Consider the following 72,089-nt stretch of genomic DNA (forward strand, 5'->3'; position numbering starts at 1 on the left):
CATCACATTCATCAAGTTGAAGAACAAGTGATATCTTGGATAAAGAACAAGCGGAATTGAATAGAAGAACAATAGTAATTGCATTAATACTCGAGGTACAGCAGAGCTCCACACCTTAATCTATGGTGTGTAGAAACTCCACCGTTGAGAATACATAAGAACAAAAGTGATCATTGGTTTTGGCCCCAGAGAGGGAACCAGAAGAACTAAGATGAAAATACAATAGTAAAAGGTCCTACTTATAGGGAACTAGTAGCTTAAGGTGTACAAAGATGAGTAAATGACATAAAAATCCACTTCCGGGCCCACTTGGTGTGTGCTTGGGCTGAGCAATGAAGCATTTTCGTGCAGAGACTCTTCTTGGAGTTAAACGCCAGCTTTTATGCCAGTTTGGGCGTTTAACTCCCATTTTGGTGCCAGTTCCGGCGTTTAACGCTGGGAATTCTGAGGGTGACTTTGAACGCCGGTTTGGGCCATCAAATCTTGGGCAAAGTATGGACTATCATATATTGCTGGAATGCCCAGGATGTCTACTTTCCAACGCCGTTGAGAGCGCGCCAATTGGGGTTCTGTAGCTCCAGAAAATCCACTTCGAGTGCAGGGAGGTCAGAATCCAACAGCATCTGCAGTCCTTTTCAGTCTCTGAATCAGATTTTTGCTCAGATCCCTCAATTTCAGCCAAAAAATACCTGAAATCACAGAAAAACACACAAACTCATAGTAAAGTCCAGAAAAGTGAATTTTAACTAAAAACTAATAAAAATATACTAAGAACTCAACTAAAACTACTAAAAACATACTAAAAATAATGCCAAAAAGCGTATAAATTATCCGCTCATCAGATCACGACTTTATTATTTTCTTTTTTTCTTTTCTTTTTTTTTCATTTTTTTCTTTTTCTTTTTCCTTCCCCTTTTTTTCTCGTTTTTTTTTGTATTCACTGCTTTTTCTTGCTTCAAGAATCATTTTTATGATTTTTCAGATCCTCAGTAACATGTCTCCTTTTTTTCATCATTCTTTCAAGAGCCAACATTCATGAACAACAAATTCAAAAGACATATGCACTGTTCAAGCATACATTTAGAAATCAAAGGCATTGCCACCACATCAAAATAATTAATCTGTTATAAAATTCAAAATTCATGCAATTCTTTTCTTTTTCAATTAAGAACATTTTTCATTTAAGAAAGGTGATGGATTCATAGGACATTCATAACTTTAAGGCATAGACACTATGACACTAATGATCATAGGACACAAACATAGATAAACATATGCATGATTTTTCGAAAAAAAACATAAAAATAAAGAACAAGGAAATTAAAGAACGGGTCCACCTTAGTGATGGCGGCTTGTTCTTCCTCTTGAAGATCTTATGGAGTGCTTGAGCTCCTCAATGTCTCTTCCTTGCCTTTGTTGCTCCTCTCTCATGATTCTTTGATCTTCTCTAATTTCATGGAGGAGGATGGAATGTTCTTGGTGCTCCACCCTTAATTGTCCCATGTTGGAACTCAATTCTCCTAGGGAGGTGTTGATTTGATCCTAGTAGTTTTGTGGAGGAAAGTGCATCCCTTGAGGCATCTCAGGGATTTCATGATGAGTGGGATCTCTTGTTTGCTCCATCCTTTTCTTAGTGATGGGCTTGTCCTCATTAATGAGGGTGTATCCCTCTATGTCAATTCCAACTGAATAACAGAGGTGACAAATGAGATGAGGCAAGGCTAACCTTGCCAAGGTAGAGGACTTGTCCGCCACCTTATAAAGTTCTTGGGATATAACCTCATGAACTTCTACTTCTTCACCAACCATGATGCTATGAATCATGATAGCCCGGTCTATAGTAACATCGGACCAGTTGCTAGTGGGAATAATTGAGCGTTGGATAAACTCCAACCATCCCCTAGCCACGGGCTTGAGGTCATGCCTTCTCAGTTGAACCCGCTTCCCTCTTGAATCTCTCTTCCATTGAGCGCCCTCTTCACAAATGTCTATGAGGACTTAGTCCAACCTTTGATCAAAGTTGACCCTTCTAGTGTAAGGGTGTTCATCTCCTTGCATCATGGGCAAGTTGAATGCCAACCTTACATTTTCCGGACTAAAATCTAAGCATTTCCCCCGAACCATTGTAAGCCAATTCTTTGGGTTCGGGTTTACGCTTTGATCATGGTTCTTGGTGATCCATGCATTGACATAGAACTCTTGAACCATTAAGATTCTGACTTGTTGAATGGGGTTGGTAAGAACTTCCCAACCTCTTCTTCGGATCTCATGTCGGATCTCCGGATATTCACTCTTTTTGAGTTTGAAAGGGACCTCGGGGATCACCTTCTTCATGGCACTACAAGAAAAATACCCATTCAGCCATACTTTTTTTAAGTTACATTTGAAAAGCGTAGCCTATTCTATGAATAGGCTACGCTTTTCTCTGTGTTGCCTTTTTATAAGAGAAAAGGATACACAATTGCAGCTTCATTTAAAAAGTGTAGCCTTAGGTATTATAGAAATCATTTATAAAGCGTAGCCGTAGGTTAATATCTATAGGTTCACTTTTCATATCAAAGAGGACGCTTTTAAAGGGTAGCCTATTTGTTAAATTTTGGGTGCATTTTAAAAGCGATGCCTAATGTATCTAGAGTAAAAAATTTGACTCTTAGTGAAATTTTTTCCTCTCTTTCCTGAAAGCAAACTCATCACACTTAGTAAATTTTGTGTGATTCAATTCCCTCCAAATGTCACTCAATCACCTTCGTCACCTTTCGTAAACCCTCAGTCTCACTTTTTCCTGAAAGCTCACTCATCACCTTCATCACCTTCATCGCGAAGTAGAAGCCCTCGCCATCGTTGCCCTACTCACCATCGTTGCCCTGCTCACCATCAGTCTCACTTTTTCCTGAAAGCTCTGCTCACCATCGTTGCCCCCCACTCACTCTCTTCGCTCGCCATTGACCCTCTCACTCTCGCTCTCGCCACTGACCCTCTCACTCTCGCCATTGACCGTCGTCGCCCCCCACGCACCACTCACCACTCTCCACATTGCTGCACTACTGACCGTCGCTGCGCCGCCCTCACCATCGTCGCTGCGCCACCTCACTACCGTCATCACCCCCAAATCAGAGAAAAGCATTTGCCATCACAACTCACCACTCACGGCGTCACCACTCACCACTCCAGGAAGACTCTGCGCTCACTCATCTTCCCCACTCATCTTCATCGTCGCTTCTCTTCGCTGGACTCTGTGCTCAACTGAAAGCTTTCTTCATTCGCGAGGTTAGGGTTCTGATTTTAGGTTTCAATTTGGGGGTTTTGGTACAATAATCTGTGACATCGTGAATTGATGAACATGCATGCTATTGTTGCAGCGCAGGAGAACTCGTGAATTTAGGGGTTTTATTCCATTAACACAGGTGAGTTTGGCCATGATTAGTTGCTTATTATGTTTGTTGCTTATTATTAGTTTTCTTTTTCTTTCAATTGTACTAATTAATAGTTTCAAGTACTGTGTAGTTTCAATTCTTATTATTAGGTCTCAAGCTAAATTTGTTGGATTCTTGATGAACTCAAAATAAAATAAAATATGACTGTGAAAGTCTGATCCCTTAAATAATGTGTGAATCACCTGGAAAATGTTCTGCTTCAACTGATGGATGGCTTCATCGTTCTCTCTTTAGAAAATGTATAGGTAATAATTGAAATTGAAGAGTTCATAACAAATCTGTACTATTCTTTTGTTGTTGCTTTCTGATGAGCGGATAATTTGTATGCTTTTTGGCATTGTTTTTAGTATGTTTTTGGTATCTTTTAGTTAGTTTTTAGTATATTTTTATTAGTTTTTAATTAAAATTCACTTTTCTGGACTTTACTATGAGTTTGTGTGTTTTTCTGTGATTTCAGGTATTTTCTGACTGAAATTGAGGGTCCTGAGCAAAAATCTGATCCAGAGACTGAAAAGGACTGCAGATGCTGTTGGATTCTGACCTCCCTGCACTCGAAGTGGATTTTCTGGAGCTACAGAAGCCTAATTGGCGCGCTCTCAACGGCATTGGAAATTAGATATCCTGGGCTTTTCAGCAATATATAATAGTCTATACTTTGCCCAAGATTTGATGGCCCAAACCGGCGCTCAAAGTCACCTACAGAAATTCCAGCGTTAAACGCCGGAACTGGCATAAAATTTGGAGTTAAACGCCCAAACTGGCATGAAAGCTGGCGTTTAACTCCAGAAAAGGTCTCTACACGAAATTCCTTCATTGCTCAGCCCAAGCACACACCAAGTGGGCCCGGAAGTGGATTTTTCTGTCATTTACTCATTTCTGTAGACCTTAGGACACTAGTTTACTACTTATAGGATCTTTTGACATTGTATCCGTACCTGATGACCCCATAACATTTTGTACACGTTTCTTTCCACAGTATGAGCCTCTAAACCCCATGGTTGGGGGTGAGGAGCTCTGCTGTGTCTTGATGGATTAATGCAATTACTACTGTTTCTTATTCAATCATGCTTGTTTCGATTCTAAGATAACACTTGTTCTTAATCCGGATGAATGTGATGATCCGTGACAATCATCATCATTCTCAACTATGAACACGTGCCTGACAACCACCTCTGTTCTATCTTAGATTGAGTAGTTATCTCTTGGGTTCTTTAATCGGAATCTTCGTGGTATAGGCAGGACCTGATGGCAGCATTCAAGAGAATCCGGAAGGTCTAAACCTTGTCTGTGGTATTCTGAGTAGGATTCAATGATTGAATGACTGTGACGTGCTTCAAACCTGTAACCTACTGGGCGTTAGTGACAGACGCAAAAGAGGGATTCTATTCCGGTAGGGGAGGGAACCAAACCGGTGATTGGCAGTACTGTGACAGAGTGCGTGCATTAGCTTTCACTGCGAGGATGGGAGGTAGCCATTGACAACGGTGAAACCCTACATGAGCTTGCCATGGAAGGAGACTTGCGTGTTTGATGAAGAAGACAGTAGCAAAGCAGAGATTCAGAAGATGGAGCATCTCCAAAACCCCAACCTATTCTCCACTACTGCAAAATAAGTAACCATTTCATGTTCTTTTGCTTTTCACAATCAATCCTGATAATTTCTGATCTCCTGACTAAGATTTACAAGATAACCATAGCTTGCTTCAAGCCGACAATCTCCGTGGGATCGACCCTTGCTCACGCAAGGTATTACTTGGACGACCCAGTGCACTTGCTGGTTAGTTGTGCGGAGTTGCAAAAGTGTTATTGCAATTTCGTGCACCAAGTTTTTGGCGCCGTTGCCGGGGATTGTTCGAGTTTGGACAACTGACGGCTTATCTTGTTGCTTAGATTAGGACTGTTTTTGTTTTTGTTGGTCTAGAGTCTTTTAGTTGAGTCTAGTTTCATATTCTAAGTTTGGTGTCAATTGCATGCTTTTTGTTTTTCTTCTTTTAACTTTCGAATTTTTCTTGTTCCTAGTCCCGTTTTGATTCATAAAAGTTCTAAGTTTGGTGTCCTCTTTGTGTTTTTCCTTTAAAATTTTCGAAAAAATTAGTGTTTGATTTTCTAAAATTTTAAGTTTGGTGTCTTTTTGTGTTTTTCTCTTTCCTCTTTTTAAGAATCAAATCTTTTTCATAAAAATTTTTCAATCATATCTTTTTAATTGCTGTTTTCAAAATCTTTTTTTTACTAATTGATTCAGTTCTCAATTTGCTTTGATCTTATTTTATTTTTTTTTTATTTTCGAATTTTATTTTATTTTCCTTTTGTTTTATTTTATTTTATTTTACTTTTTTTTTCGGTTATTTCAAAAAAAAAAAAAAACTTAAAAATAAACAAAATTTATCTCTTTGCAATTATTCTCATTTCCCTTTTGTCCATTATGGACTTAAGTGGAATTAATCAGTCCAAGAGGACTCTGGGGTCATATGCTAACCCCATTACAGCTGCATATGGGAGTAGCATCTGTATACCTCCCATCAAAGCAAGCAGCTTTGAGCTAAATCCTCAACTCATTATCATAGTGCAGCAAAATTGCCAGTATTCCGGTCTTCCACAGGAAGAACCTACTGAGTTTCTGGCACAGTTCTTACAAATTGCTGACACAGTACATGATAAAGAGGTAGATCAGGATGTCTACAGACTATTACTGTTTCCATTTGCTGTAAAAGATCAAGCTAAAAGGTGGTTAAATAACCAACCTACAGCAAGCATAAAGACATGGAAACAGTTATCAGACAAATTCCTGAATCATTTTTACCCTCCAAAAAGGATGACACAGCTAAGGCTGGACATCCAAGGCTTTAAACAAGAGGATAATGAATCCCTTTATAATGCCTGGGAGAGGTATAGAGGTATGCTAAGAAAATGTCCCTCTGAAATGTTTTCAGAGTGGGTACAGTTAGACATTTTCTACTATGGGCTTACAGAAAAAGCTCAGATGTCTTTAGACCACTCAGCTGGTGGATCTATACACATGAGGAAGACAATTGAAGAAGCTCAAGAGCTTATAGACACTGTTGCTAGAAACCAATATCTGTACTCTAGCAATGAGTTCTCTCTAGAAGAGGAAGTCATGACAGCAGTCACTGACTCTAATCCTCAAGAACAGATAATGGAGCTTAATCAACAACTACTCCTGATGACAGAACAGTTAGCAGAATTTAAAGAGATGCTCCATGAAACTAAAGTTGCTAATAAAAGCATAGAACTACAGTTGAATCAAGCAAAACAGCAAATATCTAAACAGATAACAGAGGAGTGTCAAGCAGTTCAATTGAGGAGTGGGAAGACCTTGAATAACACTGCTCAAAAGAGCAAAAAGCCAAACAAGGAACAATTGACAGAGGACAACCAACCCACTGTTCAAAATCCCTCTGAGGACAGTAAGAGCCCAGAGAGGAATATTGGCGTTCAAACGCCAGAAAGGGAAGGAAAGCTGGCGTTAAACGCCCATTCCTTGCCCAGTTCTGGCGTTCAAACGCCAGAAAAGGGGGAAAAGTTGGCGTTAAACGCCCATTTTCCACCCATTCCTGGCGTCCAAACGCCAAGGGAAAATCAGACACCTGAGAGTGCTGACAGTAATCCCTCTAACAAGGCTTCTTCAACCACTTCTGTAAGGAATAAACCTGCAGCATCTAAGGTTGAAGAATATCAAGCCAAGATGCCTTATCCTCAGAAACTCCGCAAGGCGGAACAGGATAAGCAATTTGCCCGCTTTGCAGACTATTTAAGGACTCTTGAAATAAAGATTCCGTTTGCAGAGGCACTTGAGCAAATACATTCTTATGCTAAGTTCATGAAGGAAATCTTAAGTCATAAGAAGGATTGGAGAGAAACTGAAAAAGTGTTTCTCACTGAAGAATGCAGTGCAGTCATTCTAAAAAGCTTACCAGAAAAGCTTCAAGATCCTGGAAGCTTTCTGATACTATGCACATTAGAAGGCACTTGCACCAAGACAGCTTTATGTGATCTTGGAGCAAGCATCAATCTAATACCTGCATCCACTATCAGAAAGCTTGGGTTGATTGGAGAAGTCAAACCAACCAGGATATGCCTCCAACTTGCTGATGGCTCCATTAAACACCCATCAGGCATAATAGAGGACATGATTGTCAAGGTTGGGCCATTTGCCTTTCCAACTGACTTTGTGGTACTGGAAATGGAGGAGCACAAGAGTGCAACCCTCATTCTAGGAAGACCATTCCTAGCAACTGGACGAACTCTCATTGATGTACAAAAAGGGGAAGTAACCTTGAGAGTCAATGAGGATGAGTTCAAGCTGAATGCTGTAAAAGCAATGCAGCATCCAGACACACCAGAGGACTGTATGGACGCTGACATTATTGACTCTCTGGTAGAAGAGATCAATATGGCTGAAAGCCTAGAATCAGAGCTTGAGGACATCTTCAAAGATGCTCAAACTGATCAGGAAGAGCCAGAGGAGGCAAAGGAATTTTCGAAAATTCCTCAGGAGGAAGATAAGCCTCCTAAGCCTGAACTCAAACCACTACCATCATCCCTGAAATATGCATTTCTGGGAGAGGGTGACACTTTTCCAGTGATTATAAGCTCAGCTTTAAATCCACAGGAAGAGGAAGCACTGATTAAAGTGCTAAGGACACACAAGACAGCTCTTGGGTGGTCCATCAGTGATCTCAAGGGCATTAGCCCAGCTAGATGCATGCACAAGATCCTATTGGAGGATAATGCCAAACCAGTGGTTCAACCACAGAGGAGGCTAAATCCTGCCATGAAGGAGGTGGTGCAGAAAGAGGTCACTAAATTACTAGAGGCTGGGATTATTTATCCTATTTCTGATAGCCCCTGGGTGAGCCCTGTCCAAGTTGTTCCCAAAAAGGGAGGCATGACAGTGGTTCATAATGAAAAAAATGAACTGGTTCCTACAAGAACAGTCACAGGGTGGCGCATGTGTATTGACTACAGAAGACTCAATACAGCCACCAGAAAGGATCATTTTCCTTTACCATTCATAGACCAAATGCTAGAAAGACTAGCTGGTCATGACTACTACTGCTTTTTGGATGGCTATTCAGGCTACAACCAAATTGCAGTAGATCCTCAGGACCAAGAGAAAACAGCATTTACTTGCCCTTCTGGCGTGTTTGCCTACAGAAGGATGCCTTTTGGTCTGTGCAATGCACCTGCAACCTTTCAAAGGTGCATGCTCTCTATCTTCTCAGATATGGTAGAGAAATTTCTGGAAGTCTTCATGGATGAATTTTCAGTATATGGAGACTCATTTAGCTCCTGTCTTAACCACCTATCACTTGTCCTGAAAAGATGCCAAGAGACTAACCTAGTTTTAAACTGGGAGAAATGTCACTTTATGGTGACTGAAGGAATTGTCCTTGGGCACAAAATTTCAAGCAGGGGAATAGAGGTGGATAAGGCAAAGGTAGAGGTAATTGAAAAATTACCACCACCTGCCAATGTTAAGGCAATCAGAAGCTTTCTGGGGCATGCAGGATTCTATAGAAGGTTTATCAAGGATTTTTCGAAAATTGCAAAACCTTTAAGTAACCTGCTAGCTGCTGACACGCCATTTGTGTTTGACACACAGTGTTTGCAGGCATTTGAGACCCTGAAAGCTAAGCTGGTCACAGCACCAGTTATCTCTGCACCAGATTGGGCATTACCATTTGAATTAATGTGTGATGCCAGTGATCATGCCATTGGTGCAGTGTTGGGACAGAGGCATAACAAACTTCTGCATGTCATTTATTATGCTAGCCGTGTTCTAAATGATGCACAGAAGAATTACACAACCACAGAAAAAGAGTTGCTTGCAGTGGTCTATGCCATTGACAAGTTTAGATCCTACTTAGTGGGATCAAAGGTGATTGTGTACACTGACCATGCTGCTCTTAAATACTTACTCACAAAGCAGGATTCAAAACCCAGGCTTATAAGATGGGTGTTGCTTCTGCAAGAGTTTGATATAGAAATAAGAGACAGAAAAGGGACAGAGAACCAAGTGGCTGATCATCTGTCCAGAATAGAACCAGTAGCTGGGGCGTCCCTCCCTTCTACTGAGATCTCTGAGACTTTCCCAGATGAGCAACTCTTTGCCATTCAGGAAGCTCCATGGTTTGCAGATATTGCAAACTATAAAGCTGTGAGGTTCATACCCAAAGAGTACAGTTATGTGCAGAGAAAGAAACTAATTTCAGATGCCAAGTACTACCTTTGGGATGAACCATATCTCTTTAAGAGATGTGCTGACGGAGTGATCCGCAGGTGTGTACCCAGAGAGGAAGCACGAAGGATCCTATGGCACTGCCATGGATCACAGTATGGAGGGCATTTTGGAAGTGAGCGAACAGCCACTAAAGTTCTCCAGTGCGGCTTCTACTGGCCTACTCTCTATAAAGATTCCCGAGAGTTTGTGCGTAACTGTGACAGTTGCCAAAGAGCTGGTAACCTGCCTCACGGATATGCCATGCCTCAACAAGGAATATTAGAGATAGAATTGTTTGATGTATGGGGAATTGATTTCATGGGACCATTCCCACCATCATACTCAAACACTTACATTCTGGTGGCAGTAGACTATGTATCTAAGTGGGTAGAAGCAATTGCTACACCCACTAATGATACCAAGACTGTACTGAAATTCCTCCAGAAGAACATTTTCAGCAGATTTGGTGTTCCCAGAGTACTAATCAGTGATGGGGGCACTCATTTCTGCAATAAACAGCTATACTCTGCTATGGTTAGATATGGAATCAGCCATAAAGTGGCAACTCTGTATCATCCACAGACAAATGGGCAAGCTGAAGTCTCTAACAGAGAGCTAAAAAGAATCCTAGAACGGACTGTGATGGCCCGAAGAAAGGATTGGGCAAAGAGCTTGGATGATGCTCTGTGGGCATACAGAACAGCATTCAAGACTCCTATAGGCACTTCTCCATACCAACTGGTGTATGGGAAGGCCTGTCATTTGCCTGTGGAACTGGAACATAAAGCCTACTGGGCAACCAAATTCCTAAACATGGATGCACAGTTAGCTGGTGAGAAAAGACTGCTCCAGCTAAATGAGCTAGAGGAGTTCAGACTCAATGCCTTTGAAAATGCAAAAATTTATAAGGAAAAGGCAAAGAAGTGGCATGACAAGAGATTGTCAACCAGAGTCTTTGAGCCAGGACAAAAAGTTCTGCTCTTCAACTCCAGGCTCAAATTATTTCCAGGAAAACTCAAATCCCGGTGGAGGGGCCCGTATGTGATTACAGGAGTCTCACCATATGGATATGTTGAGCTTCAGGATACTGATTCTGACAGAAAGTTCATTGTAAATGGACAGAGAATCAAGCACTATCTTGAAGGAAATTTTGAGCAGGAATGCTCAAAACTGAGGCTTGAGTGATTCCTAGCAGAAGTCCAGCTAAAGACAGTAAAGAAGCGCTTGCTGGGAGGCAACCCAGTCATTAGAAAGTTGTATGAATAGTTCTTACAAAGGCAAGTATCAAAAATGAAGGAATTCACAGAGTTACAGAAGGATTCAGCTCAAAAAGCAGAGAAAATGAGCTTACTGGCAAAAAAAACGCCAGTAAGGGGCATTTGGGCGTTAAACGCCAGAATGGGCACCATTCTGGGCGTTTAACGCCAGTAATGGTACCATTTTGGGCGTTAAACGCCAGAATGGGCACCATTCTGGGCGTTTAACGCCAGGTGTGCAGCATCCTGGGCGTTTTGTAAAAACGCCCAGTGACAAAGGATTTCTGGCGTTTAACGCCAGCCAGGGCACCTGGCTGGGCGTTAAACGCCCAAAAGGGGTAGCAAATGGGCGTTAAACGCCAAAATGAGTGCCATTCTGGGCGTTTAACGCCAGAAAGGTGGGGGGACCACATTTTTGTTTTCAACTCAATTTTTTTCAAACTTTCCTCTTTTTAACCATACTCTTCTACATAAATGCACTTCAACCTTTCATCATTCACTTTCAAATCTTCACAAATCAAAACCATTCTTCAAATCTATTTCAAATTAATCCCAAATCTTCTTCAAAAACTCACCCTTTTCTCAATTTCTTTTTCATATCTTCTCAAATCTCCTTTCAAATTTTTATTTTTTTTTTGAAATCTCTTCTCCCCTCCCTTATAAATTCACGTTTGGAACCCCCTTTGCCCACACCATTCGAATTTTCTCTTCCTCCCCCTCTCTTCTCTCTTTCCTTTTGCTTGAGGACAAGCAAACCTCTAAGTTTGGTGTGCTTTTCCGTGATCACTAAGCCAAGATTCATCAATATCATGGCTCCTAAGGGAAAACAAACCAATTTAAGAGGCAAGAAAGAGAATAATCCAAAGAATCTTTGGAATGAAGAGAAGTTCTTAACCAAAGAACATGAAGACCATTATCATAAAATAATGGGTCTGAGGTCAGTGATCCCGGAAGTTAAATTTGATCTGAAAGAAGATGAATATCCGGGGATCCAAGAGCAAATTCGAAACAGAGGATGGGAAGTTCTAACCAATCCTGAGACAAAGGTTGGAAGGAACATGGTTCAGGAATTCTACTCAAATCTGTGGCTAACAGATAAGCAGAGAATGACTGGAACCGCTTACCATACCTACAGAACCATGGTCAGAGGGAAAGTTATATACTTTCATCTGGACAAAATAAGAGAAATCTTCAAGTTGCCTCAACTGCAAGATGATCCTGATTCCTTTAATAGGAGGATGGTGAGAGTAGATAAGGGGTTGGATCAAGTTCTAGAGGACATATGCCTCCCTGGAACTAAGTGGATAACCAATTCTAAGGGTGTTCCAAACCAACTCAAGAGGGGAGACCTCAAGCCAATTGCAAGAGGTTGGCTAGACTTTATTGGGCGTTCCATATTGCCCACTAGCAACCGTTCTGAGGTCACCATCAAGAGAGCAGTGATGATTCATTGCATTATGCTTGGAAAAGAAGTGGAGGTTCATCATATGATTGCCTGTGAAATCTACACAATTGCAAATAGGAATTCCACTGTAACGAAATTGGCTTACCCAAGCTTGATCTCCTTGCTCTGTAAAGAGGCTGGGGTGAAGATAGAAGAAGATGAATTCATACCCATCGAACATCCAATCACCAAGAAGACAATGGAAGGAACAAGAGAAGCAGGGGCGTGAACTCCAAGAGTTGAAACGCCAAAAGCTCTCCTCTCAAGCTGAGGGAGCATCCACTTCTCAAAATCAAGGTTGTTGAGTCCTAACTCTGTGAAAACCTCTATCATTAGGAGCCTATTTTTGATTCGTTTTTCTTGTCTTATTTTCTATTTTTATTTTTAGTCTCATCTTATATCTATATTTAAGTCATGTTCTTAGTTCATAATTAATAAAATTTAAGTTTATGCCTTAAAGCTATGAGTGTCCTATGAATCCATCACCTCTCTTAAAAGAAAAATGCTTTAATCACAAAAGAACAAGAAGTACAGGATTTCGAAATTTATCTCTGAAACTAGTTGAATTAGTTTGATGTGGTGACAATACTTTTTGTTTTCTGAATGAATGCTTGAACAGTGCATATGTCTCTTGAATTTGTTGTTTTAAGAATGTTAAATTTGTTGGCTCTTGAAAGAATGAGGAGAAAGAGAACTGCTATTGAGGATCTGAAAAATCATCAAATTGATTCTTGAAGCAAGAAAAAGCAGTGAATACAAAAAAAAAAAAGAAAAAAAAAATTTCGAAAAAAAAAAGAGAAGAAAAGAAAAAGAAAGAAATAAAGTGGTGATCCAAAGCAAAAAGAGTGTGCTTAAGAGCCCTGGACACCTCTAATTGGGGACTTTAGCAAAGCTGAGTCACAATCTAAAAAGGTTCACCCAATTATGTGTCTGTGGCATGTATGTATCCGGTGGTAATACTGGAAGACAGAGTGCTTTGGGCCACAGCCAAGACTCATACACAGGCTATGTTCAAGAATCAATATACTTAACTAGGAGAATCAATAACACTATCTGAGTTCTGAGTTCTTATAGATGCTAATCATTCTGAACTTCAAAGGATAGAGTGAGATGCCAAAACTGTTCGGAGGCAAAAAGCTACTAGTCCCGCTCATCTAATTGGAGCTATGTTTCTTTGATATTTTGGAGTCTATAGTATATTCTCTTCTTTTTATCCTATTTTGATTTTCAGTTGCTTGGGGACAAGCAACAATTTAAGTTTGGTGTTGTGATGAGCGGATAATTTGTATGCTTTTTGGCATTGTTTTTAGTATGTTTTTGGTATCTTTTAGTTAGTTTTTAGTATATTTTTATTAGTTTTTAATTAAAATTCACTTTTCTGGACTTTACTATGAGTTTGTGTGTTTTTCTGTGATTTTAGGTATTTTCTGACTGAAATTGAGGGTCCTGAGCAAAAATCTGATCCAGAGACTGAAAAGGACTGCAGATGCTGTTGGATTCTGACCTCCCTGCACTCAAAGTGGATTTTCTGGAGCTACAGAAGCCCAATTGGCGCGCTCTCAACGGCATTGGAAAGTAGACATCCTGAGCTTTCCAGCAATATATAATAGTCCATACTTTGCCCAAGATTTGATGGCCCAAACCGGCGCTCAAAGTCACCTACAGAAATTCCAGCGTTAAACGCCGGAACTGGCATAAAATTTGGAGTTAAACGCCCAAACTGGCATGAAAGCTGGCGTTTAACTCCAGAAAAGGTCTCTACACGAAATTCCTTCATTGCTCAGCCCAAGCACACACCAAGTGGGCCCGGAAGTGGATTTTTCTGTCATTTACTCATTTCTGTAGACCTTAGGACACTAGTTTACTACTTATAGGATCTTTTGACATTGTATCCGTACCTGATGACCCCATAACATTTTGTACACGTTTCTTTCCACAGTATGAGCCTCTAAACCCCATGGTTGGGGGTGAGGAGCTCTGCTGTGTCTTGATGGATTAATGCAATTACTACTGTTTCTTATTCAATCATGCTTGTTTCGATTCTAAGATAACACTTGTTCTTAATCCGGATGAATGTGATGATCCGTGACAATCATCATCATTCTCAACTATGAACACGTGCCTGACAACCACCTCTATTCTATCTTAGATTGAGTAGTTATCTCTTGGGTTCTTTAATCGGAATCTTCGTGGTATAGGCAGGACCTGATGGCAGCATTCAAGAGAATCCGGAAGGTCTAAACCTTGTCTGTGGTATTCTGAGTAGGATTCAATGATTGAATGACTGTGACGTGCTTCAAACTTGTAACCTACTGGGCGTTAGTGACAGACGCAAAAGAGGGATTCTATTCCGGTAGGGGAGGGAACCAAACCGGTGATTGGCAGTACTGTGACAGAGTGCGTGCATTAGCTTTCACTGCGAGGATGGGAGGTAGCCATTGACAACGGTGAAACCCTACATGAGCTTGCCATGGAAGGAGACTTGCGTGTTTGATGAAGAAGACAGTAGCAAAGCAGAGATTCAGAAGATGGAGCATCTCCAAAACCCCAACCTATTCTCCACTACTGCAAAATAAGTAACCATTTCATGTTCTTTTGCTTTTCACAATCAATCCTGATAATTTCTGATCTCCTGACTAAGATTTACAAGATAACCATAGCTTGCTTCAAGCCGACAATCTCCGTGGGATCGACCCTTGCTCACGCAAGGTATTACTTGGACGACCCAGTGCACTTGCTGGTTAGTTGTGCGGAGTTGCAAAAGTGTTATTGCAATTTCGTGCACCACTTTCTAAGTGTTTGTGAAATTGTTTGTGTGTGTGTGTGTGAGTGAGTGAAATAAGGACTTGTTCTGAGTAGTTTTCTTTTAGGAAGTGTTTGGATAACAATGGTTCGAATTTGTTGAATTGTTTGTATGTAGGGATGAGCAAGGAATCTGAGGCATGCTGGTGTGCTTTTTGATTCTTTGGCTAGGAGGAGGGATATTCATGGGGATTCAATTAACAAGGCTCAATTGAAGGACTTTTGGGACCAAATTTCTGACCAGAGTTTTGATTCCAGGCTCAGAACCGTCTTTGACATGTAACTAATTCATTACCTCTTTACTTAATTTTAGAACTAGGAAAAGAAATTGGTTGGTATTTTCTTTAATTCCCACCATTAAGTATGTTAACCTTCATTTGGAATAATGCAGGGTTGATAAAGATGCAGATGGAAGAATCACCGAGGAAGAAATTAAAGAGGTTTATATGAATTTTCTTTTTAAATTCATCAACAGAAAAATTAGAATGAAGATAATGAAGTAGTTTTTATTGGCAACCTTTTTTCCTTTCCTAGCTTTGCATTTTGTTCCCATGAGAATAGGAGTTTTCTTGATCATCACAAATGATCAATTCTGTTTTCAGAGCATCTGCCTTAGTGCCACAACAAACAAACTCTCAAACATACAGCAGCAGGCTGAAGAATATGCAGCTTTGATCATGGAAGAACTAGACCCTGAAGAGACGGGATTTATCATGGTATTTACATCATCCTATTTCAGATCGTTTTGGTATAAAACTTATTAAAATTAAGTAAAATTAGTCATTATTATAGTTTTACATACAGATAAGTACTTATATTTCAAATCATAACTCATAAGTATGAAGTTGATTTATATTTAAGATGATGAGAGGGACTGATTTCACTTGTATTTAGGAAATTAGATCAAATCCATAAGAAAAATTTGACATAAACCAACATCATAAATAGCTAACTCTAGAAGTGACTAGAAATTTATTTGAAAAGAAATTTAATTTGGGGGTTTTAGGGTTATAGGTTCTTTTTTGGGTTCTGATTCGCCAAAAATAGATTAAGCCAGGGGATTCATGTTTGGTCCATCAATTGCATTGGTGATATTGGTGCAAAATTGATATATCTGTCTCAATTCATTTTTAATTTACAATTTAGGTTGATAATTCTCATTTTACTATTTGAAGCAATGCCGTTTTCCCCTTTTGCACTTGAAATTAAGCTGATTGGCATGCTTTTGTGAATTTTGCATTCAGCTTTAATGAGAATAATAAAACACCAACAAGTTGAGAAGAGAAAAAGTAAGTGATCAATCAAATAGATACTGTGGTATTGTATCTTATTTATTTAATTTAATGAGCAGGCTTATTATCTTATGAATCTACTCTGAACATTTTTATTTTACTGTATGAATAGTACATGATAGGAGTTAAAGTTAATTTTTTGCATTTATGTTGCTTGCTTCGTTTGAATTTGCTTTTTGATTTTGCATCTTGCTTCTTTTGCCCGAGTATTCTGCTTCAGCTCCCATTTTGGAGGTAGCTTTGTATGTGTGTGTGTGTGTGTCTGTATTCATTGGGTGTGCAGGTATCTAGATGTATTACTACTGATTTGTTAAATATATCAGATTAGTTTACATTTATAATTGTTTCAGGTTTTCTGTGTCCTACTACTTCAGAATGCTTGGCCGAAATCTAAGGATGTCTCTACATGTTCCTCTTTTGTAAAAGGGAGAGATTAAGCATCAAATTCTAAACAGTATTATCAAGGATTCGGTAAGATTAATAGAGATCAAAAGCAACTAACTTATCCTGTGACCTACAGGTCATGGTAGCAGCCTCATTCATTGGGGCACTAGTATATGCAATAGCTGCTGTTTTTGTAGTATGTCAGTTCAAAACTAACTAGTATTTTGCTACTAAGTAAAGGGAATATTTGCACTGACAGAGACACAATACACAATACACAATGCACATATATATCCAAATCAGTTAGATATATCTATGTTTATGAGTTACAAAATATAAATCTGATTAACTTGTTTCTAAATTCTTGTTAACAAGTATAGACTTTTTTGACCTGTCCTTCTCTTGTGGTTTTTCTGCTGATATATAATTCAGATTCAGCTTTTATCTCAGTTAAAGTAAGTAATCAAACAAGTTCTCCTGGTTCTGTGCACATTGATAATTTGGATAAGGTGAGGTTTTTATAGCCCTTTTATTCTGTTTCTTCTGAACTTCCATCTTTGGTTAATAAATTAGTTACTATATATTTGTGTATAGATACATATATTATTTAACTTAGGTTTAGTGTTTACTTTTTGGTCTCATCCTCAGCCTCATCTGCGCCCAAAATCTGAAAAAAAAAACTGAAAGGGCAACAACTTGTGTGAAAGTGAATAGGTAGTACTATAGCTTGCTTACCACTGCAAAATCATGCTTCCTTAAACTTTGAAGCTTGATTATATATAAAAATTTGACCATTACCATGTTTTTGGCATTTAGAAATTTAGGAGTAATATGAAATGTGTAGCATCCCATCACTTTGAAAAAGAAAAAAAAACACCATACAGGATCCTCTAAGTTTTGATTTTGTTTTGGACAATACTTTTAGTTTCATGCAGGAAAGAATGTGGGACTTGGCAAAAACTATACCATCTTCTCCTTGATTGATGGAGTTGTAAAAAATTTGGGCCTGACAGGAAAAAGGTTAAGTGAAGCTTTTTACACCATGATTATGTTACTCAGAAAAATTATAGAGAGTACAAATTGAAGCTTAATTATTATGATTTCTTCTACTTCAGGTGAGTGTTTACCCACGAGAAGTGCAACCTGAGAATCCCAATAGCTATAGAGCAAGGAAGAGGGAGTATTTCAAGATGAGGCGCAAACGCAGAAAGGCTAGAGAAGCATGAGCAGTACTTTAACCCCAACTGGTGCTAGCTTCTGTTCCTGATGTTGCCATCACTAATCCAGTGTGCTGATACATGTGTAAAATTCCCCCTGTACCTGTGATTCCCTTATAGCATTGTATTCAGTTTTGTTTTGAATTTTGAAACAGAAAACTAATTATGCTTTTATGTATTATTCTTGACATTTCCTTTTGTTCAATAATTTTCTGTTTGATGATGAGTTCTCACACTTCCCACCTTCACAAGCTAAGCTAAATTGATATACATTGATATCACCGGGTCATTCACCCTTCTGATTAATTTTTTTTTTACTTTGGGTCCCTAACTTTAATTATTTAACCATTTTTCTTGTTCTTATTCATCTTTTTCAGGTAGCTAACCTCCACGAAAGGTTCGAGCAACACAGACACGTGGTTCGTTTCTCATCCAACATTGCATTCTTTTTAATTAGTGCTAAATTAAGACTTGAAATATGTTGCATTTGACTACTTCCTACTACAATACTTGTTATTTGTTATAGTGCGTATTCTTGATTTGTATGTGTTGAATTATGAAATTGAAGTGATCAATGTGACTAACAGGATTTGTTAAATGGCATTTGTGCTTCCAAGAAAAGCAAGGTTCGATTTAAAATAAATGACATTTGTGCTTCCAAGCTTCATTTGCAATTGCATTTTGCCATAGCCATTGCTTACTCTCCTTTATTTGCAATGAGAATAATAGAAAAGCAACAAGTTTGTTTTCTTGTATTTTTAATCTTTAATCTGATACTTGCAATTGGAACATGTTCTTCATTTGTTGCTCTTGCCAGGCAGACTTTTCAGAATTCATTCAGTTCTATGATTTTGTTTTCTTCATGTGTCGCGAGAATGGTCAAAAGAATATTTGTAAGTAGCCCGGTCATTTCCTTCAACATAATCTTGTATTGATTGCGTATGGTGGTGAATCAGTATGCAAAATCCTTACATGCTTCTCTTTTTGAATTATGATAATCTGCAGCTGTAAGCAGGGCAGTAATTGCATGGAAATTAGTTCTTGTTGGGAATGAACAAGGGAATGAACACTGATACAATTGTTAAGGCCAAGAGTTTTCTTGATGGTGATGAAGATCAGCATGAAAAAGATGTGCTTGAGAAGAATAATTTTAAGGTGCTTCAGAATATTTTTTAGTCATTATGCCGAGATTAGAAGATTAATGATTTTTTGTTTGTTAAGTTCTTTTCGGATATAGAGTGCAAACTTTGCATTTTAATTGATATGTGATACAAGTTTCATGTGACTTAAATTATCTCTTCTTAAGATTATGTCTTTGAATTGTGTAAGGATTATTTTTATTATTTAAAAAAATTATTTAGTATAATTATGTGTTTAATTTTATTTTATAATATTTAACTCATTTAATTAAAAATGTAAAATTATATATGTAATAATATTATTAAATATTATGTTGTATAAAAATTATTAGAATATTATATACATATAGAAAATTAAAAAAAAAAACAATGAAGGACCTAAGGCTACACTTATAAAGAGTAGCTATGGTTATACAGAAAATAAAAAAAAAGACCTAGGGCTACACTTATATAGAGTAGCTATAATATACAATGCAGCTACGTTTTACAAGTGATGCAGTAGCGTTGAAAAGCGTAGCCTATTCTGGTAAAATTGGAAGCTAAAAAGCGTAGCCTTTGGTCCTGGACAGCATCACTTGAAAAGCGTAGCCTATTCCAAAATGCCAAAAGTGTAGCCCTTGGTGCTGAAAAGCGTAGCCTTTGAGAATAGGCAACAGCCGAATAGGAATCACCCCAAAAAGCGTAGCCGTAGCCCAAAAAGCGTAGCCGTAGCCTAAGGCATCATTTTTTTTCACTTTTGGCTACACTTTTCAAGTGTACTTGAATGGGTGTTTTTCTTGTAGTGTGGCCACAACTTCATAGAAGTGGTCTTGATGCACCCTTGAGATGAATCTCTCCATCTCCCATGACTCGGAGGTGGAAGCTTTTGCCTTCCCTTTCCTTTTTCTAGAGGTTTCTCCGGCCTTAGATGCCATAAATGGTTATGGAAAACCAAAATCAATGCTTTTACCACACCAAACTTAGAAGGTTTGCTCGTCCTCGAGCAAAAGAAGAAAGAAGAGAGTAGAAGAAGAAGAAATAGAGGAGAAGGAGGTGGCTTTGTGTTTCGGCTAAGGGGGGAGAAGTAGTATTTAGGTTGTGTGAAAATGAAGGAGTGTAGATGGGTTTATATAGGGGTGGAGAGAGGGGTAAGGTTCGGTTATATATGGGTAGGTTTGGGAGGGAAAGTGGTTTGAATTTGAATAGTAAGTAGGTGGGGTTTTATGAAGGATGGATGTGAGTGGTGAAGAGAATGGTGGGATTTGATAGGTGAGGGGTTTTTGGGGAAGAGGTGTTGAGGTGATTGGTGAATGGGTGAAGAAGAGAGAGAGTGGTGGGGTAGGTGGGGATCCTATGGGGTCCACAGATCCTGAGGTGTCAAGGATAATTCATCCCTGCACCAAGTGGCGAGCAAAAATGCTCTTTCTGCCAATCCTGGCGTTAAACGCCGGGCTGGTGCCCATTTCTGGCATTTAACGCCCGCTTGATGCCCATTCCTGGCGTTAAACACCAGTCTGGTGCCCCTTTCTGGCGTTAAATGCCCAGAATGGTGCTAGACTGGGCGTTAAACGCCCATTTGCTGCCCTTACTGGCGTTTAAACGCCAGCAAGGTTTTCCTCTAGGGTGTGCTATTTTCTTTTCTATTTTTCTTTCTGTTTTTGATTTTTCAATTGATTTTGTGACTTCCCATGATCATCAACCTACAGAAAACATAAAATAACAAAGGAAAATAGATAAATATAACATTGGGTTGCCTCCCAACAAGCGCTTCTTTAATGTCAATAGCTTGACAGTGGGCCCTCATGGAGCCTCACAGATGCTCAGAGCAATGTTGGAACCTCCCAACACCAAACTTAGAATTTGGTTGTGGCCTCCCAACACCAAACTTAGAGTTTGACTGTGGGGCCTCTGTTTGACTCTGTTTTGACAGAAGCTCTTCATGCTTTCTCTCCATGGTTGCAGAGGGATATCCTTGAGTCTTAAACACAAAGGATTCTTCATTCACTTGAATGATCAATTCTCCTCTGTCAACATCAATCACAGCCTTTGCTGTGGCTAGGAAGGGTCTGCCAAGGATGATGGATTCATCTATGCACTTCCCAGTCTCTAGGACTATGAAATCAGCAGGGATGTAATGGTCTTCAATCTTTACCAGAACATCCTCTACAAGTCCATAAGCTTTTTTTCTTGAATTGTCTACCATCTCTAGTGAGATTCTTGCAGCTTGCACCTCAAAGATCCTTAGCTTCTCCATTACAGAGAGAGGCATGAGGTTTATGCTTGACCCTAAGTCACACAGAGTCTTCTCAAAGGTCATGGTGCCTATGGTACAAGGTATTGAGAACTTCCCAAGGTCCTGTCTCTTTTGAGGTAATCTCTGCCTAGTCAAGTTATCCAGTTCTTTGGTAAGCAAAGGAGGTTCATTCTCCCAAGTCTCATTACCAAATAACTTGTCATTTAGCTTCATGATTGCTCCAAGGTACTTAGCAACTTGCTCTTCAGTAACATCTTCATCCTCTTCAGAGGAAGAATACTCATCAGAGCTCATGAATGGCAGAAGTAAATCCAATGGAATCTCTATGGTCTCAGTGTGAGCCTCAAATTCCCATGGTTCCTCATTAGGGAACTCATTGGAGGCCAGTGGTCGTCCATTGAGGTCTTCCTCATTGGCGATCACTGCCTCTTCCTCCTCTCCAAATTCGGCCATGTTGATGGCCTTGCACTTTCCTTTTGGATTCTCTTTTGTATTGCTTGGAAGAGTACTAGGAGGGAGTTCAGTAACTTTCTTGCTCAGCTGTCCCACTTGTGCCTCCAGATTTCTAATGGAGGATCTTGTTTCAGTCATGAAACTTTGAGTGGTTTTGATTAGATCAGAGACCATGGTTGCTAAGTCAGAGTGGCTCTGCTTAAAATTCTCTGTCTGTTGCTTAGAAGATAATGGAAAAGGCTTACCATGGCTAAACCTGTTTCTTCCACCATTATTGTTGTTGAAACCTTGTTGAGGTCTCTGTTGATCCTTCCATGAGAGATTTGGATGATTTCTCCATGAAGGATTATAGGTGTTTCCATAGGGTTCTCCCATGTAATTCACCTCTTCCATTGAAGGGTTCTCAGGATCATAAGCTTCTTCTTCAGATGAAGCGTCCTTAGTACTGCCTGGTGCAGCTTGCATTCCACACAGACTTTGAAAAATCAAATTGACTTGCTGAGTCAATAGTTTGTTCTGAGCCAGTATGGCATTCAAAGTATCAATCTCAAGAACTCCTTTCTTCTGATTCATCCCATTGTTCATAGGATTCCTTTCAAAAGTGTACATGAATTGGTTATTTGCAACCATTTCAATGAGTTCTTGAGCTTCTGCAGGCGTCTTCTTCAGATGAAGAGATCCTCCAGTAGAGCTGTCCAATGACATTTTGGACAGTTCAGACAGACCATCATAGAAGATACCTATGATGCTCCAATCAGAAAGCATGTCAGAAGGACACTTTCTGATCAATTATTTGTATCTTTCCCAAGCTTCATAGAGGGATTCACCTTCCTTCTGTCTGACGGTTTGGACTTCCACTCTAAGCTTACTCAATTTTTGAGGTGGAAAGAACTTTGCCAAGAAGGCATTGACTAGCTTTTCCCAAGAGTTCAGGCTTTCTTTAGGTTGTGAGTCCAACCATATCCTAGCTCTGTCTCTTACAGCAAAAGGGAATAGCATAAGTCTGTAGACCTCAGGGTCAACCCCATTGGTCTTGACAGTGTCACAGATTTGCAAGAATTCAGCTAAAAATTGATGAGGATCTTCCAATGGAAGTCCATGGAACTTGCAATTCTGTTGCATTAAAGAAACTAATTGAGGCTTAAGCTCAAAGTTGTTTGCTCCAATGGCAGGGATAGAGATGCTTCTCCCATAGAAGTCGGGAGTAGGTGCAGTAAAGTCACCCAGCACCTGCCTTGCATTGTTGGCATTGTTGTTTTCGGCTGCCATGTCTTCTTCTTGTTTGAAGATTTCTGTTAGGTCCTCTACAGAGAGTTGTGCCTTAGCTTCTCTTAGCCTTCGCTTCAAGGTCCTTTTAGGTTCAGGGTCAGCCTCAACAAGAATGCTTTTGTCTTTGTTCCTGCTCATATGAAAGAGAATAGAACAAGAAAATATGGAATCCTCTATGTCACAGTATAGAGATTCCTTGAGGTGTCAGAGGGAAAGAAGAATAGAAGGAAGAGGTAGAAGAATTCGAACTTATCTAGAAAGACAGAATTCGAATTGTGCATTGAGGAGGAGTGTTAGTCCATAAATAGAAGGATGTGAGAAGAGGGGAAGAATTTTCGAAAATAAAGTAAAAGATTTTAAAAACATTTTGAAAAATACTAATTGATTTTCGAAAACTAAGAGTAGAAAAGAAATCAAGTGATTTTTGAAAAAGATTTTGAAATTAGAAATTAAAAAGATATGATTGAAAACTATTTTGAAAAAGATATGATTAAGAAGATATGATTGAAAAGTTATGGTTTTAAAAAGATATGATTGAAAAGATATAATTGAAAAACAGTTTAAAAAGACTTGATTTTGAAAATTAATGACTTGGCTAACAAGAAATTTAAAAGATATGATTCAGACATTAAACCTTTCTCAACAGAAAAGGTAACATACTTGAAATGTTTGAATCAAATCATTAATTGTTAGCAAGTATTTTTGAAAATGGAGAGAAATTGATTTTGAAAATATATGATTGAAAAGAAATGATTTGAAAAAGATTTGATTTTGAAAAATTTTGAAAACTTGAAAAAAATTTGAATTAAAAACAAAATCTTCCCTCTTGTGCCATCCTAGCGTTAAACGCCCAGAAGGGTATACATTCTGGCATTTAACGCCCAAAATACTACCCTTTTGGGCGTTAAACGCCCAGCCAGGCACCCTGGCTGGCGTTTAAACGCCAGTTTTCCTTCCTCACTGGGCGTTTTGAACGCCCAGCTTTTTCTGTGTAATTCCTCTGTAAGAACAAATAGACAATGCATACAAGACACCAAACTTGGAAGTTTGTATACTATTAATGCTAACACATTGAGAATGCATATGAGAAACAACAAAACACTCAAGACAAGAGAATATAAAGATCAGAGCAAGGAAATCATCAAGAACAACTTGAAGATTAATGAAGACACATGAATGAATGCAAGAAGAATAGAAACATGCAATTGACACCAAACTTAACATGAGACACTAGACTCAACAAGAAACATAAAAAAATATTTTTGGTTTTTATGATTTTGTAAATTTTTTTTTTGAATTTTTTTTCGAAAATTGATTGAAAAAAAGAAAATAAGGGTATCAAAATTCTTAATGAGAATTCCAGGAATCATGCAATGTTAGTCTAAAGCTTTAGTCTAAAGAAATTAGACATGGCTAGCCAAGCTTCAGCAGGACATTGCATTCAAGAGCTAAATTGATGAGAATCAATCAACTTTGGTGATGATAAGAACATCACCTTGAAACACTAGAATTCATTCTTAAGAACTCTGAAGAAAAATACCTAATCTAAGCAACAAGATGAACCGTCAGTTGTCCAAACTCAAACAATCCCCGGCAACGGCGCCAAAAACTTGGTGCACGAAATTGTGATCATGAATGGCGCCATCAACATGGTACGCTCAATTGCAATCTCAACTCTTTATCACAACTTCGCACAACTAACCAGCAAGTGTACTGGGTCGTCCAAGTAATAAACCTTACGCGAGTAAGGGTCGATCCCACGGAGATTGTTGGTATGAAGCAAGCTATGGTCATCTTGTAAATCTCAGTCAGGCGGATTCAAATGGTTATGGAGGATTAATGATTAAAAGATAAATAAAACATAAAATAAAGATAGAGATACTTATGTAATTCATTGGTGAGAATTTCAGATAAGCGTATGGAGATGCTTTGTCCCTTCCGTCTCTCTGCTTTCCTACTGTCTTCATCCAATCCTTCTGACTCCTTTCCATGGAAAGCTGTATGTTGCGCATCACCATTGTCAATGGCTACAGTCCCGTCCTCTCAGTGAAAATGTTCAACGTGCTATGTCACAGCACGGCTAATCAACTGTCGGTTCTCAATCATGTAGGAATAGAATCCAGTGATTCTTTTGCATCTGTCACTAACGCCCCACAATCGCGAGTTTGAAGCTCGTCACAGTCATTCAATCCTTGAATCCTACTCAGAATACCACAGACAAGGTTTAGACCTTCTGGATTCTCTTGAATGCCGCCATCAATTCTAGCTTATACCACGAAGATTTTGATTAATGGATCCAAGAGATATCCACTCAATCTAAGGTAGAACGGAGGTGGTTGTCAGGCACACGTTTATAGGTGAGAATGATGATGAGTTTCACGGATTATCACATTCATCAAGTTGAGGAACAAGTGATATCTTAGAACAAGAATAAGCCGAATTGAATAGAAGAACAATAGTAATTGCATTAATACTCGAGGTACAACAGAGCTCCACACCTTAATCTATGGTGTGTAGAAACTCCACCGTTGAAAATACATAAGAACAAGGTCTAGGCATGGCCGAGAGGCCAGCCCCCATGATCTAAGAACTAGACGTCCCAAGATGATCCTAAGATCGAAAATGATCAAAAGATATAAAGTACAATAGCAAAAGGTCCTATTTGTAGAGAACTAGTAGCCTAGGGTTTACAGAAATGAGTAAATTACATAAAAATCCACTTTCGGGCCCACTTGGTGTGTGCTTGGGCTGAACATTGAAGCTTTCATGTGTAGAGACTTTTCTTGGAGTTAAACGCCAGCTTTTGTGCCAGTTTAGGCATTTAACTCCCATTCTTGTGCCAGTTTCGGCGTTTAACGCCAGGCAGTTTTGAGCTGATTTGGAACGCCGGTTTGGGCCATCAAATCTCGGGAAAAGTATGGACTATTAACATTGCGAGAAAGCCTAGGATGTCTACTTTCCAACGCAATTGAGAGCGCGCCAATTGGGCTTCTGTAGCTCCAGAAAATCCACTTCGAGTGCAGGGAGGTCAGAATCCAACAGCATCTGCAGTCCTTTTCAGCCTCTGAATCAGATTTTTGCTCAGATCCCTTAATTTTAGCCAGAAAATACCTGAAATCACAGAAAAACACACAAACTCATAGTAAAGTCCAGAAAAGTGAATTTTAACTAAAAACTAATAAAAATATAATAAAAACTAACTAAAACATACTAAAAACAATGCCGAAAAGCGTATAAATTATCCGCTCATCACACGTGCTCGCGTCGTTTGTGTGAACTTCAATCCACGCGTATGCGTCGTTGTGATTTTGTCCAAATCGCGCGCACACGTCAGCTATGCGTGCGCGTCACTGTTCGCTGGTTTTCTCCTTTATTTCTTGTGTTTCTTCCCTTTTTTGCAAGCTTCATCTCCATTCTCTAAGCCATTCCTACCCTATGAAGCCTGAAACACTTAACACACAGATCACGACATCGAATGGTATAAAGGAGAATTAAAATACGTAATTAAAAGATCTCTTGGAGCGAATTTTCAACCATTGACCTAAACTAGGAAGGAATTGTAATATCATGCAATTCATATGAATAAGTGGGTGAAAAGCTGATAAAAAACCACTCAGTTTAGCACAAGATAAACCATAAAATAGTGGTTTATCACCTCCATAAAAGCCTTTGTTGCATGAATGGGAAGATCTTGGGCAGGTTGGTATAAAGCTGCTCCCATATGTGCCATCTTAATACTTCTCCAGGTGATAAAGTCCAAATGATGAAGGAGGGAGACATCGTCAGTAGGAACAACACCATAAGGAGTAATTTGCTGATCAACAAACCCAACATCATCAAAGTCAGGGGCGTCCAAATTGAAAGGCTCCATAGTCCTCTGTCATTTTGGAGGAGGGCCAACAGTAGGAGAGGAAGTAGCAGCAGAGGTCTGGGGAGGATCAACCAAATAGACCTGAGGAGTTGGAATCATCCTTCCCGGCCCAATAGAGCTCAAGATCGGCTTCTTAGGAGGAACTTGAGAAGATCCCTCCCTTGCAGCCTTAGCCGAAATGTTCTGGATAGTGGTAGCCTTCCTCACCTTCTTAAAGGCTTTCATGGAATCATTGGTCTTGCCATCTCTAAAAAAAAGTTACAAACTGGAAGGAGAAGAAGCAAAAGCAAGTAAAACAGAGCAAAGGAAGTCAGTCACTATCCAGCTCAGCTCAGACAAGAGAAGGGTCTCCCAAATATCTCTTTGTATCGAGATGGGGAGGTTGCCCCCAAATATCTTCCAACACATTCACAAAAGCCTGCTCGACCTCATCAAGCATCTCCCACGAGTATCGAGACACCACAACATTCTTTTGCCAAGACAAGGAGAAGGCAGGTTCATTATTCGACTATAAGAAAAAATGGTCGAGCTCCCTCAACAGCTCGGACCTTAAAAAAGTAATTCTTAAAGTCCCTAAAGGACTAATCATACATAGCAAACACTTTATGTCCTTGAGCAGACCGAAAGGAAATCCAAGAAGCTTTCTTTTTTGAAGAGATCCAAGAAAGAGAGTTTGAGAAGGTTTGACATCCAACTCTTGGCAAAGCAACAGAAAAATCTTAATAAAGCCCCATGAGTTAGGATGGAGCTGGGACGGAGCTACATTACATGACCACAGCAAGTCAGTCTCGAAAGAGGTAAAAGGTAGGGTAATGTTTATCTGGCTAAAAAAGTAATCGTAAGCATAAAAGAAGGGGCGTTCCCCCTGGGTTAGAGAAGGAAAGCAAACCCTTTCGTCAGAATCCGGCACCACCAACTCGAAGTTCTTCTCTTGGTCCCTACTACTACAGATTCGGTGATGTTTTCTAAGCTCCGCGCATAACTCAGAATTAACTACGGAAACACACATCAGGACTAGGGAGTCCAGCCAGTCGGACATACCCTCGGGGATTTTGGAAGATGTCTGAAGAACTGAAGATTGATGGTTTAGATGCTATAATAAATTCTCGTTGCAAGTATAGTTTCTAAACCAAGCAATCAACCTTTCTTACCAATGTTTTGGTTGTCACAAGTAACAAACCCAATAAAATTTATAAACCGAAGTATTCAAACCTCGGGTCATCTTCTCAAGGAATTGCAGGGAAGTATGATTTATTATTGGTTATGAAAAACAGTGTTTGGGTTTGAAAAAGTTTTGAACAGGAGAAATGGATTGTAGAAATTAATAAATAAATAATGAAGAAATCTCTTGGCAAGGTAAGAAAATTGGAAGTCCTATCCTAGTTATCCTTATCAAGATGATGAGAATTATATTTCTGCTACCACTAAGTCAACCTCTAACTATGAAGGTCAGTTAAGTGGATAAATTAATTTAACACCTAAAGTCCTAGTCAACTCCTTAAGGAAAGACTAGAGTTATAGGAATCTAAATTAATCAGCAAGAATAACAATTATCAATCACGATGAGTTTGATAACTCAAAAGTTACCAATTAATCAACCAGAACCAAGAATATGGAAAGCTAAATTAAAATCATAAATATCTGGAATACCTCAAATTATATTGAATGGAGATGTCAATTCTAACATGGAAAAGTTCATAAGCCAATTGGGCAACATAAATCAAATATAAATAAAAGCTTCAGTGTAAACAAAAAAAGAAGAGAAACATAAATTATTGAACCTGGTACAAAGAAACAATCCTAATGACTAAAGGAGATCTTAATCCTAAAACCTAAGAGAGAGGAGAGAACCTCTCTCCCTAAAAACTACATCTAAATTATGAAAAGTGAATAACTGGAGATCTCCTCTGAAGTATTGACTTTTTGCATGTTCCCTGACTTTAATGTACGTTCCTGGGCCAAAATCTGGGTCAAAACGCAGCCCAAAATCGTCTTCAGTGTATTCTGTAATTTCTGTAGATCGCGCACATCACGCGGCCGCGTCGTTTACGCGATCACGTCACTCAGCATTTCTCGTACCACGCGTGCGCGTCGTCCACGCATTTGCATCGTTCGTGCAGCTTCCAATCCATGCGGTCGCGTCAGGCACACGAACACGTCACTTTGATTTCTTCCATTTCGTGCGGTCGCGTGAGCCATGCGACCGCGTGACTTCTCGCTGGTCATCTCCTCAATTCCTTGTGTTCCATCCATTTTTGTACGCTTCCTCTTCATTCTCTAAGCCATTCTTGTCCTATGAAGCCTAAAACACTTAACACACGGATCACGGTATCGAATGGTATAAAGGGGAATTAAAATATACAATAAAAGGTCTTTAGGAAGCAAGTTTTCAATCATAGAATATTTTTAGGAAGGAATTATAAATACATGCAAATCATATGAATAAGCGGGTGAAGACTTGATGAAACCACTCAATTAAATACAATATAAACCATAAAATAGTGGTTTATTAACCTCCCCACACTTAAACATTAGCATATCCTCATGCTAAGCTCAAGGAGACAAAATAAATGAGTAGGGAAAAGCAGGACTCATGCAATGCAACCTATGAATGTGAATGCAACTACATGCTAAAATGATTCTACCTACTTGGTGAAAAAGTAAATAAATCTTTCAAGAACAGATATGAACTGGATTTCACTAATTCAAATCACAAAATACAATACAAATAACTTACAAGAAGAAGATAGCTGATGAAAGCAGTGAACATAGAATTAAGCACTGAACCCTTAATGGTAGTGTATATCATTCTAACTCTCAAGTGTCTAGGGTCAATTCTCTCAATTCTCTATTAATCTTGCTTTCTATAGCTTGCTCTTCATCTAACAATCAACAAAAAAATTAATGCACCAATACATAAATCAAGAGGTCTTTTAAGGGTTGTAATGGGGTTAGGGTCAAGGTAGGATTGTATTTGGTCAAGTGGACTAAAATCTGAATCCTTAATTAACCTAAACTTCCCACCTAACTTAAGATAATCCATTTAATTAAAATGCAGAATCTAACTTTTCATTAACTGTATTTTCCACATATTCATGCATCCTAAATTTGAGTACAGCACATATGCATTGATACCAACACTTACTTTGGGACATTTTGTCCCCTTTTATTAATTGCTCTTTTTCTTTTCTTTTTCACTTTTTTTTCTTTTCTTTATTTTTTTTCTATTATTATATTTTTTTCTCTTGTTTTTCTTAATGCATATGAAAAAAGTATTGAATGCAATAATATGTGTTCAACTATTATTTTGCATATTTTCACAAAAATATACAACACCCAATTACTCAAACCAAATATTTTCAAACCCAACTTCCCCAGACTTAAATCATGAGCACTTTTAGTAGTCTAAGCTAACCAAGGATTCAAATTAAGGACATTATTGTTTTCTGCTTAAAGTTAGTAATGAGCTAAAGTAAAGAACAAATGGGTAAAATAGGCTCAAATTGGTTTGCAAAGGATAACGAAAGGGTAAGGCCATATGGGTATGTAAGCTTAGTGAAACAAGGCCTCAATCATATAAGTGCATGCATACATCAAACAATGGAAATATAGAATTAAGTAAGATAAAGATTACAATTTTAGAGAGAATAACACACAAAAATAAAATATATTGGTTGATAAAATGTAACCAATCAAATAGACTCAAAATCTCACAGGTTTTGTGTGTTCGAGCTCTAAACCATGTTCCAATATAATATTTCTTCAAACAAGTTTTTCAAAAACTTTAATTCAAATTAGTTAAATGCTATAAAAATTTTCTTGAAAAAGAAAATGTTACTTCAACCAAGTGGTAAAATATGCACAAAATCAAGAAAATATGCAATCAAACATGCAAATGCAACAACTAATTTAACAAAGAGAATTTAAACATTGGTGTTGAGAAGAGGATAACTAACCCACGGAGATCGGTATCGACCTCCCCACATTTAAAGATTGCACCATCTTCGGTGCATGCGAAGATGTGCAGTTGGATGGGCTGCTCCAACTAATGCCTTTTCTCTATAGATTGTGTAGATTGACTCGCCTGTCTCCCCATATAGAGGTTCTTCCTGTCCCCTCTCGGTGGCCATCCTGAAAGAAGAGGAAAAGGAAGAAAAGTAACCCAGAAATAAAGATAACAGCATAAATAAAATATGGGTGTTAATGCCATATAATAAAGGTATCAATTACATGGTAGCTACAACATGCAAGTGAGAAAATAGTGGAAGCAATTGGCATATCCATAGTGCAAAAGTTGCAACAACGGGGAAGAGAGTGTGGGTAATGCAAGATAGTGTAAGTATATATCAATGCAAAAGGAATATCAGTATTATAAAAATTAGCATTAACTTTTGAATAATAATACCCAATCAGAATAAAACAAGTCATGAAGCACCAAAATAATTCAAGAAAAGATGCAATAGTTGAAGAAGAGAATTTTAACACCAATGGAAAAGAAAGAGAAAGTAAGAAAGGAGGAAGAAAGAAATAAGAAGGAAAGAAAATATTTAGGGAAGAAAAAATAAGATACTTGGCTGATCTGGATAAGCTGTGCGCTGCTGGTGACGCGAGCACGTGGGGTTGTGGGGCACGCGTACGCGTGACAGGGCTTGTGCTTCTAGCACAAGTCCAGCCCAACTCTAGCTCAACTTTCGGCCATACACCCTTTTTAGGTCGATTTTGAGGCACGCATTCGCGTGGGTGACGCGGACGCGTGGGAGGCATTTTTCCCACATGATGCGGACGCGTCATCGACGCGGTCGCGTGGACCAATTTGTGCCAAAGGCACGCCTCCAGTCGCGCTCTCGCGTGACTCTCTGTTCAATTTTGTTTTCTTCTCAACGCACTTATGACACGGACGTGTCGGCAACACTGTCGCATCGCGTGCGATTTTTTTGATGTAGTATGCAGAATGCAATAAATGTTATGCAAAATTCCAGGTTCAATCAAAACTCAAAAACAGACTAAAATTTAAACTGAAAAAAGGAACGGTCATACCATGGTGGGTTGTCTCCCACCTAGCACTTTTAGTTAAAGTCCTTAAGTTGGACATTTGGTGAGCTCCCTGTTATGGCGGCTTGTACTTGAACTCATCCAGGAATCTCCACCAATGTTTGCAAATCCAATATCCCCCGGGATCCGAAATCTTGTTTCTACACCCGTCTTTAAGTTGATTATCATGATTCCATCCAGGTGGTTCAGTTTTAAAATTCTCATTGAAGCGTCCAAATAACTTCCTAGACCCATGCAATTGAGCTCTATACCAACATTTGCATTTAAACTTAAAGCTTCCAACCATAATGAACCTTGCAGGACAATTCTTACCACTGACCATCTTCCTCTTACTCTTAATGCCACAAAGAGCTCTAAGTTGACCATCCGTCTCCAGTAGCCCATATTCAAGTGGAATTAGAAAGCTAAGGGATATGAATTTTACCCACTTGAATGTTTTGAAGGATGATGGCAACTTAGGGGGAGGGGTTTCTAATGAACTTGCAAGCTCTACTCCTATGTGTTCTTCTTTGACAACTACCACCTTTTTACAAGCTTCTTCAATATCAACCTCTTCCTCTTGGTAGCTTTCTTCCAATTCAATCTCTTCTTCATTGTTCACCAAGGGCATGGGAGGTTGTGCTTCTTCTTCTTTTGTCTCCATGTCAAGTCCAATGGGAGAGGATTCAAATGTAGATGAGAATTCATCAATGATCGATTCCATCTCTTGATCATCCCTTTCAAAGTTTTCAATCATGAGATGCCTTGGAGGTTGTACACCCTCCTCAATATCAGTTTCAAACATCTTTGAAGGATGCTCTATAACTTGACTTTCCCATGGAGGTTCAGCATCTCCTAAGTCTTTAACTACTTCTTCATCTGCAATGGCAGGTGTAGCTTCTTCCAATTGTTCCAATACCAAATCGTGCTGCTCACTGTCCACCGGAGTGTCTAACTTCTCCTTCCTACCACGTTCTTCAGTAGATTCTCCATATGAAGCCATGGGGGTTCCTTGAATGTCCGAACGTCGGGAAGGTAATCGATTTATCGCTTGATCCAATTGGCCAAGGGTTGCATGAAATTTTTCCACTGTTTCCTTGATATGATCCCTTGATTCTTGTTGCGCTCGGCTATCATAAGTAGGATCATAGTGCTATTGGATTGATGGATATGGAGATGGTGAATATTGAGGTGGTGGTTCTTGCGAGTAATTGGGTTGGAATTGGGGTGATTTTATATATGGTTCATATGGCTCATAAGGTGGTTGGTGTGGTGGTTGAGGGTTAGGATTATATGAGGTTGTTTGGTAGTCAGGGGCTTGTGAGTATGGTGGTCCAAAGTCATGTTGAGGAGGGGGTTCATAGGCATATGGTGGTGGTTGTTGATAATCAAAAGAGTGCTCACCAAAGCCATTGCCTTGATATGCATCACAGAATGGTTGTTGATAGTCCATTGGAGGTGGTTGTTGCCATGAGGGTTGATCAAATTCTTGTGGCTCCTCCCATCTTTGATTGTTCTAACCTTGATGCCTGTTCTCACTGTAGTCTCCTCTTCCTGCAACATAGTTGTAACCAAACTCATAGCCAAAGGGGTGAGAGTTCATAGTAGTAGGAGAAAAATAAAAACAAAAACTAATAAAAAGAAAATATTTTGAAAACAAGATATGATTTTTGAAAAAAAAGATAAGATAAGATTTGAAAAAGATATGATTTTTTTTTTAAAAAAAGGATAAGATAAGATTTTTAAAAAAGATAAGATAAGATTTTGAAAAAAAATATTATTTTTGAAAAAAAATTAATTTTTGAAATTTAAAACTAAGATAAGATAAGATAAAAAATTTTAAAATAAAAATCTGAATTTTTTTTTTTGAAAAATATTTACAATAACCAATAATAAGGCACACGTTTGCAATTCCCCGGCAACGGCGCCATTTTGAAGAACTGAAGATTGATGGTTTAGAAGTTATAATAAATTCTCGTTGCAAGTATAGTTTCTAAACCAAGCAATCAACCTTTCTTACAAACGTTTTGGTTGTCACAAGTAACAAACCTAATAAAATTTATAAACCGAAGTATTCAAACCTCGGGTCGTCTTCTCAAGGAATTGCAAGGAAGTATAATTTATTATTGGTTATGGAAAACAATGTTTGGGTTTGAAAAAGTTTTGAACAGGAAAAATGGATTGTAGAAATTAATAAATAAATAACGAAGAAATCTCTTGGCAAGGTATGAAAACTGGAAGTCCTATCCTAGTTATCCTTATCAATGGTGATGAGAATTATATTTCTGCTTCCACTAAGTCAACCTCTAACTATGAAGGTCAGTTAAGTGGATAAATTAATTTAACACCTAAAGTCCTAGTCAACTCCTTAAGGAAAGACTAGAGCTATAGGAATCTAAATTAATTAGCAAGAATAACAATTATCAATCACGATGACTTTGATAACTCAAGAGTTACCAATTAATCAACCAGAACCAAGAATATGGAAAGCTAAATTAAAATCATAAATATCTGGAATACCTCAAATTATATTGAATGGAGATGTCAATTCTAACATGAAAAAGTTCATAAGCCAATTGGGCAACATAAATCAAATATAAATACAAGCTTCAGAGTAAACAAAATAGAAGAGAAACATAAATTATTGAACTTGGTACGAATAAACAATCCTAATGACTAAAGGAGATCTTAATCCTAAAACCTAAGAGAGAAGGGAGAACCTCTCTCCCTAAAAACTACATCTAAATTATGAAAAGTGAATAACTGGAGATCTCCTCTAAAGTATTGAATCTCTGCATGTTCCCTGACTTTAATCTACGTTCCTGGGCCGAAATCTGGGTCAAAATGCGGCCCAAAATCGTCTTCAGTGTATTCTGTAATTTCTGCAGATCGCGCACGTCACGCGGCCGCGTCATCCACGTGATCGCGTCACTCATCGTTTTTTGTACCACACGTGCGCGTCGTCCACGCATTCGCGTCATTCGTGCAGCTTCCAATCCGCGCGGTCGCGTCAGGCACGCAAACGCGTCACTCTGATTTCTTCCATTTCGTGCGGTCGCGTGAGCCATGCGACCACGTGACTTCTTGCTGGTCATCTCCTCAATTCCTTGTGTTCCTTCCATTTTTGCACGCTTCCTCTTCATTCTCTAAGTCATTCCTGCCCTATGAAGCCTAAAACACTTAACACACGGATCACGGCATCGAATGGTATAAAGGGGAATTAAAATATACAATAAAAGGTCTTTAGGAAGCAAGTTTTCAATCATAGAATATTTTTAGGAAGGAATTATAAATACATGCAAATCATATGAATAAGCGGGTGAAGACTTGATAAAACCACTCAATTAAACACAATATAAACCATAAAATATTGGTTTATCACTGTCTCGATAATATTTTTACGAGAAGACATGGTCAACTAGTCCTACAACAAAGAAAAAAGAGAGAAGGATTTCTAAATAAATAGCTCGGGCATAACAAAGAAAACAGCTCAGACAAAAGAAATATAACTCAACCTAAGGCATACAGGGTAGAAGCAATAGAAAAAGGAAACCCCAGGAAGCAACCCAAGGTCTAGGGGCATCCTTTGGAGGCAGTAACAGAACGAGGACTTAATCTATCTCAACAAAGCAAAATAACCTTATTTCAAGCAAAAGACACTCCGAGAAGAAAGTCACAAAATCAGAAAGTCATCATAAGTAGCCATCTTTCAACAAAACTACTAGCAAAGGACATCAAATAGATCAAAATCACCAAAGGCACAATCTTTTTCAGAATCAAGCAGTTCATAAGCCACAAAAAGTACGATCAAAAGCAGTGATAACATGCAAAACCCTAAAAGTATCAAATTATTAGGGATTACACCAAGGAGCATATATAAGTCAAAGGAACTCCAACAATCAATGGCTACCATCCGTCCTCTAAGTGAAAATGGTCCAAATGCGCTGTCACCGCATGGCTAATCATCTGTCAATTCTCGATCATGTCGGAATAGGATCCATTGATCCTTTTGCGTCTGTCACTATGCCCAACACTCGCGAGTTTTAAGCTTGTTACAGTCATCCAATCCCTGAATCCTACTCGGAATACCACAGACAAGGTTTAGACTTTCCGGATTCTCAAGGATGCTGCCAATGGATTCTAGCTTATACCACGACGATTCTGATTAAGGAATCCAAGAGATATTCATTCAGTTGAAGGTAGAACGGAGGTGGTTATCAGGCACGCGTTTATAGATTGAGAATGGTGATGAGTGTCACGGATCATCACCTTCATCATGGTTAAGTACGAATGAACATCTTAAAGAGAAACAAGCGTGTTTGAATAGAAAACAGAAATAATTGCATTAATTCATCGAGACGCTGTAAAGCTCCTCACCCCCAACAATGGAGTTTAGAGACTCATGCCATCAAAAAGTACAAAGTTCAGATCTAAAATGTCATGAGATGCAAAATAAGTCTCTAAAAGTTGTTTAAATACTAAACTAGTAACCTAGGTTTACAGAAAATAAGTAAACTAAGATAGATAGTGCAGAAATCCACTTCAGGGGCCCACTTGGTGTGTGCTGGGGCTGAGACTTGAGCTTCACAGGTGCATGGGCTTTTTCTGGAGTTAAACGTCAGGTTGTAACCTGTTTCTGGCGTTTAACTCCAACTTGCAACCTGTTTCTAGCGTTCAATGCCAGAATGCAACATGGAACTGGCGTTAAATGCCTGTTTATGTCGTTTATCTTCACGCAAAGTATGGACTTTTATATATTTCTGGAAAGCCCTAGATGTCTACGTTCCAACCCAATTGAGAGCGTGCCAATTGGACTCTTGTAGCTCCAAAAAATCCATTCCGAGTGCAGGGAGGTCAGAATCCAACAACATCAACAGTCCTTTTTCAGCCTGAATCAGATTTTTGCTCAGCTCCCTCAATTTCAGCCAGAAAATACTTGAAATCATAGAAAAACATAGAAACTCATAGTAAAATCCAGAAATATGAATTTTGCCTAAAAACTAATAAAAATATACTAAAAACTAACTAAAACATACTAAAATCTATATGAAATTACCCCCAAAAAGCGTATAAAATATCCGCTCATCACAACACCAAACTTAAATTGTTGCTTGTCTCCAAGCAACTAGATAAATAAAATAGGATAAAAAGAAATCAAGAAGCAATAATATCTCAGAGTTTTAAGTGAAGCTCAGATTCTAATTAGATGAGTGGGACTAGTAGCTTTTTGCTTCCGAACAGTTTTGGCATCTCACTTTATCCTTTGAAATTCAGAATGATTGGCATCAATAGGAACTCAGAATTCAGATAGTATTATTGATTCTCCTAGTTTAGTATGTTGATTCTTGAACACAGCTACTTTATGAGTCTTGGTCGTGGCCCTAAGCACTTTGTTTTCCAGTATTACCACCGGATACATAAATGCCACAGAAACATAATTGGGTGAACCTTTTCAGATTGTGACTTAGCTTTGCTAAAGTCCCCAATTAGAGGTGACCAGAGTTCTTAAGCACACTCTTTTGCCTTGGATCAAGACTTTAACCACTCAGTCTCAAGCTTTTCACTTAGACCTATATGCCACAAGCACATGGTTAGGGACAGCTTGATTTAGCCGCTTAGGCCTGGATTTATTTCCTTGGGCCCTCCTATCCATTGATGCTCAAAGCCTTGGATCCTTTTCACCCTTGCCTTTTGGTTTAAAGGGCTATTGGCTTTTTCTACTGCTCCTTCTCTCTTTTTTTTCACTGTTTTTTCTTACTTCAAGAATCAATTTCATGATTTTTCAGATCAACAATAATATTTCTCTTCTTCATCATTCTTTCAAGAGCCAACAATTTTAACATTCATAAAATTTAATATAAAAAATATGCACTGTTCAGGCATTCATTCAGAAGACAAAAAGTATTGCCACCACATCTAAATAATTAGAATTTTTCTTATTAATGACTCGAAAAAAATATTGCCTCTTTATTCTAAAAATATACTATTTTATTTATGTTTGATGATGATGAGAAAAATAAATTATAGCTTAATTGGAGATAAAATCAAAATAGATATACTAATTACTACTACTAATATATAACTTCTAAGGTAAATTCCTAATAAGAACAATTATCACAGAGTTAAGGCAAAGATTAGGAGTCAACAACTTTTATTTTGGGAGGTGGATGCTCCTTTAATCTGTGGGGTGCTTGGCCCTTCAAGAGACAGCTTCTAACGCTTCAGTTCCCTCAGTTCACGCCCTTGCTCTTCTTGTTCCTTAAGCAGTTTGCAAAGCATGCTATTTTGATTTTGCTGTTCTTCCTTTAGTTGCTCCATAGCTTCTTGCAATTTGGTGACAGATGCTTCAAGGCGCTCCCAGTATTCAATTTGAGGGATTTTCGGGAGGAACTCCTGTGCTTTCCTCTTGATGGGGTCGTCCTGCTCTTGTTGTCCTTCCATTGACTTTTTGGTGATTGGTCGCTCAACTGAGATATACTCAGTTACTCCCATCTTCACCCCAGCATCTTTACATGGCATAGAGATTAAGCTTGGATAAGCTAATTTAGCATCTTTGGAGTTCTTATTTGCAATTGTGTAAAGTTCACAAGAAATCAGCTGATGAACTTCCACTTCTTTTCCCAACATAATGCAATGGATCATTACTGCTAGTGGGCAGTATAGAATGCCCAATGAAGTCTAGCCAGCCTCTGGCGACTAGTTTGAGATCTTCTCTCTTGAGTTGATTTGGGACACCCTTGGTGTTGGTTATCCACTTGGTTCCAGGGACGCATCTATCCTCTAGAATTTCGTCCAAGCCCTTATTTGTTCTCATTATTCTCCTATTAAAGGAGTCTGGGTCATCTTTCAGTTGAGGTAGCATAAAGATCTCCCTGATTTTGTCAGGGTAAAGGTGAACAATCTTCCCTCTAACCAAGGTCTGATAATCATAGAAGGCAGTTCCAGCTATATTCTGCCTGTCTGTTTGTCAGAGATTAGAGTAGAATTCCTGAACCATGTTTCTTCCCACCTTTGTTTCAGGATTAGCTAGGATTTCCCATCTCCTATTTCAAATTTGCTCTTGGATCTCCGGATATTCGTCTTCTTTCAGATCGAATTTATCTTCCGGGATCACTGACCTTAGACCCATTATTTTGTAGTAATGGTCTGAATGTTCTTTGGTTAAGAACTTCCCTTGATTCCAAAGTGGTTTTGGAATATTCTCTTTCTTGCCTCTTGGACTGGTTTGTTTTCCCTTAGGAGCCATGATCTTAGTGGGTATTGGTTTAGTGATCACGGATAAACACACCAAACTTAGGGGTTTGCTTGTCCTCAAGCAAAAAAAAGGAAAGGAGAGGGATAGAAGGAGAGCCAATTTCGAATGGTGGAGGGGAGGAGGGAGGCCGAATGTGCATTTAAAGGGAAGGGGGTGGGTTTTCGAAAATTTTGAAAAAGATAAGATAGAAGATATGATTTGTAAAAGTTAAGTATGATAGGAAAAAGATATAATTTAAAATTTGAAAAGTTATGAAAGATATTTGAAAAAGATAAATCTGAATTTTGAAAAGAAGATATGATGAGTTTAAAAAGATTTGAAAAGAATTTAAAAAGATAATTGAGTTTTGAAAAAGATTTGAAAAGATTTTGATGAATAATTAAGAAACAAGTTTAGGTTTAAAAATTTTTGGAATTGAAGTTGAAAGATGAGAGTTTGTAACATGTTTATGCAAGAAATCATGAATTGAAACAAAAAAATGGAAAAAATTTGAGGTGAAAAACGAATTTACCTCATCCCCACAATACTGGCGTTAAACGCCCAAACGCTGCATATTTTGGGCATTTAACGCCCATTTGTAGCTTCTTCTGGGCGTTTAACGCCCAACTGTAGCATCTAGCTAGCATTAAACGCCAGAAAATCCTTTATCACTGGGCATTTTTTTGAACGCCCAGGATGCTGCCAATCTGGCATTAAACGCCCAGAAGTTGCTTTTTTCTGGCATTTAACGCCCAGATGGCTATCTCTACTGGCATTAAATGCCCAGTATATGCTTCTTTTGGGCGTTTAACGCCCAAAACAGCTCTTGCTGGCTTTTTCGCACCAGTGAGCTTCTTTTTGCTGTTTTATCCTCTAAATCCTTCAGTAACTCTGTGAACTCATGCAATTGTTATTTAATATGAACCTGTAAAATTCAATTAATTAATAAATAAGCTTTGTTAATGGCTGGATTGCCTCCCAGCGAGTGCTTCTTTATTGTCTTTAGTTGGACTAATACTGAGCTTTAATCAAGTCTCAGTTTTGAGCATTCTTGCTTAAAATTGCTTTCAAGATAATGTTTGACTCTCTGTCTATTAACAATGAACTTTTTGTTAGCATCATTATCCTGAAGCTCTACGTATCCATATGGTGACACACTTGTAATCACATATGGACCTCTCCACCGGGATTTTAATTTCCCGAGGAATAATCTGAGCCTAGAATTAAACAGCAGGACTTTCTGCCCTGGCTCAAAGACTCTGGATGACAGCTTCTTATCATGCTATCTTTTTGCTTTCTCTTTGTAAATTTTTGCATTTTCGAAAGCATTGAGTCTGAATTCCTTTAGCTCATTTAATTGGAGCAATCGTTTTTCTCTAGCTAACTTGGCATCAAGGTTTAGGAATCTGGTTACCCAGTAAGCCTTATGTTCCAGTTCTACTGGCAAGTGACAGGCTTTTCCATACACAAGCTGGTATGGAGAGGTCCCTATAGGAGTCTTGAATGCTGTTCTGTATGACCACAGAGCATCATCCAAGCTTCTTGCCCAATCCCTTCTACGGTTAATCACAGTTCGTTCCAGGATTCTTTTAAGTTCTCTATTAGTGACTTCAGCTTGCCCATTTGTCTGTGGATGTTATGGAGTTGCCACCCTGTGGCTGACTCCATATCGAACCATAGCAGAGTAAAGCTGTTTATTACAGAAATGAGTGCCCCCATCACTGATTAGGACTCTAGGGACACCAAATCTGCTGAAGATATATTTCTGGAGAAATTTCAGCATTGTCTTAGTATCATTAGTGGGTGTTGCAATAACTTCCACCCATTTGGATACATAATCCACTGCCACTAGAATATAAGTGTTTGAGTATGATGGTGGGAAAGGCCCCATGAAGTCAATACCCCATACATCAAACAACTCAATCTCCAAGATCCCTTGTTGAGGCATGGCATAACTGTGAGGCAGATTGCCAGATCTTTGGCAATTGCCACAATTAAGTACAAACTCTCGGGAGTCTTTATGGAGAGTAGGCCAATAGAAGCCACATTGGAGGACTCTTGTGGCTGTTCGCTCACTTCCAAAATGTCCTCCATATTGTGATCCATGGTAATGCCATAGGATCTTCTGTGCTTCTTCTTTAGGCATACATCTGCGGATTACTCCGTCTGCACATCTCTTGAAGAGATATGGTTCATCCCATAGATAGTACTTTGCATTTATGATCAATTTCTTTGATTGCTGCCTACTATACTCTTTGGGTATGAATGTCACAGCATTATAATTTGCAATGTCTGTAAACCATGGTACTTCCTAGATGGCAAAGAGTTGCTCATTCGGAAAGTTTTCAGAGATCTCAGTAAGAGGGAGGGACGCCCCTTCTACTGGTTCTATTCGGGACAGGTGATCTGCTACTAGCTTTTCTGTCCCTTTTCCGTCTCTTATTTCTATATCAAACTCTTGCAGAAGTAACACCCATCTTATGAGTCTGGGTTTTGAATCCTGCTTTGTGAGTAGATATTTAAGAGCAGCATGGTCAATGTACACAATCACTTTTGATCCTACTAAATAAGATCTAAACTTGTCAATGGCGTAAACCACTGCAAGTAACTCTTTTTCTGTGGTTGTGTAGTTCTTCTGTGCGTCATTTAAAACATGACTGGCATAATAAATGACGTGTAGAAACTTGTCATGCCTTTGTCCTAACACTGCACCAATGGCATGGTCACTGGCATCACACATTAGTTCAAATGGTAATGTCCAGTCTGGTGCAGAAATGACTGATGCTGTGACCAGCTTAGCTTTCAGAGTCTCAAATGCCTACAGACACTCCTTATCAAAGATAAATGGTGTGTAAGTAGCTAGCAGATTACTCAGAGGTTTGGTGATTTTTGAAAAATCTTTTATAAACCTCCTATAGAATCCTGCATGCCTTAGAAAGCTTCTGATTGCCTTAACATTGGCAGGTGGTGGTAATTTTTCAATTACCTCTACCTTAGCTTGATCCACCTCTATTCCCTTGTTCAAAATTTTGTACCCAAGGACAATTCCTTCAGTCACCATAAAGTGACATTTTTTCCAATTTAAAACTAGGTTAGTCTCTTGGCACCTCTTTAGAACAAATGCTAGATGGTCAAGACAGAAGCTGAATGAGTCTCCAAATACTGAAAAATCATCCATGAAGACTTCCATAAATTTTTCCACCATATCAGAGAAAATAGAGAGCATGCACCTTTGAAAGGTTGCAGTTGCATTGCACATACCAAATGGCATACTTCTGTATGAAAATACTCCAGATAGACATGTGAATGTTGTTTTCTCTTGATCATAGGGATCTACTGCAATTTGATTATAACCTGAATATCCATCCAGGAAGCAGTAATATTCATGACCTACTAGTCTTTCTAGCATCTGGTCTATGAATGGTAAAAGAAAATGATCCTTTCTGGTAGCCGTATTGAGCCTTCTATAATCAATACACATATGCCATCCTGTAACTGTTCTTGTAGGAACCAGTTCATTTTTTTCATTATGATCAACTATCATGCCACCCTTCTTAGGGACGACTTGGACAGGGCTTACCCAGGGGCTATCAGAAATAGGATAAATAATCACAGCCTCTAGTAATTTAGTGACCTCCTTCTGCACCACCTCCTTCATGACTGGATTCAGCCGCCTCTGTGGTTGAACTACTGGCTTAGCGTCACCCTTCAGTAGGATCTTGTGCATGCATCTGGCTGGGCTAATGCCCTTAAGATCGCTGATGGACCACCCAAGAGCAGTCTTGTGTGTCCTTAGCACTTGAATTAGTGCTTCCTCTTCCTGTGGCTCTAAGGTAGAGCTTATGATTACAGGAAAGGTATCACCTTCTCCCAGAAATACATATTTCAGGGATGGTGGTAATGGTTTGAGCTCGGGCTTGGGAGGTTTCTCCTCTTCCTAAGGTATTTTCAGAGGTTCTATTATTCTCTCTGGTTCCTCCAGAGCAGGCTGAGCATCTTTAAAGATATCCTCTAGCTCTGATTCGAGACTCTCAGTCATATTGACCTTTTTTTACCAGAGAGTTAATAATATCAATGCTCATGCAGTCGTTTGGGGTGTCTAGATGCTGCATAGCTTTGACAACATTTATCTTAAACTCGTCCTCATTGACTCTCAGGGTTACTTCCCCGTTTTGGACGTCAATGAGGGTTCGTCTAGTTGCTAGGAAAGGTCTTCCTAGAATGAGAGTTGCACTCTTGTGCTCCTCCATTTCCAGCACCACAAAGTCAGTGGGCAAGGAAAATGGCCCAACCTTGACAATCACGTATTCAATCATGCCTGATGGGTATTTAATGGAGCCATTAGCAAGTTGGAGACATATCTGGGTTGGTTTGACTTCTTCAGTCAAACCAAGCTTTTTGATAGTAGAAGCAGGTATTAGGTTGATACTTGCCTCAAGATCACATAGAGCTTGCTTGGTACAAGTACCCTCTAATGTGTATGGTATCATAAAGCTTCTGGGATCTTTAAGCTTTTCTGGTAAGCTTTTTAGAATGACTGCACTGCATTTTTCAGTGAGGTAAACTTTTTTAGTTTCTCTCCAATCCTTCTTATGACTTAAGATCTCTTTCATGAACTTAGCATAAGAGGGTATTTGCTCAAGTGCCTCTGCAAACGGAATCTTTATTTCAAGAGTCCTGAGATAGTCTGCAAAGCGGGCAAATTGCTTATCCTATTCCGCTTGGCGGAGTTTCTGAGGATAAGGCATTTTTACTTTGTATTCCTCAACCTTAGTTACTGCAGGTTTATTGCCTACAAATGTGGGTTGAGAAGCCTTTTTAGAGGGATTGCTATCAGTACTTGTATGTGTTTGATCCCCCACTGGCGTTTGAATGCCAGGGGTGGAAGCTGGAGTGGCGTTAGACGCCAACTCCTTACCTATTTCTGGCGTCTGAACGCCAGAACTGAGCTTTCTTTGGGCATTCAACGCTAACTCCTTGCCTGTTTCTGGCATTTGAACGCCAGAACTAAGCATGGGTTGGGCGTTTAACGCCAGCTCTCCACCCTTTTCTGACGTTTAAGCGCCAGACTTATTCCTCTCTGGGCTCTTACTATCCTCAGAGGGATTTTGGGTAGCAGTTTGTTCATTTCTTGGCTTTCTGCTGCCTTGAAGTGAGGTATTTAATGTCTTCCCACTTCTTAATTGAACTGCTTGGCATTCTTCTGTTATTTGTTTTGATAACTGTTGTTCTATTTGCTTCAACTGCAACTCCATATTCATATTAGCCAATCATGTGTCTTGCAATATCTCCTTGAATTCGGCTAGCTGTTTTGTTAGAAAATCTAATTGCTGATTGAATTTAGTAACTTGTTCTGCAGGACTGAGTTTAACAGTTACTATTTTAGCCTCTTCTTTCATGGAAGGTTCACTGCTTAGGTACAGATGCTGATTTCTGGCAACTGTATCAATGAACTCTTGAGCTTCTTCAATTGTCTTTCTCATGTGGATAGATCCACCAGCTGAGTGGTCTAGAGAAATCTGAGCTTTTTCTGTAAGCCCATAATAGAAGATGTCTAACTACACCCACTCTGAAAATATTTTAGAGGGGCATTTTCTTAGCATCTCTCTGTATCTCTCCCAGGCATCATAAAGGATTCATTATCTCCTTGTTTAAACCCTTGGATGCTCAGCCTTAGCTGTGTCATCCATTTTGGAGGGAAATATTGATTCAGGAATTTTTCTGACAACTGTTTCCATATCCTTATGCTAGCCTTAGGTTGGTTATTTAACCACCTCTTAGCATGTTCTCTTACAACAAAAGGAAACAATAATAATCTGTAGACATCCTGATATACTTCTTTATCATGTACTGTGTCAGTAATTTGTAAAAATTGTGCCAGAAACTCTGTAGGTTCTTCCTGTGGAAGATCGGAATACTGGCAACTTTGCTGCACCATGATAATGAGCTGAGGATTCAACTCAAAACTACTAACTCCGATGGAGGGTATACAGATACTACTCCCATATGAAGTAGTAGTGGGGTTAGCATATGCCCTAGAGTCCTTCTGGACTATTCATTTCCACTTAGATCCATGATGGAGAAAGGGAGATGATGTGGATTTATTTTATTTATTTTATTATATAAGAAAAATAATTTTTGGAATAATAAAATAAAATAAAATAAAAACTAAAATAAAAAATAAAAATAAAAAATTTGAAAATATTTTATAAAGAATTTCGAAAAAGTGAGGAGAGAGAAAGTGGTTAGGATATTTTTGAAAAAGATATGATTTTAAAATCTTAGCAACTAATATATGATAAGATAAAATTTTGAAATTGAAATCTGAATTTTTATGAAAAAATTTCGAAATATTTGCTTAAAATAGTTAGAAAAGATATTTTTTATTTTTGAATTTTATTATGAAAGAGAAAAACACACAAAAGACACAAGATTTAAAATTTTTAAATTCAATGCTCATTGTTTTCAAAAATTTTGGAAGGAAAACACCAAGGCACACCAAACATAAAAATTTTAAGATCAAAACACAGAGAAGAATCAAGAACACCTTGAAGACTCCCAAGAACAAAAGAAAGAACACCAAACTTAAAATTTTTAGAAAACCAAAATAAAATTTTCAAAAATTAAAGAAAATTAACAAGAAAACACCAAACTTAAAGTTTGGCACAAGATTTAATCAAAGAAAAATTATTTTTTAAAAAGTTTTAAAAGGAAGATTCCCAATTGCCAAGAACATAAGCCAACGCTCTAGTCAACTGAGCTATAAATTTAACGTGTTTTAAAAAGGTATTTAAAAATATTTTTTGAAAACTAAAAATTTGAAAATGCACAAGAAAAACAAGAAAAGACACAAAACAAGACAAACCAAAGATCAAACAAGAAAAATTGACAAGAACAATTTGAAGATCAAGGAGGAACAAAGAACATGCAATTCGAAAATTGAAAGACAAAGAAAAGCATGAAATTGACACAAAACTTAAAACATGACACTAAACTCACAAAAAAACTAAAAATTAATAAAGAAAAATAATAATTTTTTTTTCGAAAAATTTTTAAAGAGAAAATAAAAGACTCTGACCTAAAAGACAACATTTTCTTAATCTAAGCAACAAGTTTCACCGTCAGTTGTTCAAACTCAAACAATCCCTGGCAATGGCACCAAATACTTGGTGCACGAAAATTACACTCACACTATGTAATTCCGCACAACTAACCAGCAAGTGCAATGGGTCGTCTTAGTAATACCTTACGTGAGTAAGGTCGAATCCCACGGAGATTGTTGGCTTGAAGCAAGCTATGGTTATCTTATTATTCTTAGTCAGGATACCAATAGGGTTCTTTAGTTTCAATTGTAAAAAGTGAATGAGCATAAAATAAGTAATTGTTACAGAGTAATGGAGAATGTGTTGGAGTTTTGGAGATGCTTTGTCTTCTGAATCTCTGCTTTCCCCTTGTCTTCTTCTTCATGCACGCAAGGTTTCTCTTATGGCAAGCTGTGTGCTGGTGGATCACCGTTGTCAATGGCTACCATCCGTCCTCTCAGTGAAAATGGTCCAAATGCGCTGTCACCGCACGGCTAATCATCTATCGGTTTTCGATAATATCGGAATAGGATCCATTGATCCTTTTGCGTCTGTCACTACGCCTAACACTCGCGATTTTGAAGCTCGTCACAGTCATTCAATCCCTGAATCCTACTCGGAATACCACAGACAAGGTTTAGACTTTTCGGATTCTCAAGGATGCTGCCAATGGATTCTAGCTCATACCACGAAGATTTTGATTAAGGAATCCAAGAGATATGGAGGTGGTTGTCAGGCATGCGTTCAAAGATTGAGAATAGTGATGAGTGTCACAGATCATCACCTTCATCATGGATAAGTTCGAATGAACATCTTAAAGAGAAACAAGCGTGTTTGAATAGATAACAGAAATAACTGCATTAATTCATCGAGACGTTGCAGAGCTCCACACCCCCAACAATGGAGTTTAGAGACTCATTCCATCAAAAACAAAGTTCAGATCTTAAATGTCATGAGATGCAAAATAAGTCTCTAAAAGTTGTTTAAATACTAAACTAGTAACCTAGGTTTACAGAAAATGAGTAAACTAAGATAAAAAGTGCAGAAATCCACTTCTGGGGCCCACTTGGTGTATGCTGGGGCTGAGACTTGACCTTCTCACATGCCTGGGCTGTTTCTAGAGTTAAACGTCAGGTTGTAACCTATTTCTGGCGTTTAACTCCAACTTGCAACCTGTTTATGGCGTTCAACGCCAGAATGCAACATCGAACTGGCGTTAAATGCCAGTTTAAGTCATTTATCTTCGCGCAAAGTATGGACTATTATATATTGCTGAAAAGCCCTAGATGTCTACGTTCCAACCAAATTGAGGTCGCTCCAATTGGACTCTTGCAGCTCCAAAACATCCATTCCGAGTGCAGGGAGGTCAGAATCCAACAACATCAGCAGTCCTTTTTCAGCCTGGATCAGATTTTTGCTCAGCTCCCTTAATTTCAGCCAGAAAATACCAGAAATCACAGAAAAACACACAAACTCATAGTAAAGTCCAGAAATATGAATTTTGCCTAAAAACTAATAAAAATATACTAAAAACTAACTAAAACATACTAAAATCTATATGAAATTACCCCCAAAAAATGTATAAAATATCCGCTCATCAAAGGTCACTCCACACCATTATAAATACACTAGAGCACCCAGGTATAACTCATACTCTGATTCCACTAAAAACCTACTTAATACCCTTGCTAACTTAATCATTGGTGTCCCTTGCAGGTACCACCACCCTCCGGTGACGAAGGATCAGCACCACCACCAAATCCAACAAGTCGGACACGGCAGTTTCGGCCACCATCATCAAGTCGGACACAACAGCTCCGACCAGTACAGAAGATCTTATCCGAGATCAACCTACAGTTTCAGGTAACAGTACTCGGGATATAAGCCTCTCACAGTACTCGGGATCAGCCATAGTCACACACATCAGGACTATTGACTCTAGCCAATCGGCCATACCAGCAGGAACTTTGGTGGACATCTCGACAATGTTTTTATGTGAAGACATAGACCAACTATCCCTACAAGTAAGAAAAATAAAAAAGTCACACACAAACAACTCAGACAGAAACAAGAAGTGTGGAAACAACCAAACAAATAGACAACTATAGCAGCAAAAGGACACCCCAGGATTTACACAAAGGAAAAGAGATCAAGTGCTAGAAGTCCAGGGGAATCCTTTGGAGGCAACAAGTATAGAGCACAATAAACCCTAACCCTCTAAAATAGAAGAAAAGCACAAAGGAAACAAATAGAAGCCTAGATATCAACAAACAGAGAAGTAAAAAGATTGCAACTTTCAAATGAACAAAAGCATACAATGATCGACAAAGAAAGGTTTGTCTTTTTACTAAAAGAAGCTCAACAACAATCAAAACTTTGTGCAAAAAGAAGTAACACATGCAACAAACATCATCGAAAGTAAAACAGAATTAGAAAATAATGCAAGGATATTCAGAATGGAAGAACGAACCTGGAAAAGAAGAAGACAGAGAGACGAATGCACAAGACACGAACAGCCGCTACTGAAAATAAAACTCCAAGAAGATATAATCTTGGGTCAGGGGGCAAGCAGAAAGGAAGCTTCTTTTTGCTGAGCAAACGAAACGCACGAACGCTCCGAGAGTAAAAATCCAGAAAAAGGAGAAAAAGCTTGGGACAAAAATGATAATAGAGAAAAGAAGGTTCTCTTCAGAAGAAAGGAAAGGGAGTAGGAGAAAAGGGCTAAGTTTAAATTCTTTTTTTCGAAGCAAAGAGGGAAAATGAAATGGAAAACGGTTAAAAACCTAATCAATGAGCTTTAAAAGCAATCGCGCGTTCCCAAGGAAAATTAAAACGCACACCAAAGGCACGCCACAATTATAAGAAGCTGAAAAGGCCTTGCATTAAATAACGCGATACTAGACTCGCACGAGGAGAAACTACTCAAGATCGACTAAGGTCAAGATGCTCGAGCACGATGATGAGCGGATAATTTATACGCTTTTTGGCATTGTTTTTAGTATGTTTTTAGTATGTTTTAGTTAGTTTTTAGTATGTTTTTATTAGTTTTTATTTAAAATTCACTTTTTTGGGATTTACTATGAGTTTGTGTGTTTTTCTGTGATTTCAGGTAATTTCTGGCTGAAATTGAGAGACCTGAGCAAAAATCTGATTCAGAGGCTGAAAAAGGACTGCAGATGCTGTTGGATTCTGACCTCCCTGCACTCGAAGTAGATTTTTTGGAGCTACAGAAGCCCAATTGGCGCTTTCTCAATTGTGTTGGAAAGTAGACATCCTGGGCTTTCTAGAAATGTATAATAGTCCATACTTTGCCCGAGATTTGATGGCCCAAACTGGCGTTGCAAATCAGCTTCAGAATTCCCGGCGATTAACGCCGGAACTGGCACAAAAATTGGAGTTAAACGCCCAAACTGGCACAAAAGCTGGCGTTTAACTTCAGGAAAAGTCTCTACACATGAAAGATTCAATGCTCAGCCCAAGCACGCACCAAGTGGACCCCAGAAGTGGATTTTTACATCATTTACTCATTTCTGTATGCCCTAGGTTACTAGTTCACTATTAATAGGACCTTTTAACATTGTATCTAGACCTCATGACACTTTACACATTTCAGATTGTACCTTCTATGGCATGAGTCTCTAAACCCCATGGTTGGGGGTGAGGAGCTCTGCTGTGTTTTGATGGATTAATGCAATTACTACTGTTTTTCATTCAATCACGCTTGCTTCTATTCTAAGATATCACTTGTTCCTAAACTTGATGAATGTGATGATCTATGACACTCATCATCATTCTCACCTATGAACGCGTGCCTGACAACCACCTCCGTTCTACCTTAGATTGAGTGGATAACTCTTGGATTCCTTAATCAGAATCTTCGTGGTATAAGCTAGAATTGATGGCGGCATTCAAGAGAATCCGGAAGGTCTAAACCTTGTCTGTGGTATTCTGAGTAGGATTCAATGATTGAATGACTGTGACGAGCTTCAAACTCCTGAAGGCTGGGCGTTAGTGACAGACGCAAAAGAATCACTGGATTCTATTCCAATATGATTGAGAACCGACAGATGATTAGCCGTGCTGTGACAGAGCGCGTTGAACATTTTAACTGAGAGGATGGGACTGTAGCCATTGACAACGGTGATGCCCAACATACAGCTTGCCATGGAAAGAGCCTTGTGTGTATGAAGAAGAAGACAGTAGGAAAGCAGAGATTCAGAAGATAGAGCATCTCCAAAACCTCAACCTGTTCTCCATTACTGCAAAACAAGTATTTATTTCATGTTCTTCTACTTTTCACAATTAAACCTGAGAATTATTGATATCCTGACTAAGAGTTACAAGATAACCATAGCTTGCTTCAAGCCGACAATCTCTATGGGATCGACCCTTACTCATGTAAGGTATTACTTGGATGACCCAGTGCACTTGCTGGTTAGTTGTACGGGATTACAAAAGTGTGATTGCAATTTCGTGCACCAAGTTTTTGGCGCCGTTGCCGGGGATTGTTCGAGTTTGGACAACTGATGATTTATCTTGTTGCTTAGATTAGGACTATTTTATTTTTGTTGGTTTAGAGTCTTTTATTTGAGTCTAGTTTCATATTCTAAGTTTGGTGTCTTCTTTGTATTTTCCTTTAAAATTACGAAATTTTGCATTAATTTTCAAAATCATATCTTTTCAATCATATCTTTTTCAAAACAATTTTCAACCATATCTTTTTTATTGCTAATTCCAAAATCTTTTTAATCTAGTTTTCAATTTGCTTTGATTTTATTTTCTTTTAGTTTTCGAAATTTTATTTTATTTTCTTTTCTATTTTATTTCATCATTTTCGTTCATTCCAAAAAAAATTAAAATAATCTACTTGCGATCCATATCATCTCCCTTTCTCCATCATGAACCTAAGTGGAATTGAGCAATCCAGAAGGACTCTGGGGTCATATGCTAGCCCCATTACAGCTGCATATGGGAGCAGCATCTGTATACCTCCCATTAAAGCAAGCAGCTTTGAGCTAAATCCTCAACTCATTATCATGGTGCAGTAAAATTGTCAGTATTCTGGTCTTCCACAGGAAGAACCTACTGAGTTTCTGGCACAGTTCTTACAAATTGCTGACACAGTATGTGATAAAGAGGTGGATCAGGATGTCTACAGATTATTACTGTTTCCATTTGCTGTAAAAGATCAAGCTAAGAGGTGGTTGAATAACCAACCCACAGCAAGTATAAAAACATGGAGACAGTTAACAGACAAATTCCTGAATCAATTTTATCCTCCAAAAAGGATGACACAACTAAGGCTGGACATCCAAGGCTTTAAACAAGAGGATAATGAATCCCTTTATAATGCCTATGAGTGGTACAGACGTATGCTAAGGAAATGCCCCTCTGAAATATTTTCAGAGTGGGTACAGTTAGACATCTTCTACTATGGGCTTACAGAAAAAGCTCAGATGTCTTTAGACCACTCAGCTGGTGGATCTATACACATGAGAAAGACAATTGAAGAGGCTCAAGAACTGATAGATACTGTTGCTAGAAATCAACATTTATACTCTAGCAGTGAGCCCTCTACAAAAGAAGAAGCTATGGCAGTAGCTGTTGATCCTAATCCGCAAGAACAGATTGTTGAGCTTAATCAGCAATTACTCCTGATGACAAAACAGTTAGCAGAATTTAAAGAGAGGCTCCAAGAAACTAAAATTGCTAACAAGAACATAGAATCACAGTTGAATCAAACAAAACAGCAGTTATCTAAACAGATAACAGAAGAATGCCAAGCAGTTCAACTGAGGAGTGGGAAGACATTAAATAACACTACTTAAAGTGGCAAAAAGCCAAGAAAGGAACAACTGACAGAGGATAACCAAACCACTGTCCAAAATCCCTCTGAGGACAGTAAGATCCTAGAGAGGAACACTCCTAGCGTTCAAACGCCAGAAAGGGGGGAAAAGTTGGCGTTAAACGCCCATTCCTTGCCCAGTTCTGGCGTTCAAACGCCAGAAAGGGGGAAAAGTTGGCGTTAAACGCCCATTCCTCACCCAATCCTGGCGTTCAAATGCCAATGAGGAATCAGACACCTGAGAGTGCTGATGGTAACCCCTCTAAAAAGGCTTCTCCAACCACCTCTACAGGGAATAAACCTGCAGCAACTAAGGTTGAAGAATATAAAGCCAAAATGCCTTATCCTCAGAAACTCCGCCAAGCGGAACAGGATAAGCAATTTGCCCGCTTTGCATACTATCTCAGGACTCTTGAAATAAAGATCCCATTTGCAGAGGCACTTGAGCAAATACCTTCTTATGCTAAGTTCATGAAAGAGATCTTAAGTCATAAGAAGGATTGGAGAGAAACTGAAAAAGTGTTTCTCACTGAAGAATGTTGTGCAGTCGTTCTGAAAAGCCTACCAGAGAAGCTTCAAGATCCAAGAAGCTTTATGATACCATGCACATTAGAAGGTGCTTGCACCAAGACAGCCCTATGTGACCTTGGAGCAAGTATCAACCTAATACCTGCATCCACTATCAGAAAGCTTGGTTTGACTGAAGAAGTCAAACCAACCCGGATATGTCTCCAACTTGCTGATGGCTCCATTAAATATCCATCAGGCATAATTGAGGACATGATTGTCAAGGTTGGGCCATTTGCCTTTCCCACTGACTTTGTAGTGCTGGAAATAGAGGAGCACAAGAGTGCAACTCTCATCCTAGGAAGACCTTTCCTAGCAACTGGACGAACTCTTATTGATGTACAGAAAGGGAAAGTGACCCTGAGAGTCAATGAGGATGAGTTCAAGTTGAATGCTATCAAAGCTATGCAGCATCCAGACACATCAAATGACTGCATGAGCGCTGATATTATTGACTCTTTGGTGGAAGAGATTAATATGACTGAGAGTCTTGAATCAGAGCTAGAGGACATCTTCAAGGATGTTCAGCCTGATCAGGAGGAACCAAAGGAAATAAAAGAACCTCTGAAAATTCCTCAGGAAGAGGATAAGCCCCTCGAACCTGAGCTCAAACCACTACCACCATCCCTGAAGTATGCATTTCTGGGAGAAGGTGACACTTTTCCAGTGATCATAAGCTCTGCTTTAAACTCACAGGAAGAGGAAGCACTAATTCAAGTGCTAAGGACACATAAGACAGCTCTCGGGTGGTTCATAAGTGATCTTAAGGGCATTAGCCCAGCAAGATGCATGCACAAGATCCTATTGGAAGATAATGCCAAGCCAATGGTTCAACCACAGAGGTGGCTAAATCCAGCCATGAAGGAGGTAGTGCAGAAAGAGGTCACTAAGTTACTAGAGGCTGGGATTATTTATCCTATTTCTGATAGCCCCTGGGTGAGCCCTGTCCAAGTTGTCCCCAAGAAGGGAGGCATGACAGTGGTTCATAATGAAAAGAATGAACTGGTTCCCACAAGAACAGTTACAGGGTGGCGTATGTGTATTGACTACAGAAGGCTCAATACAGCCACCAGAAAGGATCATTTTCCTTTACCATTCATAGACCAAATGCTAGAAAGACTAGCAGGTCATGATTATTACTGCTTTTTGGATGGCTATTCAGGTTACAACCAAATTGCAGTAGATCCTCAAGACCAAGAGAAAACATCATTCACTTGCCCTTCTGGAGTGTTTGCCTACAGAAGAATGCCTTTTGGTCTGTGTAATGCACCTGCAACTTTTTTAGAAGTGCATGCTCTCTATCTTTTCAGATATGGTAGAGAAATTTCTGGAAGTCTTCATGGATGACTTTTCAGTGTTTGGAGACTCATTCAGCTCCTGCCTTAACCATATAGCACTTGTTCTGAAAAGATGCCAAGAGACCAACCTAGTTTTAAACTGGGAAAAATGTCACTTTATGGTGACTGAAGGGATTGTCCTTGGGCATAAAATTTCAAACAAGGGAATAGAGGTGGATCAAGCTAAAGTTGAAGTAATTGAAAAATTACCACCACCTACCAATGTTAAGGCAATTAGAAGCTTTCTTGGGCATGCAGGATTTTACAGAAGGTTCATAAAGGACTTTTCAAAAATTGCAAAACCTCTAAGCAACCTACTAGCTGCTGACACACCATTTGTGTTTGACACAGAGTGTCTGCAGGCGTTTGAGACCCTGAAAGCCAAGCTGGTCACAACACCAATCATCTCTGCACCAGATTGGACATTACCATTTGAACTAATGTGTGATGCCAGTGACCATGTCATTGGTGCAGTGTTGGGACAGAGGCACAACAAGCTTCTGCACGTAATTTATTATGCTAGCCGTGTTTTAAATGATGCACAGAAGAATTACACAACCACAGAAAAAGAGTTACTTGCAGTGGTTTATGCCATTGACAAGTTTAGGTCCTACTTAGTAGGGTCAAAGGTGATTGTGTACACTGACCATGCTGCTCTTTAATACTTACTCACCAAACAGGATTCAAAACCCAGGCTCATAAGGTGGGTGTTGCTTCTGCAAGAGTTTGATATAGAAATAAGAGACAGAAAAGGGACAGAGAACCAGGTAGTTGATCATCTGTCCCGGATAGAACCAGTAGCTGGGGTGTCCCTTCCCTCTACTGAGATCTCTGAGACCTTTCCAGATGAGCAACTCTTTGCCATTCAGGAAGCTCCATGGTTTGCAGACATTGCAAACTATAAAGCTGTGAGGTTCATACCCAGGAGTACAGCAGAGTGCAAAGAAAAAAATTAATTTCAGACGCCAAGTACTACCTATGGGATGAACCATATCTCTTTAAGAGATGTGCAGACGGAATGATCCGCAGATGTGTACCTAGAGAGGAAGCACAAAGGATCCTATGGCATTGCCATGGATCACAGTATGGGGGACATTTCGGAAGTGAGCGAACAGCCACTAAAGTCCTCCAATGCGGCTTCTACTGGCCTACTCTCTATAGGGATGCCCAAGAGTTTGTGCGTAACTGTGACAGTTGCCAAAGAGCTGGTAACTTGCCTCATGGTTACGCCATGCCTCAACAAGGGATCTTAGAGATTTAATTGTTTGATGTATGGGGTATTGACTTCATGGGTCCCTTCCCACCATCATACTCAAACACTTATATTCTGGTGGCAGTAGATTATGTATCTAAATGGGTAGAAGCAATTGCCACTCCCAATAATGATACTAAGACCGTGTTGAAATTCCTCCAGAAACACATCTTCAGCAGGTTTGGTGTTCCCAGAGTACTAATCAGTGATGGGGGCACTCATTTCTGCAATAAACAGCTGTACTCTGCTATGGTTCGATATAGAATTAGCCACAAAGTAGCAACTCCGTATCACCCACAGACAAATGGACAAGCTGAAGTCTCTAATAGAGAGCTAAAGAGAATCCTGGAACGGACTGTTATTGCCCATATAAAGGATTGGGCAAAGAGCTTGGATGATGCTCTGTGGGTGTACAGAACAGCATTCAAGACTCCTATAGGAACCTCTCCATACCAACTTGTGTATGGGAAGTCCTGTCATCTGCCCGTGGAACTGGAACATAAAGCCTGCTAGGCAACCAGATTCCTAAACATGGATGCTAAGTTAGCTGGTAAAAAAAGATTACTCCAGCTAAATGAGCTAGAGGAGTTCAGACTCAGTGCCTTTGAAAATGCAAAAATTTATAAGGAAAAGGCAAAGCAGTGGCATGATAAAAAGTTGTCATCCAGAGTCTTTGAGCCAGGACAAAAAGTTCTGCTCTTCAACTCTAGCCTCAGATTATTCCCAGGAAAACTTAAATCCCGGTGGAGGGGTTCGTATGTGATTACAGGAGTGTCACCATATGGATATGTTGAGCTTCAAGATATTGATTCTGATAAAAAGTTCATTGTTAATGGATAGAGAATCAAACATTATCTTGAAAGTAATTTTGAGCAGGAATGCTCAAAACTGAGGCTTGAATGAGTCTCAGTAAGGGTCCAGCTAAAGACAATAAAGAAGCGCTTGCTGGGAGGCAACCCAGTCATTAGCAGGTTATTTGTTCTATAAAAGTTTGATACATATTCTTCAAGGTTGATCATTAAAATTGAAGGAATTCATAGAGTTACAGAAGGATTCAGTGCAAAAAGCAGAGAAAAGGAGTTTGCTGGCAAGAAAACGCTAGTAAGGGGTACTCTGGGCGTTAAACGCCAAAATAGATACCATTCTGGGCGTTTAACACCAGTAAAGGTACCATTTTGGGCGTTAAACGCCAGAATGGGCACCATTCTGGGTGTTTAACGCCAGGTTTGCAGCATCCTGGGCGTTTAGCAAAACGCCCAGTGATGAAGGGGTTTCTGGCGTTTAACGCCCATAATGGCCACCAAGTGGGCGTTAAACGCCAGAATGGATACCATTCTGGGCGTTTAACGCCAGAAAGGTAGGGGACAAAGATTTTGCTTTCCACTTCAAATTTTTTTCAAACTTTCTTATTTTGATCCATAATTTTCTGCATAAACACATTACAAACTTTCATCATTCACCTTCAAATCTCAAAAAAAAAAAATTAAACAATTTTCTAAATCATTTTCAAATCTCTTTCAAATCCTTTCCAAATCTTCTTCAAAAACTCAAATATCTTCTCAAATTCTTTCCATATCTTCTCAAATCTCCTTCAATTTTTTCGAAATCTCTCCCCCTCCCTTATAAAAACACGTTCGGCCACCCCCCTCTCCCCACCATTCGAATTTGCTCTCCTCCTCTCTCTCCTCTTTCCTTTCTTTTGCTTGAGGGCAAGCAAACCTCTAAGTTTGGTGTGCTTTTCCGTGATCACTAAGCCAAGATTTATCAAGATCATGGCTCCTAAGGGAAACCAAACCAATTCAAAAGGCAAGAAAGAGAATGCTCCAAAGAATCTTTGGAGTCAAGAGAAGTTCTTAACCAAGGAACATGCAAACCATTACCACAAAATAATGGGTCTGAGGTCAGTGATCCCGGAAGTCAGATTTGATCTGAAAGAAGAAGAATATCCGGAGATCCAAGAGCAAATTCGAAACAGAGGATGGGAAGTTCTAACCAACCCTGAGACAAAGGTTGGAAGAAACATGGTTCAGGAATTCTACTCAAATTTGTGGCTGACAGATAAGCAGAGAATGACTGGAACTGCTTTTCATACCTACAGAACCATGGTCAGAGGGAGAATTATTTACTTCCATCTGGACAAAATAAGAGAAATATTCAAATTGCCTTAACTACAAGATGATCCTGAATCCTTTAATAGGAGAATGGTGAGAGTAGATAATGGGTTGGACCAAGTTCTAGAGGACATATGCCTCCCTGGAACTAAGTGGATGACCAATTCAAAAGGTATCCTAAACCAACTCAAGAGAGGAGATCTCAAACCAGTTGCAAGAGGCTGGCTAGACTTCATTGGGCATTCTATTTTACCCACTAGTAACCATTCTGAGGTCACTATCAAGAGAGCAGTGATGATTCAGTGCATTATGCTGGGAAAAGAAGTGGAGATTCATTATCTGATTGCTTGTGAGATTTACACAATTGCAAACAAGAACTCCACTGAAGCCAAACTGGCTTACCCAAGCTTAATATCTTTGCTATGTAAAGATGCTGGGGTGAAGATGAGAGTAGATGAATTCATCCCAATTGAAAATCCAATCACCAAGAAGTCAATGGAAGGACAATTGCAAGATAACTCTATCAAAAGGAGGGCACAGGAATTCCTTCCTGAACATCCTGAATTTGACTACTGGGCCCGCCTAAAAGCATCTGTTGCCAAGCTGCAAGAAGCTATGGAACAAATTAAGGAAGAACAGCAGAATCAAAACTGCATGCTCTGTAAACTGCTGAAGGAACAAGAGAAGTAGGGGCGTGAGCTACAGGAGCTGAAGCGCCAGAAGCTCTCCCTTGAAGGGTCAAACACCCCACAAGTTGAGGGAGCATCCACTTCTCAAAATCAAGGTTGTTGAGTCCTAACTCTGTGGTAACCTCTATCATTAGGAGTCTATTTTAGAGTCATTTAAATTTTTGTTTTCTATTACTAATAGTCTTATCTTATATTTATTTTTGAGTCTTGTTCTTAATTCATGATTAATAAAATTTAAGGTTCATGTCTTAAAGCTATGAATATCCTATGAATCCATCACCTATCTTAAATGAAAAAGGCTTTAATCACAAAAGAACAAGAAGTACATGATTTCGAATTTATCTCTGAAACTAGTTGAATTAGTTTGATGTGTTGACAATACTTTCTGTTTTCTAAATGAATGCTTGAACAGTGCATATGTCTTTTGAATTTTTTGATTAAAGAATGTTAAACTTGTTGGCTCTTGAAAGAATGATGGAAAAGGAGAAATGTTATTGAGGATCTGAAAAATCATCAAATTGATTCTTGAAGCAAGAAAAAGCAGTGATTTCAAAAAAAAATTAAAATAAAATAAAAAGTGATCCAAGGCAAAAGAGTGTGCTTAAGAACCCTGGACACCTCTAATTGGGGACTCTAGCAAAGCTGAGTCACAATCTAAAAGGGTTCACCTAGTTATGTGTCTGTGGCATGTATGTATCCGGTGGTAATACTGGAAGACAGAGTGCTTTGGGCCACAGCCAAGACTCATAAAGTAGCTATGTTCAAGAATCATCACGCGTAACTAGGAGAATCAATAACACTATCTGAATTCTGAGTTCCTATAGATGCCAATCATTCTAAACTTCAAAGGATAAAGTGAGATTCCAAAACTGTTCAGAAGCAAAAAGTTACTAGTCCCGCTCATCTAATTGGAGCTAAGTTTCATTGATATTTTGGAGTCTATCCGCTGGTAGTGTTTTGCAGAGAAGGAATTAAAGGGCCCATGAACTCAGGCGTGCCACTTGGATGGCGAGGCATGGCACGCAAGCAAAAAGATGAAGCAAATGAAGGGTGTGGCACGCCAGTCTCATGGCATGGCACGCTGGTAATGTTTTCCAGAGAAGGAAGAAGAGGAGCCAATGAACTCAGGCATGCCACTTGGATGGCGAGGCATGGCACGCCGGCAAAGGGGTGAAGCTTTAAGAAGGGCATGGCACGCCAGACCCTGGGCATGCCACGCTGGTACAAATCTCCAGAAGCATAGAAATAAGGGATGTGACCTTGGGCGTGCCACTTTAGGTCGAAGGCGTGGCACGCCAGGTTGCTTTGCCCTTTAAAATGCCTTGGACGTGCCACTTTGGTTCGAAGGTGTGGCACGCCAGGCTACCTTGCCCTTTAAAATGTCCTGGGCATGCCACTTAGGCTCGAAGGCGTGGCATGCCTAGGGTGAAACAAAGGACGGCGTGCCACTTGAATGGAGAGGCGTGGCACGCCAAATCAAGAAACAAAAGGAGTGTGACAAGCCAGAGAAGCGCCAGTCACACGCCAGCTGGAAGATCACGTTTGTTGAGTTTCTTTTCCCTCCAAAATGTAATTTTCTTTTCACTTTTTTAATTTTCTTTTATTTTCTAGATCTAGGAGTATTATAAATACCCTTGGAAGTATTGGAAAAGGGGGTTAGCAAGTCACAGAGTTTAGTTTTGATTTCACTTTTTACTTTTCACACTTTATCTCTTCCATCTTTTGTACTTTCTCTCTGAGCTATGAGTAGCTAAATTCCCTCTCATTGAGAGAGGGAGCTCTATTGTACTTGATGGATTAATGATAGTGAATTTCTTCTTCTCTTCATCTTCTCTTTGATTTGCTAGAAGGAATTTCGATTTTAATGCTTAATGTTCAATTAACTTGGAAAAGAGATTGAATGCAAAATCGGTTTCATGGGAACTTTGGAAAAGGAAACATGAAACCATGCTAGAGATCCCTTCTCACACTTGAGTAGAATTTGGGTTTTGGTGTTTAGATATGGTGACATATAATCCTCTCTCTACCTGGACCTATGATGATGTGTGGTATAATCAGGGACCAAGCATATCTCTCTTCATGAGCAATTAGACCAAGGAATTGGCTATTGATCAAGATCTGAGAGATTGAGTTACCAAGGGATTAGGGCTCAATCAATCATGATTGCCAAGAGGTTAATGAGTTGCATGATTGAAGAGGATATGAGCTAGAATTAATCCAAAGAGACAATATCTCCTGATCTCAATGAATTCCCCCATTCTCATCTCTCCCATTCTTTTATAGATTCACTTACATTCTACAAAATCTCATTCCCCTTTACATTCTTGTTATTTCCATTTTTGCACTTTATTGCTTTCTTTTATTTCTTTTGTCATTTATGTTTTTGCCATATATAATTCTGCACACACAACTTATTCTGTTGAGCTTGACTAATTCACCAATTGCTTAAAATTGCTCAAATCTACCAATCTCTGTGGGTACGATCCCACTCCACTGTGGGTTAATACTTGACGATAATTTTGATGCGCTTGCCAAGAGCGGATTCATCAATATTATTGGAGAAGGGTAGTGAATCCAACCCATCAATTCCTACGGTGGGCAGTCGAGTTATCTGAGTTCGATCTTTAATATGAAGCTCGGACATCTATCAAATCACAATACCTGGCTGACTTCATTGCCGAATATACCGACACCACAGGAACTCCTACAAAATGGAACCTTTACATAGATGGCTCTTCAAACAAGACCGGGAGTGGAGCAGGGATGATAATAGAAAGCGATCAGGGTACCCAAATCGAACTCTCCTTAAAATTCGAGTTCCCTGCTTCAAATAATCAGGCTGAGTACTGACGTTAGGATTTTTGCCAGTAAAGAAGTTCATAAATACAATCGCGTTGTAGATATAGTCTCTAAACCGACAGAAATCCCTTTGTGCAAACGTTTTGGTTGTCACAAGTAACAAACCCCTTTAAAATTGATAACCGAGTATTTAAACCTTGGGTCGTCTTCTCAAGGAATTGCAGGGAAGTATGTTCTTATTATTGGTTATGGAGATTGTAAATTTTGGGTTCTGAGAATAGGAAGTAAGTAATTTAAATTGAAATTAAAATAAATAAATAACTATAAAATAAACTTTTGGCAAGGTATGAGAAATTGGAAGTCCAGATCGAATTATCCTTATCAATGATAATAACAATTGAATCTTAATTTCACTTAGTTAACCCTTGCTTAAAGCAGAGGAAGGTCAAGTGACTAATTAGTTTGATCTTCAAGTCCGAGTTAATTCCTAAGAAAAGATTGGGAGTATTGAGGTTCAATTCAATTAGAGGAGATAACAATTAGCAGTTATGCTGTTGAATTGGATAACTTCCTGAGTTACTGATTTCTTACCCAAAACCAAAAGGAAGGAAACTAAGTCTACTGGAATAACAATATCTTCAGATGGGAAGCAATAATCATGTAAATAAAAGAAAGTAATAATATCTGAAATACCTCAAATAATATTAATTCAAAGAAAATCATAACATGAAAGGTTCACAAGCCAATTGGGCAACATAAATCAGATACAAGTAAAAGCATTAGAGTATTCCAAATGGAAGAAAAATATAAAGTAAAAGGAATATTAAACCTGGGATCGAGAGTCACTCTTAAAAACTAAGAGAAGTCCTAAATCCTAATCCTAAGAGAGAGAGAGGAGAGAACCTCTCTCTCTAAAACTACATCTAAAACATGAAAAGTGAATTATGAAAGCATTCCCATGAATGGATGCATTCCCCCACTTTATAGCCTCTAATCTGTGTTCTCTGGGCCGAAAACTGGGTCAGAAACAGTCCAGAAATCACTTACAGCGCTTTCTGGTCCGTACAGTTCGTGGAAGAGTGACGCGGCCGCATGGCTCACGCAACCGCGCGGGTTGCGTTCCTGCCAGGTCACGCGTTCGTGTCACCTGGCGTTGGGGCAGCTATTGCAAATTATATATCAAATCGAAGCCCCGGACGCTAGCTTTCCAACACAACTAAAACCGTGTCGTTTGGACCTTTGTAGCTAAAGTTATAGCCGTTTGAGTGCGAAGAGGTCAGGCTGGACAGCTTAGCAGTTTCTCCAACTTGTTGTATTCCTTCTACTTTTGCATGCTTCCTTTCCATCCTCTAAGTCATTCCTACCCTATAATCTCTGAAAACACTTAACACACATATCAAGGCATCTAATAGTAATAAGAGAGGATTAATATTAGCAAGTATAAGTCCAAAGAAACATGTTTTCAATCAAAGCACATAATTAGGAAGGAAAATGTAAAACATGCAAATAGTATGAATAAGTGGGTAAAGAGTAGATAAAAACCACTCAATTGAGCACAAGATAAACCATGAAATATGGGTTTATCAACCTCCCCACACTTAAACATTAGCATGTCCTCATGCTAAGCTCAAGAGAAACTATAAAGATGAAGAGGAATGATAGAATGTATGAGATGCAACCTATGAATGCAACAAAATGAAAAATGTTTCTACTTACTTTGTTAAAAGCAAATAAATCCCCAAGAATAAATATGAACTGGATTTCACTAATTCAAATCATAAAAATGAAGTACAAATAGACTTGTAGAAGAAAATAGCTCATGAAAGCCGGGAACAAAGAATCGAGCATCGAACCCTCACTTAGTAGTGTATATCACTCTAATCACTCAAGTGTTTTAGGTTCGATTCTCTCAATTCTCTACTAACCTTGCTTTCTAAGGCTTGCTCTTCATCTAACAATCAACATAAATTTAATGCATAAATACACATATCAAGAGGTCTTTTAAGGGTTGTAATGGGGTTAGGGTCAAGGTAGGATTGTATTTAGCCAAGTGGACTAAAATCTGAATCCTTAATTAACTTAAAATTTCCCACCTAACCTAAACAATCCATGTAATCATAATACAACATCTAACCATCCATTAACCATGTTTTCCACATATTCATGCATTCTAATTTCAAGTATAACTCATATGCATTGCTTTCACTTACTTTGGGACATTTTGTCCCCTTTCACTTATTTTGCTCTTCTTTTTTTCTCTTTTTTTTTGCATATGATTAAATTATTGGATGCATGAATTATGTCCTAAACATTTCTTTCACATTTTTAGAAAATTCTAACATACTCAATTCTCAAACCCAATGTTTCCAAACCCACTTTTCCCCACACTGAATTCATAAGCATTCTCACTAATCTAAGCTAACCAAGGATTCAAATTAAGGACATTATTATTTTTCGCTTAGAGTTAATGATGTGCTAAAGTAAAGAATAAATGGGTAAAATAGGCTCAACATTGGTTTGCAAGGGATAATGAAAGGTAAGGCCATATGGGTATGTAAGCTCAGTGAAACAAAGGCCTCAATCATGTAAGTGCATGCATACATCAAATAATAGAAATATAGAATTAAGCAAGACAGAGATCACAATTTTAGAGAGAAAAATACACACCAAAAATAAAATATTGGTTGATAAAATGCAACCAATCAAATAGGCTCAAAATCTCACTGGTTTTGTGTGTTCGAGCTTTAAACCATGTTCCAAAATAATATTTCTTTCATACAAGTTTTTTTTCAAAAAGTTTTATTCAAATTAGTGAAATACTATAAAAATTTCTTGAAAAAGAAAATATTACTTTAACCAAGTGGTAAAATATGCACAAAAAGAGACAAGCATGCAAATGCAACAATGAAAATAACAAAAATTGGTGTTCAGAAGGGGCTAACTAACCCGTGGAGATTGGTATTGACCTCCTCACACTTAAAGATTGCACCGTCCTCGGTGCATGCTAAGATATACGAGTGGAAGGGTCTATGCAACTGATGCTTTTCTCCAAGGATTGTGCTGATGGACTTGCTTGTCTTCCCATTAAGAAGCTGTTCCTCTCCCTTCGTGGTGGCCATCCTGAAAGAAGAGGGAAAAGAAAAAGTAACCCAAAAATAAAGATAGAAAATAAATAAAATATAATTGGGTTAATGCCAAATGATAAGCGTCTCATTTACATGGTAGCTACAACATGCAAGTGAGAAAATAGTGGAAGTACATGACAAATCAATGGTGCAAAATTTGCAACAATGGGAAAGAGAGATAATATAAATTTATGTCAATGCAAAAGTAATACAAATATAAAAGATTGGCATTGATTTAAATAATATTACTCAATCAGAATTAAACAAGTCACTAAGCATCAAGAAAATACCAGAAAAGATGTAACAGTTGAATAAGAATATTTGAACACCAATAATAATTTTAGAAAAATAAAAATATGCAATGAATGAAAGTATGCAAATAAATTAAATAATTGGAAGTAAGAGAAAATAAGAAAGGAAGAAGAAAGAAATAAGAAAAGATAAGAAGAATAAGGATTCGGAGAAGAAAAGATAAAAAAATTGGCACTAATTTGGATGGGTTGTGCGACGCTGGCGACGCGGTCGCGTGGGTGACGCGGTCGAGTGGTGCGCAAATAAGGTTAGGCGACGCGGACGCGTGGGGCACGCGATCGCGTGACTCGATTTGTGCTGGTGGCGCGAGTGCAGCCTCGCGGTCGCACAACTCTCTGTTCAAAACTTAGTATTGCCAAAATCCAGGGTGACGCGGTCGCGTGGGGCATGCGATCGCGTGAGTGGCCATTATGAGGATATGACGCGGTCCCGTCCGTCACGCGTCCGCGTGGAAGGGTATGTGCTTCTAGCACCAGTCCAGCATCACTCCAGCTCATCTTTCGGCCATGCACCTTTTTGACGTCGATTTTCAGGTCACGCAGCTGCGTGAAGCACTCGGTCGCGTGGGAGGCCAGTGTTCCCATATGACACGGTCGAGTAGGACGATTTGTGCCATTGGCATGCCTCCAGCGCTGCTCCTGCGTAACTTTCTGTTCAATTTCTTATTCTCTTATCTCCTTGCGACGCGGACGCGTCGCTGATGCGGTCGCGTCGCGTGCTCTCTTTCTTTTTTTTTTATTGATAATCTGAAAAAAATGCAGAATGTAGTGTTAATATGAATGTGATGCAAAACTCCAGGTTCAATATAATAAAATAAAATAAAACTCGAAAACAAATAAAACTAAATAAAAATGAAAAATGAACGACCATACCATGGTGGGTTGTCTCCCACCTAGCACTTTTAGTTAAATTCCTTAAGTTAGACATTTGGTGAGCTTCTTGTTATGGTGGCTTGTGCTTGAACTCATCCAGGAATCTCCACCAATATTTGTGATTCCAGTGTCCTCCGGGATCCCAAACTAGGCGCAGAAAGCCTTCAAGTAAGTTAAAGCAAGTGACAAGGCCCCAAGAGTGGTGATTGGTAGAATAGATTCCGGGGTCCCAGACCTTGCCTTTGCACCCATCTTCTTGTTGATCATTAGTGTTCCAACCGGGTGGCAGGCAATCTGAATTCTCACTAAAGTGGCCAAACAACTTCCTAGACCCATTCAATTGAGCTTTGTACCAACCTTTGCGTTTAAACCTTGAGCTTCCAACCATAATGAACCTTGCAGGACAATTCTTACCACTGACCATCTTCCTCTTATTCTTGATGCCACAGAGAGCTCTAAGTTGACCATCCGTCTCCAGTAGCCCATATTCAAGTGGGGTTAGAAAGCTAAGGGATATGAATTTTACCCACTTGAATGTTGTGAAGGATGATGGCAACTTAGGGGGAGGTATTTTTAATGAAATTGCAAGCTCCACTCCCTTGTGCTCTTCTCTGATAATTACCACCTCTTTGCAAGCTTCTTCAATTTCAACCTCTTTCTCTTGGTAGCTTTCTTCCAATTCAATCTTTTCTTCATTGCTCACCAAGGGCATGGGAGGTTGTGCTTCTTTTTCTTGAATCTCCATCTCTTGATCAACCTCTTCCAAGTCTTTAACTGTGATATGCCTTGGAGTTTGTACACCCTCCTCAGCATCAATTTCAACCGTCTTGGAAGGAAGCTCGATGTCTTGACTTTCCCATGGAGGTTCTGCATCTCCTAAGTCTTCAACCACTTCTTCTTCTTCTTGAACAATGGCAGCTTCTTCTACTTGTTCTAGTACGAATTCATTCTCTGTCTTATTCACTGGGGTTTCTGGTATCTCCTTCATGCTACACTCTTCACTAGATTGTCCACATGGAGCTGTGGCTGATCCTTGTATATTTGAGCGCCGAGAAGCTAATTGACTCATTATTGCTTGCCCCAATTGATGCATGGTTGCCTGACATCGATCCACTGTTTCCTTGAGACGATCCTTTGTCTCTTGACGCACTCGACTTTCATAAATAGAATCATAGTGCTCTTGGATTGATGGATATGGAGATGATAAATATGGAGGTGGTGGTTTTTGTGAGTAATTGGGTTGGAATTGGGATGGTTCTATATATGGTTCATATGGCTCATAAGGTGGTTGGTATGGTGGTTGAGGGTTAGGGTCATATTGAGGTGAATGGCGGCAAGGGGCTTGTGAGTTTGGTGGTCCAAAGTTATGTTGAGGAGGGGGTTCATAGGCATATGGTGGTGGTTGTTGATAATCAAAAGAGTGCTCACCATAGCCATTGCCTTGATATGCATCACAGGATGGTTGTTGGTAGTCCATTGGAGGCGGTTGTTGCCATGAGGGTCGAGTAAATCCTTATGGCTCCTCCCATCCTTGATTCTTCCAACCTTGATGCCTGTTCTCATTATAGTTTCCATTCCTAACAACAACATTGGAATCAAACTTGAAACCAGAGGGGTGAGAATTCATAGTAATTAACAAAAATTAAAAACAAAAATAAATAAACAAGCAAAAGAAAATTTTTTTTCTTAAATATTTACAATAACCAATAATAAGGCACACATTTGCAATTCCCCGGCAACGGCGCCATTTTGACGTTAGGATTTTTGCCAGTAAAGAAGTTCATAAATACAGTCGCGTTGTAGATATAGTCTCTAAACCGACAGAAATCCCTTCGTGCAAACGTTTTGGTTGTCACAAGTAACAAACCCCTTTAAAATTGATAACCGAGTATTTAAACCTCGGGTTGTCTTCTCTAGGAATTGCAGGGAAGTATATTCTTATTATTGGTTATGGAGATTGTAAATTTGGGGTTTTGAAAATAGGAAGTAAGTAATTTAAATTGCAATTAAAATAAATAAATAACTGTAAAATAAACTTTTGGCAAGGTATGAGAAATTGGAAGTCCAGACCGAATTATCCTTATCAATGATAATAACAATTGAATCTTAATTTCACTTAGTTAACCCTTGCTTAAAGCAGAGGAAGTTCAAGTGACTAATTAGTTTGATCTTCAAATCCGAGTTAATTCCTAAGAAAAGATTGGGAGTATTGAGGTTCAATTCAATTAGAGGAGATAACAATTATTAGTTATGCTGTTGAGTTGGATAACTTCCTGAGTTACTGATTTCTTACCTAAAACCAAAAGGAAGGAAACTAAGTCTACTGGAATAACAATATCTTCATATGGGAAGCAATAATCATGTAAATAAAAGAAAGCAATAATAACTGAAATACCTCAAATAATATTAATTCAAAGAAAATCATAACATGAAAGGTTCACAAGCCAGTTGGGCAATATAAATCAGATACAAGTAAAAGCATTAGAGTATTCCAAATGGAAGAAAAATATAAAGTAAAAGGAATATTAAACCTGGGATCGAGAGTCACTCTTAAAAACTAAGAGAAGTCCTAAATCCTAATCGTAAGAGAGAGAGAGGAAAGAACCTCTCTCTCTAAAACTACATCTAAAATATGAAAAGTGAATTATGAAAGCATTCCCATGAATGGATGCATTCCCCCACTTTATAGCCTCTAATCTGTGTTCTCTGGGCCAAAAACTGGGTCAGAAACAGCTCAGAAATCACTTCTAGCGCTTTCTGGTCCGCACAGGTCGCGGAAGAGTGACGCGGTCGCATGGCTCACGCGACCGCGCGGGTTGCGTTCCTGTCAGGTCACGCGTCCGCGTGACTCACGCGTTCGCGTCGCCTGGCCTTGAGGCAGCTATGGGAAATTATATATCAAATCGAAGCCCCGGACGTTAGCTTTCCAACGCAACTAGAACCGCGTCATTTGGACTTCTGTAGCTAAAGTTATAGCTGTTTGAGTGCAAAGAGGTCAGGCTGGACAGCTTAGCAGTTTCTCCAACTTATTGTATTCCTTCTACTTTTGCATGCTTCCTTTCCATCCTCTAAGTCATTCCTGCCTATAATCTCTGAAAACACTTAACACACATATCAAGGCATCTAATGGTAATAAGAGAGGATTAATATTAGCAAGTATAAGTCCAAAGAAACATGTTTTCAATCAAAGCACATAATTAGGAAGGAAAATGTAAAACATGCAAATAGTATGAATAAGTGGATAAAGAGTAGATAAAAACCACTCAATTGAGCACAAGATAAACCATGAAATATGGGTTTATCAAGTACCAGGCATTATAAGTGGGTTTGAGGCTAGCTAAGGAGGTTGGAGTTCAAAGGCTTATCATCTTCAGCGATTCACAAGTGGTCACCTCACAAATAAAAGGGAGCTACCTAGCCAAGGACCCGACCATGAAAAAATACTTGGACAAAACCAGAAGATAGCTCGGATAACTCAGGGAATACGAGGTCCACCATATACTTCGGGAATAGAATGCTTGAGCTGATGCACTTTCCAAACTAGCCAGCACCAAACCAGGGGACAATAATAGGAGCCTCATCCAGGAAATACTACAAAGCCCATCAATCTCGGAGGAAAAAATCCTAACCATATTGGGTCAGGATCAAGGGTGGATGACCCCTATAATCAACTACCTCAAGTCAGAGACACTCCCTACAGATAAGAAGGAGGCAAAGAGGCTAAAACGAGAAGCACAATACTACACCATAGTGGCAACATCTTATATAGGAGAGGAATCTCAACACCCCTCCGAAAATGCATACCGACTTCTAATACAAGGGAAGTCCTGGAAGAAGTACACAGTGGTATATGTGGCAACCACCTGGGGGCACGAGCTCTTTTCAAAAAGGTACTCCGAGCAGGGTTCTTTTGGCCAACCCTGCAAAAAGAAGCAACCGAGTTTGTTAAGACACGCCCACCATGTCAAAAGCACAATAACTTCCACGTCGCCCCACCAGAGGAACTCATCAGTATAACGTCACCTTGGCCATTTACAAAATGGGGACTCGACTTTCTCGGACCTTTTCCCTAAGGATCGGGACAAGTCAAGTTCCTCATTGTAGGGGTAGACTATTTCACAAAATGGATTGAGGTAGTGCCCCTAGCTAAAGCCACTGCTCAAAGAAGTCAGAAATTTTTGTATAGAAATATTATTACAAGGTTTGGGGTTCCTTACTCCATCACCACAGACAATGGCACTCAATTCACTGACATGGGTTTCAGGAAATTGGTAGCTGACTAAAGAACGGATTTCCTATCGGTAAAGAAATATAAAAAATATGATTGCGTTGTAAGTATAGCTTTTAAACCAACAGAAAATCCTTTCTTACAAACGTTTTGGTTGTCACAAGTAACAAACCCAATAAAATTTATAAACCGAAGTATTCAAACCTCGGGTCGTATTCTCAAGGAATTGCAGGGAAGTATGATTTATTATTGGTTATGCAAAGGTATATTTTAGGTTTTTAAAAAGGTTTTAAACAAGAAAAATGGATTGCAGGAATTACTAAATTACTAACTAAGAAATCTCTTAGCAAAGTATGAAAACTGGAAGTCCTATCCTAGTTATCCTTATCAATGGTGATGAGAATTATATTTCTGCTGCCACTAAGTCAACCTCTAACTATGAAGGTCAGTTAAGTGGACAAATTAATTTAACACCTAAAGTCCTAGTCAACTCTCAAGGAAAGACTAGAGTTATAGGAATCTAAACTAATCAGCAAAGATAGTAATTATCAATCACGATGAGTTTGACAACTCAAGAGTTACCAATTAATCAACCGAAGCCAAAAGGGAAAATAAATCATAAATAGAGCAAAATAATCATGAGTTTGAAATACCTCAATGTGTATTAATTAATAAAATCATAACATGAATGGTCCATAAGCCAATTTGGCAACATAAATAATTAACAAATAAGAGAAGTCAAAATAAAGGAATATTGAACCTGATATGAAGATGAGATAATCCTAAAATTAAAAAAAAAATTCTAAATCCTAAATCCTAATCCTAATCCTAAGAGAGAGGAGGGAGGCTCTCTCTCTAAAAACTACATCTAAAATATGAAAAGTGTATTATGAGTGAATGTATGTTGTATGAAGTATTTCATGAATGAATGGATTCCCCCTCTTTATAGCCTCTAATATGTGCTTTATGGGCCGAAAAAACTGGGTCAGAAATAGCCCAAAAATTGTTGCTGGTACGTACAAGTCGCGGGAAAGTGATGCGGAGGCGTCGTCCACGCGTTTGCGTGGACTGAAGTTCGCAAATGCGACTCGTGCGCGTCATCCACGAGTCCGCATCAACTAACTTTGGGGCAGCTATAGTGAATTATATATTGTTGCGAAGCCCCAGATGTTATCTTTCCAAAGCAACTAGAACCGCGTCAGTTGGACCTCTGTAGCTCAAGTTATGGTCGATTTAGTACCGAGAGGTCAGGTTGGACAGCTTTAGCCGTTCCTTCAGTTTCTTGTATTCCTTCCACTTTTGCATGCTTCCTTTCCATCCTCTAAGTCATTCCTGCCCTGTAATATCTGAAAACACTTAACACATGGTGGACGAAATTGTGATCCATATTCTTTAAGTTGTACTCCTTGTACTTTTATGAAATTTGAAATTGACACGAGTGAACACAACTCCGTTCAACTAACCAGCAAGTGTACTGGGTCGTCCAAGTAGTAAGCCTTACGTGAGTAAGGGTCGATCCCACAGAGATTGTTGGTATGAAGCAAGCTATGGTCACCTTGTAAATCTCAGTTAGGCAGATTAAATTTGTTTATGGTTTCGAAAATAGAAATAATAAAATAGAGATAATAAAAGGGATAGAATACTTATGCAGATTCATTGGTGGGAATTTCAGATAAGCGAATGGAGATACTGTATGGCTCAAGAACGCCTACTTTCCTATTACTTCAACTCAATCCTTCTTACTCCTTTCTATGGCAAGCTGTGTATAGGGGTTCACCGTTCGACGATGGCTACTTTGTATCCTCTCTGGAAAATGGTCCTCTGCGTTGTCACTCGCATGGCTAATCGTCTGGAGGCATCACACTGGCCAAAGGCTACGTCCCATCCTCGCAGTGAAAACTACGCTCACGCGCTCTGTCACAGCACGGCTAATCACTGGTTGGTTCCCGCTCCTGCTGGAATAGAATCCCTTGATTCTTTTGCGTCTGTCACTAACGCCCAGCACTTGCAAGTCTGAAGCACGTCACAGTCATTCATTACCGGAATCCTACTCGGAATACCACAGACAAGGTTAGACTTTCCGGATTCCCAGGATCCTACTCGGAATACCACAGACAAGGTTAGACTTTTCGGATCCTCATGAATGCCGCCATCTATCTAGCTTATACCACGAAGATTCTGTTGGGGAATATAAGAGATACACATTCAAGCTCGATTGCATGTAGAACGGAGGTGGTTGTCAATCACGCGCGTTCATAGGTGAGAATGATGATGAGCGTCACATAATCATCACATTCATCATGTTCTTGGGTGCGAATGAATATCTTGGAATAAGAATAAGAGAAAATTGAATGAAAAGTAATAGTAATTGTATTGAAACTTGAGGTACAGCAGAGCTCCACACCCTTAATCTATGGTGTGCAGAAACTCCACCGTTGAAAATACATAAGTAAAAGGTTCAGGCATGGCCGAATGGCCAGCCCCCTGAGTGATCAAGAGACCGAATAATCAAAGGCTAAACAGTCAAGAGATTAAACTGTCAAAAGATGTCCAATACAATAGTTAAATGT

This window comes from Arachis stenosperma, chromosome 2 (assembly GCF_014773155.1).
Source record: "Arachis stenosperma cultivar V10309 chromosome 2, arast.V10309.gnm1.PFL2, whole genome shotgun sequence".
Classification (NCBI taxonomy): Eukaryota; Viridiplantae; Streptophyta; class Magnoliopsida; order Fabales; family Fabaceae; genus Arachis; species Arachis stenosperma.